Raw genomic sequence first — 57,083 nt, forward strand, 5'->3', positions numbered from 1 at the left:
TTTTGGGTAACCCAGGTTTTTATTTCAGAGATGCAATCAGTAAGGGAGGTGGGCGGGAGAGTGGACGAGGGTTTGGTGGAGAGGTAGAGCTGGGTGTCATCAGCATAACAGTGGAAGCGAGTGTTAAATTTGATACATTAAGTATACATGTCACGTGGGAAGCATGGGGAAAATAAGTAAAATGTAAGCTCTCTCAAGACAATTTACAATCTAGTATGATGACAACTTATGAACACAACAAATAAATACTTAGGCTAAACGCACCACAGTTGTATAGCAGACACATTTTCAAGGATTTCCATCTAGGGCTGCAATAACGAATCAATAAAATTGATAAAATTTGATTATTAAAAAAAGTTGGCAACGAATTTCATTATCGATTCGTTGTGTCGCGCGACACGCCACTCAGTCGCGGAGATAAAAGCAATTGAGTTGAGTGCGGCGCGGAGCGAAAGAAAAAAAAAAAAAAAGAGCAGAGCGGGGGTAGAGGAAATACGGAGAGAGACCGGACAGACCCTTAACATTGTTCTGAAACACATGGCGGAGGCAGAGAAATCAGTACGACCTAAGTCATCCAACGTGTGGGAGCATTTCACACTAAATAAATCGAAAACGTGTTCAGAATCCTACTTTTGTTCCGTTTTGAAGTGAGGAACGTAACATCTCTCTTCTGGTGCTGGTGTGGTATTTACTCGTTATCCAGCTTGACAAGCATGACAAGCTAGCGTTAGCTCGTTAATAACAGTAGTAAAGCAGGACTAAAGACACGTTTTTATTCACTCGCCTTTTTTGGCCCATTCATTTTTCAATCTATTGTCATGTATATATTCTGTGCTTTGTCCCATATCAGTTATTGTTGACAATTATATTTGTGTGTGTTGTACTTTTTAATTTCATTTCAAAGTTCTTCTATTCACCTTGGTCATCTTAAGCTGTGTTTAAATGTGGTGTACAAATGAACTTAACTTGCACTTAATAGCCTACAATGATGGTAATAATTTAATGAATAAGCTTCAAGTGAATGTGTGTGTGTTGTCTGTATCTGCTCTTTGGGTTACTTACCTTTACACAACTATTACCTAAAACAACAAGTATGTATGTAAGTATGTATTGAGTTGATGTAAATTAATGCTTTTTTGTTTTTTGATCCGATTCATCGATTAATCGAAAAAATAATCGACAGATTAATCGATTATTAAAATAATCGTTAGTTGCAGCCTTATTTCCATCCCAGTGTTTGTGTCTGACAGCCACAGCGAGGCTACATCAGCTTCAAAGCCCTGTAGTGTGATTCCCCCCTAGTTTGCATATACGTTGGGTTTCCAAACCATTCAGTCTAAATACAATTAGTTTCTTTTTGCATTTCTGTTTGCCCCTACAACACTCGCCTTGCCACAAGACAATAACAAACTGATGCTAAGTGGTCTGGGAAGATGTTTCAATAAACATTTTGTTTCTCTGAACTTTGTGATGCCTCTGCTTTCATGACACATATGCACAAACACACAGACGCACACACGCACACACACACACCACTCTAAATGATTCCTGCCTTACTTCAGAGAAAATCCCATCCCCTCACTTCTTACCACTACATTAACCACCCCCTCACCTCCTTTCACCCCCACCTTATTTCCCTCTTCTCTCATGCTTCCATCCCAACCTCTCAACAATTTACATCCAGAGATTGAGAAGCAGCTGGACAATAAAAGCAACTTAAAAGGACACACTCCCACAATGTTTATGTTAGCCAGCACTGAGCAGCAACGAAACTGAACAGTAAAGAGGCTAACTGTGTTGCTCGCTGGCCAAGTTAGTGTGTCTACATTTATCTCTAGCTGTCACAGTCAAAACGACTTGAGGACAGTCTGGGGCAGATATTGCGTATGTTTGAGTGTGTCCATGGGATGGTGTATCCAAGAGGCCTGGGTCTGGGGGCTTTTAAGACACCGCTCAATAACATAGTTTCTCCAAACAAGCTGTTAGGACGATCAGATTAGACATTAAGGGAGGGAGCATGCTCAAGATGAAAGATTGCCCTCGTTGAGGTCCACAATTTGTAACGCAGAGTGATGATACGCCATCACTCTACCTGTAGATATAACAAAACCAGTGCTGCAGTGATAGATTAGGATGATGGATCTCCTATGCGATTCAGCCTATAACCCTAACTCAACAGACAATAAAGGCAAGACAGTTTTATTTTCAAAGCTAATAAAATGGCAAATATAAATGTATCGTTTTATTTATTTTTTATAAAACCATTTAATAAAAAGGCAAGTTCCATTTGGTTCGGATACCTCTTATTAAGGGGGGAATCTGGCAAGACAGCAGCATAACAATACAAAAAACAGACAAAGATATAACAAATCTATTTGCATGGTAGATCCATTTTTTTGGACTTCGTATGAAAGATCAGACTGAACAAGGAATGAAAGGGAGTAAGAAACCACAGAGATTTAAAAATAAATAAATAAAAAGGTTCCACTGTGGAACTGTCCATTTAGCCTAAATAACTAGAAATAGTAACTGCCAGCAGGTAACAAGATCAGGTGAATGAACTACTGTATAGGGATGGGCTAATTCATCTCTGATTTTAAAATGTTTGAACTTGACAAGGGTCTTAAATCTCAGTCTAGGATCAAGATAAACAAGTAAACGGTGGCAAATACTCAAAAGCCAGCAGTTCTGACTCATAACACTACCACATTTAAGTCCAAGACATGCGCTTAGCTTTTAATTTATTCAGCTATGGTAAGTTTGAAGTATGAAACTGCATGATCTGGATCTATGCCTTTTTAACATATCAAAATCATTCATGGGCATATTTCTGTTGAGTATGAATTTAACGAGCAATAATTTAGTTTAATCAGTCTGGGCCAAGGGGTTACGAGAACAGATTTCTCTGATTTGGGACCCTGGTGAGTTCAGGCTGTTGCATTAGCATTAGTTGAATAGCAAATACAGTATGTAGTTCATGTTCAGACTTGCAATTGGTAAAAAGACATGTTAAACAGATGTTGATCCTGGTATAAAGGCTTGTTGGGAGAGGTTTCATCCGCTAGCACAGCCACATCCTTTGGCCTGATTTGAGACACACACACACAGAGTGGGGGGACCTAACTACAAATCTCTCCAATCACACAGTTTCATCTGCATGCCTTTCAACAAGGATTACTTCATGTACACAAGGTCTCTCTCTCTCTCTCTCTCTCTCTCTCTCTCTCTCTCTCTCTCTCTCTCTCTCTGAGTTAACTAGGGTTTGGAGCTGCAGATAGTTTTGAGGCCTGCGGGGTCTGAGGTTGGTGCTCATCACACGATCAAATACACGGCAGAGACTCAAGCCTGTCTGCCTAGCATTGATTTAAAATGTGTGTCCTGAACTAACAGTGCTGGAACACTGTGGTTCCTATAGTGGTGAGTGGGAGAGGAGATGTTGCTGTAGCATTCAAACACTATTTGCTCATAGTTTCAGGGGATTTCAAAGTAAGTTCTGTTAGAATATGTTCAGGGTCGATATTTGGGTGTAGGCTATGACCTCATCACTACCAGCAAACACACACCAAGCTCAGCACAGCATTGGGGACGATGGATTGCTGTATCCCAGCATGCAGCCAATTTCCAAACCAGGCACCTCCAGACATTGCAAGAAATATACTATCAAGTGAAATGAGCCCAAAGCTTAAACAATAGGGGCTTTCCGACCGTTGTTTATATTAGCATATAAACAACAGAGTATCAACAGTGCACTGACACTACAGTATGTGGTCAAAAGGTTGGAGTTGATTGCAGTAGAGTGCAGCAGCAGCATAAACCACAGAACAAGAGGTCAGCATGATGCAAGCAAGTAGACACATTTCTTCTGAAGTAAGATTCCACCAATGCTTAGCTGAGTGTTAACTGTGGAAAAAAATATGAATGTGAAGAAAAGTGAGTGTTGAGTGCAAATGAAGCAAATACAGGGAAATATAGTAATGTGAAAAACCATTCTTGAAAACACACTGCTACATCCATAAAGTCTACATGGCATTGTTACATAATGTCCATAACACTGAGCCAATAACTGCCCAAAACAACAGCAACAATCTCTAGGCCAAGGCCAATACCAATCCAGCCCCATTAAATTTATAATCAAATGTATTACTCAAACATGATGAGTATTCGTGACGTCAACTGCTTCAATGCACACACAAACAACAACAACCAAAAGAAAACTTAAACCACTACAACTTAAATTAATTCACATTAGTAGCATCTGCAGCAAGCAAGCAGAAGACAAGTGCATAAAGCAAACACCACGACAGCACAATTTACAAGTAGTAGTAACTTGGGTACTTAGCTAGTTGATGTGAAGCAAGGTCCTTGGCATCTCATTCAGCAAAAAGTCCTTTCGGGATAGTAACTGCAGTTCCAAGCTAGCTAAAACAGCACAGGAAACTCTCTTTGCATTTCAAGCAGCATTTGAGGCCCACCTGACACCATACATTCTCACTTTGTTGTTGGGGACACATTATTTATCCGATAACTTTGGCGTCATGAAGCGATACAACCATAGACTGTATGGATACAACACAAGCTAGCTTTTTACTGAATGCACTGAATCCGCAATTTCACGGCGGAGTAATCTGCTAGCAATACTGGCAATTTAGCAGCACCGCAAGGGCTAAAGAGTTGGCGGAGAAATGATGGTTTATTAACCGCCATTTTGCAACAAGGTGTGTGTTAGTTGCTTACTAGTTCTCTTAATACATCCATGGTTAGTTGCAGGTTTTTTATAAAGTTGGAGCCAGTACAATAGTCATAATAGGTCATTATAATCTTTTAGTTATAATACAGAGGGTGTTTTTGTTTGTTTGTTTGTTTTGTCCTTTGGTAGAACCCCACATGGCCTTAGGAAAGAGGGAACAATCTAAAATGTGTTTGAAAACATATTCAACAATATTAGAAGGACTGTGTGTTGCATGATATACTGCAATGTACCTAGTACAGAAATATAGGCTGCCACACATTTTTATATGTAGGCTATTTTAAGTGGTGGAAGTACATTTACTCAAGTAGCTTACTGTAGCCTACTTAAGTTAGAATTTTGAGTTACTTGTACTTAGGTATTTCCATTTATGGTACTTTATACTTCTATTCCACTACATTTCAGAGGTAAACAGTACAGTAAAAAAAGCTAGCTCCACCAACTACCATATTAAATAATGCATGTTAATGCATTATAAAAATCCAACAGCAGCGTCACCAACTGGGCAAAGCTCCAGGCCCCCTCACCCTCAGGAATCCTAAAAACACCAGGTTCATTGTATGTTAGTTGGTTTGTGATCATTTTTGTAATTAAAATGTTGTTTGGAAATATACAGTTGCCTATACCCCTAAGGCACAAGCATCTAAAATGATATGGGCCTTAAGGCTGGTTCTGGAGTATTACCTGTCTTGTCTACCAGGGGCCCTGTTTTAAAATGTACATGCTGGTCAAGCAAGGGGTCAATATAGCCCACAGATAATTTTAGCTACCTAACAGATTAATCAAATTAATTCAAATTCTACTTTTTATTAATAATCTGAACACTTAATCAACTGCTTATTTAGTTCTTACACGTTGGCTACATGGATGCTCACCGACCTTATCAAACATGGAATCCACAAAGTGCGTCTCATCATCAAATAGATTCAAAAACATTCACTCACCAAAACAGATTATCGTCGTAAATAATTAAATACCCTCCATGTCAAATTGCATGCAAGGCCAGGCAAAACAAATTGTGTTTGTTTTTTTTTCCAGGGAAGACAGACTATCCCAGTAGGGAGAAGGGATGGAGGCTTATTGTGGCTGGAACATGCTGGCTATCCTTCAGCACTCTGGGTAAATGCTGGCAGTGTGACAATAGACCATCTTGAGCCGAGGAGGCTGTCACCTCAGCACTTATCAGGATGTAAATCTTCATGCTCTCTCTCTCTCTCTCTCTCTCTCTTACACACACACACACACACAAGAAGGTAACAATTCGGACAGCACACAAAATAAGTTTTTCATTCTTCATTCATTCTTTTTCACTATCTCCACATCTGGCCTCTGCTGTGGGAGTGACAGTTCTCTTTAGATCTCATCCAGCCTGAGAGCAGATAACAGCCTGTCTGAGTGCTACTTGTTACAGGATGAAGACACCCTCATCACACACACATGCAATCCCCATCTTCATAAATCTATCTATGGTCTAATCTACTCCATCTCTGTAGGCACCACTCCCCTTCTAAGTACCTCCAATTCACTCTCCGCTGATGAATAGCAATCAAGTGCCGCTTGTAGGTGAAAATATTACACAAACTGATATTTACATTTCAGTCATCATCACAACCCTCATGACAAACTCATGCGATCCCATTCTGTTGCACAGGGACACTTTGAGGTTACAGAGGTGGCTTTCCTAACCATCGTGTGTGCCTTCTTCCCACTATCCCTCATCAAGGCAGAGATATTGTGTTCATCTCATAGCTTCATTTTTGGAATAGAACACATGCTCAGTGCATGACACTGGTGGCAGGACAGCAAAAATAAACCACTTCCTAGCTGCATTTCAATGGCTTATCGTGACTTCTTTTAAGTAGTTATACTCTTATCTTGAGGTCTTCAGCTGCATTTAATTTCCATCCAATCAAAGCGCTGATTGCCAGATTTTGATATAGCTAGAATTATTTTGCACGAAGTGTTTACATTATTTGGTGTACCCTCTGTGAAGCAGCACTGCACAGATGAAGTATGTGTGCGAGTGTGGATACAACTCCTTCCCCTCATGATCTTTGATCCAGGTAATTGCTGCAAATATTTGACTTTTCAACCCCGCCGGTCTTACCATCAAAGCTGTGGTAGACCTCAGGGAAATCCTTGCAGATCCACTTGTTTATTATCAGGAAATTCAATTGCACCTTTAAGAGTGTGTCAGGGAAGGAATGACACACTCAGGCAACATCTAGTGTAAATACAAGTTTATTAGGGATGAAAATGTTCCATGAGAAACAACAGGGAAAAACATTCACAGTACATTTCATCATTTCATCAACCTAACATGGTGCCCTGAAACACTGTCAACTTCAAAAACCCCATTGTTGCTCTGCACAAATATGGTGCCTCTTTACAAAAATACTTTCCTTAAGAAGGCGAAAAAAGATAAGGGGCACATTAGCAAAACTATTACTATTTTTTATCTCCCTTAATTTGATCAATACCTCAAAAACAGCAACAAACCACAAATGTTAAGCAAACATCTCAATCTAATAGTCCCTAATGACTGCAATTGTGTAAATTGACGTGGAAGAACAATAACCCCTCTTGAGCACCAATGACATCTGCAGCTCTACACTTGCATAACATACAGTCAACTAGCCAGCGGCAAACTGAGGTCTAATGGTTAAAAAACACAATGTGAACACAAAACAGAAGGCAATTGGTCAGGCTTAGGATATATGAGAGCTGACTGATGGTCTGGTGGACATCCTCTGGTCATTTCAGTCAAGGGTTATTGGTCAGATGAGGGTCCTCTGGAAAGTTATTGGTCATTTATGGAGAGGTAGGATAGTTGTCATGGTCAACGTATCAGGTCCAAGGACAAAACTATAACAACTAACTTCTTACAGTACTTATTATAGATTTTAAAAGTAATGAAAACTGCTGCCCTGTCACCTCGTGACCTATTGTTCCTCAAACCTTGTACCAGGAAAACTTCTCACTAATTCTAGATCTACTGTATCAGGACCATCAAAACTGTGGAAGGTGAAGTGAGGATGGCAGCAATCCAACCTTAGTCAAAAATTAAAACCCGATGGACTAGGTTTCTGGTGATATAGTTATTGGTTAGTTAGGTGTAGAGTGGGAGCTACTGTCATTTTGTCAGTGATCTTTCAAGAATTACTTTCAATAATTAAGTGGTTTAACAGCAACCAGTCCATCTATAGTTGTGCCCAATCTATCCAGATTGAGTTTAAAAGGGGAGGTTTTGGCACAAGTTTATGTTTATGGCAAAGGAAAAAAAGGGACAAGATTAATTTAGAAATGGATAATAACGTTGAACAATTCATGTATTCTGAATGTCGTGACTAATTGAATGCAATGTTGCTTTAGACTCTTTACAAAACAGCCAGGTTAACATCTGGCCCTAGTTTACAAACAGTGATCCTTCATTTCCCTCCAGAAAAATAATGAGGACTCACATATTGGAGTGGATGGAGCCACCTTCACTTAAAAAAGAAAGAAAAAAACACCCTCCTTTATCGTAAAGACCAAAGGCTAGTCTCAGAGCACGTGTACTGTAGCATCAGAACCACACAGGATGATGTGATGCACCTGGTTCAAAAACATCATAAAATCCATTCAGCTATCAGAGTGTCTGTTTGTGGGAGTAGTTACAGTCTTTACTAGCGTTACATGACAGCTGTGGTCTCACACTTAAAAAAAAAAAAGGTCAGATCCATTTGGTTGATTGCCTTAAATGCTTGATAGACGAGGTTTGAATGGATCTTTAATGTTTTGGGATCCATGTGTGATTGCTGCACTAGAGGCATAGGTGGAGGTCACGAGTGAAATTAAAAAAAGAAAATAGCATAACTAGATTTCTATAGTCAGCTATGGCTTCTAAAACGAGATTTTCTAGGTTTATAATAGTAATTAGACCGAATACAAAAATCTCTCAATACCGTAAAAACTGGAACTGAAAGAACTTTACAAAAATGGTGCACTATCCTGCTTTTTTTCTTCTTACTTGTACAGAAAAATAAGGTGTGACATTAGCATTTGAGCGAATAAATCTATCAAAGGGAACAGCAAATTACCTTACAATAATAAAGGGAATCTCTGGAGAAAACGGAGAAAACACCTAACAGTGTGAAAAAACATGAGTGCTTTAGTCTCTTATATCTTTCTTCTGGTTTTCACCTTTATATCTCAGCTTTTGTTTCTTTTTAATTCCAATTCATCTCAAATTTTCTTTCAACTATTGACTATTTCCTAAAATATCTTAATAGCGAATTTTAACATATTAAACAACATAATGCATCTACATTTCATTGTTGTTTTACAGTAATATAGGTGTCTATAATGAAGATGACACTGTCGGTTGCTGCCCAGATTACACAGACCACATGCATTTGTTGACAAACCCTTCATTTATTATCTAGAAATAAAAGACATGCCTGTAAATCTGGATCTAAGTACATCACTACAGTGGAAGCACTAATAGAAGAACTACAATATCTGCATTGCTTGGATCCTACTGCACAAGGGCTTTTTTTTTATTTAATTTGTATTTCTTTTATTCATAGATGATAGGAAGGGTGTGCCAAAAACATTTTGAAATCATCTTTACTTAATTGGCTGAGTCACAATCGGACAAAGATCATCTTAATGTGGAGATATTTTTGGAAAAACTTTCATTGTCTTCGACCTTCCTCGCTCCATGTGTGCTCTAAGTGGAGGTGTCCGCCTTACTGGCTCTGGGACTCGCGGACCTTGGCTTGCAGGGCATCACAAGTCTTCTTGGCGTCGCCTAGCAACATCGCAGTGTTGGGCTTGTAGAAGATGGGGTTGTCAACAGCTGCGTATCCGACACCCAGAGAACGTTTCATCACAACCACCTGGAGTGGGAGGAAATACAGTCACATATACGTACACACACACACATATACGTGTACACACACACACACACACACACATATACGTACACACACACACACACACACACACACACACACACATGTTAGCCTCTAATTGGACGATTAGATGTGAAAATACTGAAGAAGCTGCTTTTAAAAAGAATTTTAGGGAGATTCCTATTCTGTTTCAAGCTATGCCAACTTTTCTGAAGAAAAACTAGAAATTCACTCTCATCCCTGGCATTCTCTCCTTCTCAACAACCTCTGTCTATTGACCATGGATCTAGAAATAACGCTGGGATGTTTGCAATTTAACAGCTGCTGTATTAACACATTTAACAACATTGATTAAATAAAGAAAAATACTGGGCATCAATCAATTAAATGCTAATATAAACCTAATTAAATTATAACCTGAAACTCCTTCATAGTTAGTTTTGGACAACATGAATTCAATAAAGATGTTTGATTTCAACAAAAGTCCAAAAGTTGTGTATGAAAAAGTAGTTTGTGTCATGACTCATGTATGCATAATTGGGCACTTAGGAATGACTGTTTAAAAGCATTTGTGTGATTTTTTGTAAAACCCAAATTTTTGTCCTTTGTTTTTATCTGTGCACCTGTAAGTGTGTGTCTGTGTGCATCCACATGAGTGTGTGTGGTTAGGTAGAATGTCCTCTTTGATTTCCCCGGGGGAAAGTGTGTGGAAACAAGTGGGAGCGCTGTATAAATCCCAGATCTCGGAGCGGTGCCAGTGGGATGCTCCGAATGTCGTCATTCCACAGCGACACAGCCACCACTAATGGGATCAGGATGGGACTGCACCTGGAACTGGAAAAATCTGTGTCTATGTATGTGAGCCTGAGTGTGTTTGAGTATGTATTTCTTTAGGTTTGTGTGCATGTGTCTTCAAATGGAGGCCCCTCTACGGGTGTGGACTCCAACATTCAGTTGTGGCGATAAAAAGCAGGCCAGTTGTTGTAAAATCTTCCATTCCTCTCTATCTTTTTGGGCTTCAGGACAACATCATTATCACACATGCATGTACCAGATGTCTCACCTGCTTAGACTTCCAGACCTCCAGAACAGGCATACCAGCAATGATAGAGTTAGGATCTTCCTGGGAGGCTGAGTTCACTGTGTCATTGGCACCGATCACCAGGACCAGGTCGGTTTCTGATTGGACACCCAACACATTTAAATCAGAAAACAATGCTTTTACCTCATCTTTACAGGATTTATTAGTTTTGGCCTTTGACTCCATGACGTTATATCTTATCCAATCTTTCACTTATCAACTCAAATTATATCACTTTAGTCTTGTTGTCACTGTTAGGTTACCAGGCAACCAGCGGAGACTCCAGGAAGTCCTAGCCAAGAAATAATTCCACAACCTAATTCCCCATAAAACCACAACTTGTCATTTTGATACCTTGATTTGAGTACAGATTGAACAAATGATATATAAATGTATTCATTTGTGAGCTTTAGCAATGCTGGTTAGCACATTGTTTTTTTGGGGTTTTTTTGGACTGAGTTGGGCTAGCCGTTGTCCCTAGCTGCCAGTCTTTATACTGAGCAGATCACAATCTTGTCATCTAACTCTTGGCAAGAAAGCGAATAAGTCTATTTCCTAAAATGCCAAACTATTCTCTTAAAAAAGGTATAATATGTAACATTTCCACATTAAAAGGTTCTAAAAACGACTAGAACTGTGTTATTTATTATTATAATATATAAAATTGTAATTATCCCAAATGTTTTCAACAATGTTAAAACCCAGAGAAGAAAGAGAGTCTGTAATTTGAATCTAGGTAACAGCCCATTTCTATTACATTTGGTTAGTGTTATCAGAGAAACAAGCTGAGAGAATGTAAGCGGCAGCTCGGCTTCCAGCCCCTCCGCCGACAAGCCAAACAGCGTCGGAGAAACACTGATTTTTAACGTGAAACTGCTTTAGTCAGTATTTTTTTTACCAGTTTTTATAACCTGGTCCTTTGGTTTTGGAGAGGAGGGGACCACATTTGGCTCCTGGCAAAAACCTCATGAACAAGGAATACTCAAGGAATCTTAACCGGGAGAAGCTGACTGCAATGACGACAATGGTGGTGAAGACAACAAATCCCAGATCCCAGGCTACTTCACAACATCACCAATCTGCGTCTTTTGTTATTGTTTTGATTGAGAGACCCCTAGCGGCAGATAAATGACATATTGTACGTTTAACTTCACTCTCTAAAAAGCTGAAGCAAAATCAAACATGTTGGGTCCCAGTAATTCTGGATGAATCAGTCAAGAAATTGACGGCAGGTACAGTATGTAAAAGACAAGAGAGGACTGGATCTTACCGGCAAAGTCTTCATTAATTTCCTCCATTTCCAGGACAATATCATATGGGACACCTGCTTCAGCCAACAGCACATTGAGCTGACCAGGCATACGGCCAGCCACAGGGTGAATACCAAACCTGTAAAAACAACATTTAATGAGTACTTTAACACGGTCCCTCCTCTAATCATGGAGAGGGGAGATTGGATCAAAATGAATGGAGTCGGGCAGAGAAAGAGACAATAAGATGGAGATTTTGCACAAGTGGGGTTGAGAGACGTTTGTGATTATAGTCTGGTTACTCACACACTTCCTATTGCACTCCTTGACTATGTATTATTTGTTGAGTGTGTACGCATGTGTGTGACTGGATATACAAAGCTCTCAAACTCAATTAGCCATGTCATGTAATCAGGGTAGGAAATTACCACCAGCCACTGAATTCTGGTGGCTGGCTCTCTCTGACCGATTTGGAGACTTATTTTCTATTATGTTGGACGAGTTTAGGCTGATTCAGAGTGAAAATGGTCTGTCGGTTCTGGGCCTTATTAGTGACTGTGGCTGCCGATTGAAAAAGTCCTTTTCTGCCCTTCATGTAAATCCATACCATTTACATGCATTAGAGGACAGTGGGAAGTTGCAAAGGCTTTGATCTTGGAGAGGGCAGCGGAAGTGTGTTGTGCTTCCGAACCTCATACTGTCAATAAACTGTAGTGTGTAAGGAAAAGGAGTAAAACAGCATATGGTTCATTCAGACAGAGATAGATAGATAGATAGATAGATAGATAGATAGATAGATAGAGAGAGAGAGAGAGAGATAGAGAGAGAGAGAGAGAGATACTTTATTCATCCCAAGGGAAATTGTAGAGGGACAACATATGAAGAGTAAGAAGACAAGTGATAAATCATGAGAACGCATTAAAATACAGAACAGAGAAAATCTGGAGAGAAAGAGTAAGAAATCAGGGTGAAGAGTTGATTTTCTGACCACCCACTTTCCTCTAATCAAGTACAAATGCTCTAAGTAGCAGCAGCTGCAACAGCCAGGATCAAACGACTGAGGCAGCACAATTACACAAGCTTCCGCTGTACCTTGTCCTTCCTCTACTCTCTTTCGCATTTCCCTTTTTTGTTCTTTCTCCACACACTGGTCTCTTCCTATCTGTCCCATCTTCTTGTCATCAAGCCCAAAACCACAACTCTCCTTTTCGGTCCTTCATGGCTCAGCTTACATCTTGTAGTGGGTAAAAATGTGTCTTTATTTCCTCCCCTTCTTAATCTACATGTGCATCCATCTATACTGTATTATCTAGCTACATATATAACTATCTAGCTATTCATCTGTAGAAATTACAGTTGACTGCTTATGAACACGCCTTGTACTACTTGTATTTCACAACTCTGTTTGCCTGAGATACAGTAGTTACTGTAGTTTATCCCATGAACTGGGTGAATACTCAATTCTGATTGGCTGCAGGGTGTCCCTAAAAAAGTGTCATAGGACACCTACTAAAGGAGTTCCGGTGAAACTGACTATTTACCGTTCTAAATAATGCGCTACATTAAAAGAAAAAGAAAATGTAAATCTGATTTCCAACACTGTGTGGTGCTTCAGTGCAGTGTTGCCAACTTAGCGACTGTCGCTAGATTTAGCGATTTTTCAGACCCCCTTAGCGGCTTTTTTTTTACCTGACTTTCTTGCCAGCATCTTTAAGCATTTTCACCAACTCAGCGATGGGGTACTGGGCCTTTGCCGCACAGAGTCCATAACCTGAAAGATTGAAACAACAGGTAAGAATTAGCGCCACGATTTACCTGTCCAAGACACATTTGTGATATCTGAGACAAAAACTCATGTTGTTACAGATACATTTTCTGATTTTATAGTAGTAAAATGATGATAGTAAACTATATATCTTCTAAGTCTTGTGAATATGTCACTCTCAGCTCTGGGAAATTGTGATGGGCATTTTTTGCTACATTTAACTGACAAAACGATTTATCGATTGATTGAGAAAATAATCTGAAGACTAGCTAATCGATAATGAAAATAATACCTAACCTTTACCAACCCAGAAATGGTGTAAAATGCTCAACAGCACACAGTGAGCAAGCACATAAAATAATGACAAGTATTAACCAAAAGTTACTATGCTAACTTGACAAAAAGCACACACTATGTGATAAGCAGCACTTATAAAAAAACAAACAAACACAGCCATCTGTGGTAGGCAGCAGTCTGATCGACAGGTGATAAGGTGGTGTTGTTGTTAGCAATCTTTAACTGGACAACCAAATTTCATACTGTTTAAAGGACAATTCCGGCGCAAAACGAACCTAGGGGTTAATAACAGCTGTGTATCCACTCGGTCGTTCTCTGGGACATGTTTTCATGCTAATCGAATGTGTGTGTAACTTGAAACAAGCTAGCGCGGACCGCCGATTAGCTTACAACGCTAGTATTCGAGGCACAGGGAAAGTAAAAACAAATCGCTTATTATACCACTAAAAAGGCTCAAAATATCACCAAACTTCAACGGTAGCATAATGAGGGTCCCTAAATGTTAACCGAAGCATTGAGAACACTGTAAGTGCACAGACAGTTAATTGAAAAGATAGTTTAGAAAGACAGTAGCTCCCAAGACAGCAGCCGCCTGTATACGAGAATGCGAGTGTCTTTATAATCTATCTTTTTAATAAACTGTCTGTACACTTACAATGTTCTCAACGCTTCGGTTAACATTTAGATATTTTGAGCCTTTTTAGTGGTATAATAAGAGATTTGTTTTTACTTTCCCTGTGCCCCAAATACTAGGGTTGTAAGCTAATCAGCGGTCTGCGCTAGCTTGTTTCAAGCTACAAACACATTCGATTAGCATACTGAGGTGCCCTTAAGTAAAACATTATACATGCTCTGCACTGAGGCTGACCGCCCCCTACTGCAACTTTATTATGGTTTAATGACTATGTTATCGATGCTGTAAGAGTTACAGTTCCAGATGATGGATTGAACGATAAATAAGACAAAAAAGTACTTCTCAAATGTATATGTATTTCAACTAACCATTTTCTCTTACTGTGATACTTTAAATCATAATATTAACATTCAGATTAATTATGTTACTTGCCTTTTAGAAGTGAACTGGCATTGAATTCTATACACAGTATATGATTTTTTTCTCCAAGCCTCAGACTTCTTTCATGTTTAATATTGCTGGTGTGTGGGACTTGATTTTTATCAGAGCGTCACACACACAAACACACGTCAAACGGTCCAGTGGTGTTTACTAGCCTTGTCACAACAAACAGTCAGGATCTATCTTGTTACATCCCACTAGTCAAAATGACAAGGTTTCAAACTCAGCATAAAGAAAGGAGGAAAAAAAAAAACTCTACAAGAAACATTGTTGACTGTCTGCAGTGCAGCTTAAAAATGTAATGGTTTTCACCTTTTTTTCCTCTCCATCACAGTTATTTCATTACTCGTGCTTCCAATATTCTCTCTGGAGTTTCTCCTGTAAGAAAAACAAGTGGACCTAGGGCATGCGGACATGGGCCAGACGAAGCCAGGAAAACACTTATGTTTATCAGGCAAAGTCTTAACCGTTTCCACAGATGTCAATCAGGCAAAGTGACTGTGACGGCTCCAATTAAGGAGACTGGTCAAAATGGAAACAAGGGGGCTGACTGAAAGCCTGCGCTGGGTAACAATACTAGTCTGACTGCTCACTACAAGGGCGGAGAGAAGAACCATGCATTTATATGGTACGTATTCGTGTCTTAATAACAAATACCTGTATACATCAGCTGATGTGATGTGTTAACTTTTAATACATATACTTGTTATGTCACTTTATTGATGTCTGTACAAGAGCATATAAACTTTGCACTAATGTTTGATACAAATGTTGCAACTGCAGAGAGAATTAACGATGTACTGACAGATGTCTTTCAAATCTCTCAATTCATAAAATTACTTTGACTGGTTCTATTATGATTTGTTTCTACTTATTCTTAACCTCATATTTCACTGGTTCATGTTTTTCTATAATCCTCCAAAGAAATGTCTGGCATGTTAATATTGGTCTTGGTGGGGTGTTGTTTGTAGAACATTTTGAAAAAAGGCTAAAAAAGAAAATCATTTTATTTCCGCTCTATCATTTCTTCCACTCCTTCCAACAAAAAATGTCTTCGGTCTGTTTTTGGTTTCAGCTGTCAGACGTGTTCCTCTTTGTCTTCTGTTGGTCTCAAAAAAGGAAAAAAAAATGTTTTTTTTGGATGCTGCTACATGGATCACTTATTTTCCACTTGTATTCTCTTCTCAACCATGTGACCACTTTAATCTCTCTAATAAATTGGGATATCTCTGTATGTATGTATGTGTGTGTGTGTGTGTGTGTGTGTGTGCGAATGCGTGTGCGTGTATGTGTGTCTGTCTGTCTTTGAAATATCTCATAAACCGTTTATTCAATCTACTTCCACGTGGTTTCCTGGGTAGCCAATGAACTTGGGGTTTGGAATTTGGAGCAGCTTGGACAGCGTTGGATATTGGATAATAATAAACTGTGAATTAAACTAAATGACTGCACAATAAAGGTTGAGAAAAAACGGTTCTGTAGAAAGCTACAAGCAACAATACCACAGGCTAAGCAATCGGGCCGTTCCAAACAAGCACAATTTGAACGGGCACTGTACTAGTTCTTGTAAATTGCAGAGGCTTCCTCTAAAGAGTTAGTTTTTGTATATAAGCACTCAGCACTGTGACTGGAATCACCAATTTGCAGGCTGGATGCCTTTAGTCTGTGTTTACATGTACCCACGTGAGTAAAACAAATCTTTGGAACTTGGAACAGTCTGGCGAGAGGACTGAAATGTCACCGGGCCACACAATGATGGTTTGAAGACAGCAGTACCAAGGACCATCATAATAGTCCAAGTGGCAGGTTCAGACACATATTTAAAGTAAAATATTGAAAACATGTAAAAAGAAGAAAAGCTTGTACCTGGAACAAAGTTAGGGCCCATGCTTTAACCCCGAGAAAGGAACTAGAAGCCAATTTTGTATTTGAATTGTTAACATAAACCAAGCATACCCTCATTCCAGCTCATTTTCCCTTGACCTTGCACATATACGCTGCACTGTAGAATGTCTATTTACCTGGGACTGACGACCACACAGAAACCTAAGAGTGTATGTGTGTGTGTGTGTGTGTGTGTGTGTGTGACCACTCTACCATGACTTGTCAATTAGCCTAGCAAAATGGTGATGTAACATGGGTCAAGAAAGGGTTAAATAAACAGAACACACACTTCGCTTATGCTGAAAAAAAAAAAAAAGACTGGCAAAGTCAAAGTACCATGTTTTTCCACTCACGTACAAGCCCTCTGAAGTGTGTGTAGGGGTGTGTGTTCTTGTATTTGTGTGTGCGTCTTACCTGGAGTGATGATTATGCTCTGGGCATCTTTAATCATGTCGACGGTCTGATCCACGTTGACCTCTGTGTGTGTCCCCGTGATCTCCATGGGCTTTCCTGTACCGGTGGAAGACGTGCCGTAACCTCCCAAGATCACGTTAGCCAGTGAACGGTTCATGGCCTGAGAGGGAAGAAACATATTTTGGATTTCTTTTTTTATGATTATATTACCTTTTGTTTTTACGTCATTGACTGCGTACAGCAAAACACAGCAATCAGAGGAAATTTAAAAGGGAAAATTCCTAAAAACACACATTTGTGACCTGAGATTTTAATTATAACAGATACTCTACAGTGGTAAAGTTAGAGTCCCTCCTGGTGGACAGGAGAGGAACAACCACATGAAACTGTCCTGATCTACAAAACACATCAATTGACAGCAGTTTTGCAGAGATTCGGGGCAGCGGCAGTACAATGCATGTTTTTTTAAACTTGTGCTCCACTTACCACACACATAATATATGACAAAATGGCTCCGGAGGAGCCAATGAGAGCTCCGACGATGGTCAGCAGGTTGTTATTGAGCAGGAAGCCCTCAGCACACAGGGCCCAGCCGGAGTAACTGTTCAGTACGGTGATTACCACCGGCATGTCAGCGCCCCCAATAGCAGCTGTCAAGGTTACACCCTAAAGACGAGAAGAAGAAAACAGGAGAGGCGTTTCATCCGCTGCTGTAATCAGATTAGCTGTTTAATACAGTGAACGCCACAGCAGATGTGAGGACCAGCTATAAAGAAAGGAAAAAGATCTCTCCCTCCATAACAACTGGAACTTGCTAGCTTAGTGATGTACTGATTTTTTTTTTTAAACACAATTTTTCTTCCACATGAGGAAAAAACAGCCTTTCCAGCTTCACTTACATTTTTCACAATCAAATTCACTTGTTCGCCGTTGCTCTATCATCCGTGTTTGTTTTGTTTAACAAGGGCCAACTGTAGTTATCAAAGCAGCAGTGATATCCAGGTGCACATCATAGATTGTTCTAGTTGACATACTGTAGCTTTATTTTTAGGAACTTGAGCAAGTGAAAGAACAGATTAACACGCACAAGAGATGATACATTATACTGTACTTTAAAGACTGATTAGAGATCAACTGAAATGATATTCAGCTAACCTCTCTAGGGATGCACTGATCACTTTTTCTGGGACTGACTCCAGTTGCTGATTTGCAAAGCAAGCAAAAAAATTAAATTGTAACATGTCACTTTTTTTTCTTCTTTCACTCTTGGCATCACTTTTTGACTCTCTGGGTCGGGATGTACGTTTAACTGACATGCGGCACAAGAACGGGACAGTTAGGTTTAGGAAAAGATCGTGGGTGGGGTTACAAAATGTATGTTTCAGTGACGCGCGGGACAAGAACGGAACACAAACCCCGGTCTCCTGGGTAAAAGTCCTGTGATGATGAAAATTAGTTTGGATTAGATCAAAATATGGGAGGAGATAGGTTTAAGAAGTTTTGCAGTTTTTGCAAAAAGTTGAGTGATGGACTTCAAAATTGCTACTGGGTAAAAGCAGAGTATAGTTTCTGCTCTAGTGGGGCTACAGTTTGATATAAGTTGCAACATTGTAGCATGTACGGTTGATTTGTTATGAATTTTTTAAGTTTTGAATTTTAGATGGCTGTTGTAGTGCCACTATCAGGACTATTAGCACACAAATCGCACTGATTAAGTTTGACATACGACTGGACTTATGTGCAAAGTTTGGTGAGTTATCGTGCATGGGAACATGGATTTCTTAGGAAGATGATGATGAAGAAGAAGAAGAAGAATACTGGCAATAACAATAGGGTCCACGCAGCTTCGCTGCTCGCCCCCTAATTTACTAAGAGTTAAGATATTTTGATACATTTTCTTTTTTTAAATTTCCTTGACATGAAAGTCAAGGAAGTGTGACACTTTTTCAAAAGTTAAGCAAGACTTAACAATGGTGGAGACCAATATAATGAGTCAAATACAAGCAGGAACCTGGCAGTTTTACAAAGACAAGCCTGTTTGCCACTATGGCTGCCAGACTATTAACAGCTCTCTGCTCAACGCTGACTAAATGTCTGGCCAGCTACTGTTACCTGTGCAAGAAGCCTCTTATTTTACTTTCTTTTTTTTGTAAATCCCTTTTGCTTACTTTTTCCTCAGATATTACATCATAATCTCACTTCCAGCAGCATGTTTTTTTTACTCTTATGTCTTTTCCAATTTCTGGTGTTTATTGAAGTCAACATTCTTACACGTTCTGTCAGCATGTAAGAAAATTCCAATCTGCAATATTTAAGTGCCGATATTTCTGTTGACGGGCCCAACTGAGTGCCAAAACAGACCGTAGATATACACACATGGGTCATACCATGACAGCGGAGAGAGCAGAGACCGATCCCAGACAGGTGAGGCCTGTAGTGTAACTGGGATCCAGCATGAAGGGAATCATTCCACCAATACTGCCGGCCATAAGAGTGCCATTCAGAGCGTGACGAGCAGGGAGCATCAGGGGAGCACTGTTCAGAATACCTGCATGGAGAGAAGGAGGGAGAGAAAATATTTAATACAAACACCCCTAAAAACTGCACGTAAACACTTGTTTTGATTTATGCCTTGCTAAAACAATTTCACAGCTGATTGATAAATAAATGCAACAGTGGAAAAAAGCTTAGTTAGATTTATCCTTCAGCAGCCACCACTTGAGACTTGTCATTAACTGAATGTCATGTTCATGCATAATTTGCCCTCATGAAACACTTGCAGACAACATGGAAATTACAGTGTGGCTGCTAGGACTGGTGCCAGCACATTAACCCAATGAACTTCTCTTTTCCCTTCACAGCAGGCAGCAGTGGGCATGAAGCATCAGACCTTCTTTTGTTGATAACGGCCAAGCTGACATAAAGGGAATATACTATTAATCCTGTTTTGAGTGAAGTTCACTCACATAAATAAATGCACTATGTTCATTTTATTATGCCTACATGTTAGTGCAAAAGGAACTGCAGCTCACCTTAAGAAAACTGCTGTGGTTTTCAAAAAAAACTAATATAATAAAGAGAAGAGAGATAGACATTGTGGGAGCCAGAGCCAATCCAATTCCCAACAAAGGTTTTTGCAATGTATATCATGTAAAGTACGCCCTCTAAAGAGTCAAATACCAAACACATAATGGGCTACATTCGATGTGCTGTTTAGGCCTTCTTTTTGTCTACCTATGTCATCAACTGTTTGATGAATGTGCTTTATAACACGATAATAGCATTAATGCAAGTTTTGTCTGTGCATCAGCATGGAAGTGTACATGTTTGCTCTACAGGGAATAATAAGTATATACACGACTGTGCTTCTCTCACCTTGCAGTTTGCCATATGCCACCAAAGAGCCACTGAAAGTGACTCCACCGATGAAGGTGCCAAGGTACGCGACTATCTTAGTGAGGTTGGCCGCAGGGTCTGTGGCGAAGTGCGGGTACTCGATCATGTATTCGGCCACACAGGTGAGCACGGCAGCCAGCCCCACCAAGCTGTGGAAGGCAGCCACCAGCTGGGGCAGGTCGGTGATCTGGATCTTCTTAGCAATGGCCAGGCCTAAAGGGAGGGGGGGAGAGAGAGAGAGAGAGAGAGAGAGAGAGAGAGAGAGAGAGAGAGAGAGAGAGAGAGAGAGATAACAAATAAATAAAGTGCATTGGCCCTGAAAGACCCACACACTAATAACATGCAAATCACAAGCACGTGCACACACACTCAGAGGATTGCTGGGAAGTGGGTCCATCTGAGAAGCCAGGTGTTGCTGATGAGGCCTGTTCGGGGAAATTCCATGTTTGTGAGTGGGCCTACACTTTGTGTGTGTGCGTGTCATGCAGGAAGCCTTGCAATATGTTGCTGTATCTGGCAACGAGCATTACTGTCTGTGTGGATAGTTTAGTCTAAGGTTCTGCTTTGTTACTGGAACAATTAGCATTTAAATGATCAAACTGTCCTGATTGAGCGAGATGAAGTGAGTAATACATGCTGCTGACCATTTCGACAGACCTCCTGAGTCTGGCAGGGAGTTAGTCATGTTGTGTTTGGTGTAAACATCACAGAGATGTCTCTGAGCTCTGCACACCTGCTGCTTCATCTGGCCAAGCTTGGAATACATGCACATACACACAAAGGCAATCTGCTGCAAAACAATTCTGCAAGTATTAAGAGTCTAGTATCTGCAAGTCTGCCCTCTCCTTCTTTTGACATAAATACACACAGACTCACCAGCAGTACCGCCTACAGCCATGGCTGCACTCATCTGTGCCAGGAGCTCAGGACTCGGTTTGAGGGCACCCAGAGTGGCAACGATCCCCCCTGCGACTCCCATCATACCCAAAGCGTTACCCAGACGGGCGGTGGACTGGTTGGAAAGGCCAGCCAGGGCACCAACACAGCACAGACCTGAGCCCAAATACATCATCTGGTGAGAGAAAGAGACAGAGAAAAGAAAAAGGGGGTCATAGACGAGGACTGATGAGCCACAGGATGAGAAATAGGGACAAATGATTTACTTGGAATGTCCTGTACTACATGTGGGAAAACACAGGGGGCATGGCATAAACATCCCCTCGCACCTGTTCAATGTTGTATCCAGACTGCAGAGCAGCAGCGTAGCCACCGACAAAGACACCACCAGGAAGCAGATAAAGGTAGTTATGCTCTGGAGGATCAGTGGGACGCTTAAACATGTCCAACATCTTCTTAGTCACCAGGAAACCACCTGGGTGAGACACAGAGAAAATAAATACTCCTGTACTTACAGTGGCACAAAATGAGATTTAAAAGCTGCTTTACAAAAAGGAGTAGTAATATATAAGAAAAACCTTTAAATGATAAAACGGTGCAAAAATAAGGAGTACGAGGTGTTGATGCAGGGATGTAAAAGGTAGGAAGTCGAGGCTCCTGAAGTACATGAAAAAAATACTTATTTTTAGACAGCAGGTGTTTTAAAGCCAATAGCTAAAAACGGTTGCCAAGCCCAATAACCAATGTTAGGAATTTAATGAGTCTACTTTATGTCAGTGTAAATATTTCAAGTAGAAAACCTCAAAAGTGTCAAACTGGGACCAGACGGTGTCTCACTGCTTTACAGCAGGAGATCACATTTCTGTGTGTATGTCTGCCTTTTTTCCCTGTGGCATGATTGTAGCAACGCGCACACACACACACACATGCACCCATACATACAAGGGTGAATCAGAGGCTAGCACCTGTTTCTCACCAGTAATTTTAGTCGTAGACTGTCCTAGTTAAAACATGTAACATAATCTGACTAATATTATTTTTGCTGACCAATCTGAGTCAATATATTGATATGGAGGAATGTTCATGTATTTCGACAATGCAAAGCCAGTATCCACTCATTTATTTTGATTATTTCGGGTTTTTTTATACCCAGAATGGAAATGTCAAAGCATCGGCCAAAGTGATTAGAATTCTGCCTTAGGGGGCCATGAATGCAACGATTTTAAATGGCGATCAATTTTGTTGTTGAGACATCTACCTCGAAACCACTAATGTTGACCTCATGGTGGCACTAGAGTTTAAGTCAGGGGATCATCAAAGTAATTAGGATTCATCCACTGGGAGCCATGAATGACAACATTTCAAGGCAATCCATCCAATTGTTGAGATATTTCAGTCCGGACAACTAACATTGCCATCAATAGAGCCACGCCATGATTGTGGCCAAAAACTTAAAGAAGCTGTACTTGAAATACCGAAAAGAAAAGTGGTCTGGGTATTCCTCCACACGCTCTCACAGACTGTTCCCCAACTTGTGAAATACAAAAGTTTTGTCACGGCACTCTGCGTTTGATACCGATGCATAAGGCACTCACGCGCAACTGGACCGGCTGCCAAACCAAAGAACAGAGAAACTCGGATTACAAAACATACAGTAGCTTGACTTCATTCTCTGCTTAGGACACCATTACTTCACTATATCTTTACATAGCAAATATTTGTTTGCTGCTATATTAGTCTTCTGTATGTTGAGTACAGAACCTATCATGTGCCCCTGAAATCCCTAGTCATCCATTATTGCAGTCAAAACCTTTCAACAAAAGACTTACAGCTGGTCCTTTTCTAGCATGGATGTTATTTTATTTGAAGCCACTTATAAAATCAGAGTTTTACTGATAAAGCTGACGGCCTAGGCAATAACCGGAAAATATGGGATCTGATATCGCAGATTAAAATTCGGATTGTGAGAAAGTGAACATATTAAACTCAAAATATTCAACAGACCCAGGTGTTTTCCATGCATTCCCACATCTTACGGCTTGCGGAGACACAAAGGGAACAAGAAGCTACGGCCAGGGACCTGTTCCTCAAAACAGACCCACAGACTCAAAAATGTCAGGGTCTGTTTTATTGGAGCTAAATTTCACCATTGTGTTTCGTCCCTTTCCATGGAATGTTTTTTTCTGTTCCCAGGGGTTTATGGGCAATGTGGTAAACCGCTTAGAAATGTGCGTGTGGAAAGGAACCCATGTAGATGATCAAAAATGAAATTAAACTAGGTATGTCTATAAAGGCTGTGGCATTTTAGCATGCTTTGGTTAAGGGAAATCTAAAAGACTAATAGGTGGTTTTAACAGTAATGCCACAGAGCCTAGAGGGCCCTACATTTGTGGCAGGATTCACAGCCTTGCCTTGAACTTAAGAGACCTTGTGGTGCCCTGCATTGCTCACACATAGAACTTAAAGAAGCGTCGGTGGATTTTAACAAACAGGCTGAACTGATCCATTATGCAAGTTAACTATTCATTGAGTTGCGTCAAAGTCTCCCCTGGTGTCTAGCTGTGAGCTAACAGGAGAAATTAAAGTTCATGCCTCAGCCCTGGAGGAACACTCTGTTTCCCAGACCTATTAGAGAGTGATGAGTAGTATAATGACTTCAGGAACACTGTCATTATAATGGGAATTATTAAGGGTAATAGCAGGGATGAATGTGTGTGGTCCAAGCCAGAGCCACCAACTCTGGACTGAGCAGGTGGGTACAGAGGGCAGCTGCAAAACTTGGTTCGAAAGCATGTTATTGTACAATCAATATAAAACACTTTAATCGTTGCTGTAACTGGCAGGGATCACTGTGAGGTGTCTATGTGCGGGTGACTCACCAGCAATGTTGACCGAGGAGATGAAGGCAGCCAGCACAGCCAGTGTCTCAGCAGTAGTTGTTGGGGTGTAGCCACCTCCCATCAGGGACAGACCACCCACAGCCGTCAGACCTGCAGAACAAGGATATTTTAGTATTCATGAACCTCCACTTTGATTATACAGGACATTGCAACATTTGGTGAAGAAACATTAATTCAGTCATAAAAAAAGTTCATATTAACATTATTGTTTAACATCTATAGACAATTTATTTCATTCTTCAGAAAACTCAGTCTGCTTTCCACATTGGAAAAAGACAGAAATAGGGAAGATTTGGAGATAAAAGGAGAAGGAGCGAGAAAGAGAGGGAGTGTGTGTTTACCAAAAGAGGCTCAGGAAACCTTGATAACATCAGCCCTGTAATGACTTACAGGCAGTAAGATGCAACACACAGCACCCCGGGAGCCTGCATTCACACGGAATTGTGTTTGAGTACAATTTAGGCTGACTAGCAGGTAGAGAGTGTGTATGCGTACATGTTTGTGCTTGAAGTCAGTAGTGTTAGTTCGAATTTTAAATGAGGCAAATGCGAAGTTTAACCTTCTCACTAGTCTCCTTTTTTACTCTAACAAAGTCGCAAAGAAACCTGAAACCTGAAAGTGTGTCATGATGCCACTGATCATCAATTTTCTCCACAGGCTAATAATAATTACGTTTTTCTCTTATTACCAAGTTGGCACAGATGCTAGTGTCGGTAAGGTTAACTCATATGTGCATATGTACTCTTACACAGCTCCCATCCCATTTGCAATCTTGTTCTGTATGCTCAAATACACGCATTTTGCAATATTCACTAGCTGTGTTGCTCCGCTTCTCACCTCCTATTGTCATTTATGCCGTTTTTAGTAATGAACAACCTGTGTGTAAGTGCATTTAAAACATTTTGAAACATCTACAAATGCCCTCCATGTCCTGACATCTCTTCCTTGAATGGCCACTTGGGGCTGGCTCTAAAAGCGAGTCAATCCTTGTAGAGCTCCATGTTAAAATGTCCAAACTTTACAGCAGAATTAAGCATGTTTACAGTCTGGTACAAAAAACGGTTTTAGAAAACGGTAGCTAATTTCCCCGTTCATGACAACTGTATGGGGATGATTTTTTTCACCGTTTAAATTATATCAAGGCTTATAGTTATGCATAATTAAGGACGTGTCACTTTGAGTGACAGGTGGCTGCCGACAACAGGAGACTGTAGGCTTAATTCGGTCTGCCTCAGCTCCATCCGCACTACACCTCTTTGCCCATTTTTGGATTAGTCCGAGTCCTTTAATATTGGTTGTATCTGATACCGAGTCTAATACCTATATTTCCCTACTGTAAATGTAGAACAAATATGTATCTGACTCATTGAAATAACAGCTATAGCCTTCTCAATTCAGCACACCTTATTTTTCTTGAGCTACTTGATCAAAAAAAAAAAAGAAGAAGGTACAGTTACACCATTTAGGCGGAGATCAAAGGCAAGCCTGGCCACCACAACTAACAGATTAGCCAGAAAGAAAACCAATAGGCATCAGTGGACACATGCACACGACAACTATGACACATACACACATAGAGACGCTGGGTGGGCCAACGTCCTGTAGGTGTAGGTGTGTGACAAACATCAGCTACCAGGCTACAGGCAGAGTGGGACAGTGAATCAGTGCTCTGAAGTAGATTAAAGCATTTCTAGCAGACACCAGATATAAAGATCTGCCTCAATGAGCCACTGGATATGAGACCAGTGTCTGAAGAATTTTAGATGACCCAACAGTCAGAGTCACTACTGGTTGTAACACTATAATCTCCCCATGAAGAATAGAATATAACTGTCCCTCACTAAATTCCAATATGATTCCCTAATGTCTGCAAGAGAGTGTGTGTGTGTGTGTGTGTGTGTGTGTGTGTGTGTGTGTGTGTGTGTGTGTGTGTGTGTGTGTGTGTCTGTCTTTATGATGCCTGGCACAACAACAATGTTCCGTTGGTGTCACTGTTTCCATAACCACAGTTAGTCAGTGACAGAAATAATGAAGAAATATGAAGAAAAAATACCTGAAATGGGAGAAAAGGAGGAAAGGAAAACCTTCAAATTAACTTTAACATGTATTAATTTCTTTCTTTCGCAATCTCATATTCTACTGATATTCAGTGATGATCTCATCAACACAATTAAAGAAATCACATTTTTGGATGGAATTTGACAAAACTTGACAGTGTAACAGAAAATGAACTTTAAGAAGATATAACAGGGCAGATTGTAGAGGAAGAAGTTAGATTGTGTGAAGGCGGTAATGTGAAAACAGGGTATAGGTGTGTGTGCATGAGTAAACGAGCAAAGGACTGCCCTGACCCTCAAAGATCACCGACGGTGTGTTACTTCCTACCCCAGTGTGGGTCTTAAGAGTGATCAAAGCCACAAGAACACACACATGCACTTAGCTCCTAACCTCTTAACCCCACTGTGTTAAGCTGCAGCCAACAATAAGGACACAATCTTTGTGTCCTTATGTGAATGTTTTATTTGGACTCAGCGTGGCTGCAGAGACTTGCTGGACCGATACGTGACATGTTTAATTCCTCTAGCTAGGTCTTTATTTGATGTTTAAATGTTTTATGCTTTGTTTGACATATTTTATTCATATGTTTTTACTAGTGTTAGATTTAATGGTGTTTTGTTACCAAAATTTATTCTGTATGTTTCATGTTGTGCTGTTTTTTTAAGACATTTTTCCACTCTGGTAGTAAATAATAATAACAATAAAGTTACAGTCTCCTCTATTACCTCCAGTTTACTGAATTTACTAAAAGTGTTAGTATCTATGAGGAAATTGATGCTCTAATGTGTTGTTATTAATTTAAATTTATTCTTATCAAAGTTTGCAATTAAAAATAATCTCTCTAAATCTCTCTAAAGTCCGGAAACTTGAACTGGTCATATTGTAATTAATCCAGATGAATATATAAATTTAAGCAAACACGACAAAGGCAACTCCAAGCACTGATGTACTGAAAAATATTCATCATCCCATGTATTGCTATAAAGTTGTGACACTTGATCTTTGCTATAAATTTCAGATCATATTGTTTAGCCCTACCTTGTGTCTGTGGCAAGCAGGGGCTGTGTACTGGATTGCATTTTACATAAAGGCGATTGTAAAAGAAACACTGAACACAACTAACCTGAGATAGCGTTGGTGACAGACATGAGTGGGGAGTGCAGAGCAGGAGTGACTCCCCACACTGTGTGGTATCCCACAATGCCAGCCAGACCGAAGGTGGTGACGATCTGAGTGAAGGCAGCGTTGGGAGCTGACAGACCCAGACCCAGCAGGGTGGCGGCACCTGGTTAAAGAAAAAAAAAAGAGAGCTACTGTAAAAACTTGAGCGCTTGTATATATGGGGGAAGATTTTTTTTTTTTTTTAAATAATTTAAAAGCAATTGAGATAAATAACATTTAGTGTACAGTATATTTTGAACTAGAAATTGTTATTCCAGTACAGTGGTCCCCAACCTTTTTAGCTTATTACCCCATAACACAAAAGTAACTTCCACTTTCAAGCCTGTGTCCCAGGTTGAATATATCCATGCAGCGTAAGCCCAAAGAGAAGATAGAAAACTATCCAATACTTCACAAAGAAAGAGACCAAACTAGAAAGTTAGATTAAAAAAAAAGTCTAATTTTGTGTAGCAGAAATGTTTTTTTTTTCTCATCTTTCAACCCCTTTGGTCCAGAGATGGGGACTCGAGTCTGAGACTCGGACTCGAGTCGCACTTAAGTCGCACAAACAGCTGACTTCAGACTTGACTCGGACTCGACCCAAAAGACTTCAGACTTGACTTGGACTCGAGCTTCGAGACTCGTCAACAACCTGTTTTCATGCAATTATTGCTTTTTAAATCTAAATTTATTCATATATTTCTATTTTCTTTTATTGGCGCATATACGGGGAAACGTATGACGAGCTGCATGTCCCCTGCCCTTTGCCATAATGTGCGCGCACTCACATATTAAAAAAAATGCATTGACGATGGCGACACCAAGTCCTCCCGGAGCTGTCCCTGTTGTCATTAGTTTTGCTTTCAATAACTTGGTAAACAGTGGCAGTAAGCTAACAGCTACATGCAAGGTGTGTGGCACCAAGATAAATGATGCCGAATCAACAACGTCGGACTTCATCAGGCATCTCAAAACGCACCCAAATAGGTCAGTCAGTCACTCACACGCTAATGTGAAAGAGACGTTACATTTAGCATATATCGTCACAGGTAACAAGCTAACCATCGCAAAGTGTTGTGCTAATGCTGTGAACAGGCACATTGTATCTTTATAGTTAGTAGTTGCTGAGGCTCAGACATCCATGGCGCACAGGAGGCGGGACGCACGGATCCATCTCCCCAGGAACAAACTATCTTTATAGTTGTATCCATATGATGTGACAGCCTTAGGTTACTATTTCACCAGGTCCGAGGGCTAGAGGGATGTGTTAAGTAGACCCCATAAAGTCATCCCACAACTGATTTTAATACTGTACTGTATGGATGGTAGCTACAGGACATGTTTTGAATTCATAAGATTTAACAATACAGTGTTAGGGACAGATCAGATCAGGCCAGAGACTTGAGACTTGACTTGGACTCGTGGCAAAAGACTTGAGACTTGACTTGAACTTGCCCCTCAAAGACTTGAGACTTGACTTGGACTCGAGCTCAAAGACTTGAGACTCGACTTGGACTTGCAAAAAATGACTTGTGAACATCTCTGCTTTGGTCTAACAGTAGCAGTTTAATTGGATCTACATTATTTCCCCAACTATAACCACATTTTCTTTGACTGCAAGATGTGGTAGGCACTTGACCACCCATGATGTCCTTATTTCCTGTTACTTTAACAGACAGATATAATGAGCAATTAGTCTGTTACATGCCACCAGTGTCTGGTGTAAGAAAAGAAGTTATCAATATCCACGAGAGTCAAACTAAAAATTATTAAAATGACTACATTACATGCCATGCTAATAAACAATGTAAGCAGCATGAAGCAAGTTCTCACTCTGACAGCTAACACCAGCAGCTGTGTGGTGGTGGTATCGAGCACCTAAACAATGTGTGAACCGCATTAACTGCATGTGGCGCACTTACACAGAGCGCTGTGTGGCACCTTGGGAACCACTTGCTACAGCACTACTTCAAACACACACTCAGCGTGACACTATTTTTTACAATGCACACTTCCTGACACTAACAGGGTGTCTGTGTGTGTCACTTCTCACCTCCTGTGCACATTCCAGCAATAACCTTAAAAGCCAATTATTAGCCTATGCTTCACCTTCTGGTGGACCTCAACCTCCCTTAAGACCCATTGTAGACAATAAACAAGAATACAACTTGTAGATGAGCAAAGGTCTCAGATATAGCAGCTTCCTGATTTCTCTACTTCTTAGAAAATCTAAATGTAATGGCACATTCAACTAACCTCCAGTGTACATGCCAGCAGTAGTAAGTGTAGCCCTGAAGGGGGAGATTTGTGAAGCCTTCTCTTTCTGCAATTCCTGGACAGACTTGGGTTTAGGAGGAGCTGCAGTCGGCACATTGTTAGGCTGGGGAGCGGGGAACAGGTTCTGGCCATTCTGGAGATTCAGAAAATGGTATGATGTTAAAGGGAGAAAGGGGAAAAAAGAACAAACAGAAAGCTCAATCAATCTTTCCTAACCATTATATTAATGGTTTGGCTTGTCTGCACTTTATTCCCTGATCTCATCACCTGATGGTGTACAATGTCCTCTGTTGCATTCGTAAATCTGTGAAACATTAGACAATGCTGTCAAGATCAAAGTAAGCAAACTAATGATCAGTAAGCACAGTAAGTAATATCTGCATTGCAGCATCATTTATAAGATGTGTGACCATTATAGCAATCAGATACGGGTCAAATTATGGAAATATATTAGTTTGCACCAAAATAATGAACACAGCTGGACTTAGATTTATTACAGCAAAGATAGTCTCGCATTGCCAGACCTTCCTCCACACGCTGCGGAGGACAGTCTGGCTAGTCCACACAGTATTCCGGGATGGGAGAAAAACAAGCTATGGTTTACTGGCATTTCTTTAAACCATAATCGTCATGGGTGGCGCTAAGCTCCGCATGGAGCGGCTGCAAAATCGCCTCGGGAAGGAACTTGTTTTGGTGGAACATGTGTACGTTCAAAAGTTGTTTTAGTCGTGCAACAGAAAACTCAGATTGGACAGATAGTCTAGCTAGCTGTCTCAATTTATCCTGCAGAGATCTGACGAGCAGTTAACCATAGTCCTCATAAAACCACCGGAGTTTAAAATCCCAAAACAAAGAAAGCGGAACGAAAAGGACATCGGCGAAAATACACTGGAGCAATCCCGGAAGTGGAACATCGTGGATATAGACTAGAGCAAAGATAATATCTCTAAAATATAACAATGATCTATAATATAGACATATACTGTAAATGATGTGGGTCCACCTCACTGAAAAAAAATGGATATTGAAGAAAGGCTTTTTTACATTAACACATAAAACAAAAACAAACATTTTGATACAAATCCCTTACATTTGAAGAACTGTGACCCAGATATGTTGACCGGGACATTTTACATTTGAAAAATGAACTTGAAGTTGGTGACACATAGACAGCAAGCTTTTAATTTTAATGAACTGACAAATACTTGTTTGGAGAAATTTTTGTTTTGGAGTAGCAAGACTCAAAGGTGGACAGATGAACTCATAATTGAGTCATTAAAAACAAATCAAAGAATTATCAAAAGCGATAATAAAATTATGCCAAGTATTGAAGAGTAGTAGTAGTATTTAATTACTTTTAACTTAGTAGTAATTTACTGCTAAATTTAAATTGTCACAATATTAGGAACATTTGAGTCGAATTGTCTGAAAATTACCAAGAACCCATTTCTAATTGACTAAATAAATAATTGAAACAATAAATCTAAAGTAAGGCGTATGTAAGAAGCACAATGATATTTTATATTAGAGGTATCAAAGGTATCTTTGCTATGTCTTCTTTATTCCGTGTGAATGTGGTTGTATCTTTGTTATCATTATTACTGATGCCATATTCTTCACTGTTAATACTCAAACATGGATTAAAAGGTTTATGTTTATTGGGATATCACTCTGTTGGCAACTCTAAAAGGTGCTCTGAAAAGAAAGTGTAAGAAGAAAAGATTGTGTGTTCTTAGGGTGACATCTAGTGACAGTGAAAGGGACCTGCGGGACATTTTGAATGATTTTCTCTATGACTGCAAGGATCCTCAGATTTTTGTCTGTGCTGTTTATCAGCTGAGACGTGTGTGATATCTCAGCTTTAGACATACATGCATGTTTGTTCGGCTGCTGGCCACACTGGATGTCATACCTGCATGACAACAGATCCCCTTACGACGTGATCCATGGTCCCGTAGTCAAACACTTCCTTCACATTGAAGTAAAAGTTGTCCTTGTCTGGGCTGATTGCCCGCATCAACTTAGTGATGTTGTTGGAGTACAGAGTGCTGGACTGTGTCGGCAAACGGCTGGGCAGGTCTGTGTAGCCGATATGGGTCACTCCCTAAAAAAAAAAAAGTATATATATATATATATATATATATATATATATATATATATATATATATATATATATATATATATATATATATATATAAAAGACAATACTACAACAACATAAACTAAAAAACCTTGGCAGTGTTTCCCCTAGGTGGACTACTTTAGCTTGGAGGGTGGGTTTCGCTACCACCACAGCAAATTTAAGACTTTAAAGTTTCTTTAAATATGTATCAGTTACTTTTCGAAATCCGCATGAACCACTCTTCACATCGGCCCCCCAGGCTTGTACAATTATAGGGGAAACACTGCTTGGTCTTTTTGGTATGGGCGTGAGTATGTGCGCTGACCTTGTGTACTGACAGCTCTCCAGGTACTGTGGTCTCGATGTTTCCTCCAGCCTCAGCAGCCAAGTCCACCACCACTGACCCATCTTTCATGCTCTCTACCATCGGTTTGGTGATCAGAATGGGTGCACGCTTACCTGCAATGTTACAATGGAAACACAGACATCAAGGCATTATACATACTTTCCCAAGAAGTGAAACTTATTCACTACAGCTTCTGTGGATACATGGCCATACAATGTACAAAAACGACTGAAAATACAGTAATGGAACAAATGTGAAACTGTTGTAAAATATTTTCTGGTAAAGTTATTTTTAATGGTCAATATTCCGTGACTGATGCTTTTTATTTCTAAATTCTCTGACTACCTGCCCAGAATACATGTCTGACATTCTGTAATATTCCAGATATTCCCCGTCCTTTCGTTTGCTTGCCTCGGTATTGTGTCCTTCACTTTTTACATTTGCAGGCAGCGTTTACGCTGTGTGCGAGTCTGTGCTTCAGTGCATACCTGGGATAAGAGCAGTGGTGATGACAATGTCCACCTCTTGGCACTGTTTGGCAAACAGCTTCATCTCTGCCTCTATGAACTCCTTTGACATTTCCTTGGCGTAGCCTCCCTGACCCTCTCCTGACTCCTTAAAGTCCACCTCCAGCGGCTCTGCGCCCAGAGATTTAAACTGCTCCAAAGCTGCAGCTCTGGGAGAGGGGGGATAGGTTATTTCTTAGTCAGGCATAAGGAAAATATCTCTGCATGACTGGTAATGCAGGAATAACATTGTTTGTCCTTAAAACTGCACACATACACATACACAGACCACGGTTGCTGATGGAAAAATTGACAGACTTCTTTATTAAAACAACGTAAGTCTGTCTGGCATTCAAGCAGTGTTTGTTGCCACAGGACTGGAATTTTAAGGATTATAATCTATAGCAATCAAATCATGTGGAAAGTATGCAATATTGTTGTCACTGCTTCATTACCAACATTGTACCAAAACACTTTAACGTGATGGTCTTGATTAGTTTCTTTAAAGGCTTTTAATTAAGAGGGTTACATGCACATGCACAGCACATCACATGCTGCCATTGCAGATGTCAATCCGATCTGATTTAACAAATCTGATCATATTAGCAGTTGAACAAGACAATTATGTCATTTAATTCAGCACTTGTGCTCAAATAAAATCTTTGAAAGCCTTTTGCAATTCAGACATACAGTACAATATTAAAAACACACCTGGTATCAAATCCTCTGACAATGGCTCCCATAGCCCTGGCCGAACCAGCTGCTGCCAACCCAGCCACACCACCTCCAATGATCAGAACCTATTCACATTCACATGCATGACATAGTTTGGGATGGCCGGTACAGTGATTTAGCATGTTAAAAATGGCAGACACATTCACCCTTACAGTACAGTACAGTACTTAATACTTCTATTCTTTGTACAATAAAAGAAACGCTAACTACAGAAAACACACACTCATACTACACACCTTTGCAGGTGGCACTTTCCCAGCTGCTGTGATTTGTCCAGTGAAAAAGCGACCAAAGTTGTTTGCTGCCAGCACAACTGCCTTGTATCTAAAATGACAGAGAGGAACACAGAACATGCAAGTAAAACATCAAGCAATATGAATCTATATGTATGAACTGTACATGTTTAAACATGTCTAATTAAAGCTTTAGTGCGAATTTTTTGTCTCCCCCATGAGAAATTCATATCTATATGTATGCAGTTGTTAGTAGCCACAGAGGACACAGAGGATTAAAAAAACATCATGGACTCTTTAGAAGCGGTAATTATCTTCACTCGAGTTTCTGCGCTGGAAAGTCACCGGACGACACAATCTTCTGAACATAGCCATACTGAGAAGTACAGAGAGAGTTGTGTGGAGCTGATAGTCTTAATTAGCTTTGTAGCAACTCGTTTGGCAATGGCTTGAATGTAACGGACGTTCATTAATATCAAAAAGTTACGCCCTAAAGCTTTAAGACATGATTGTTAATACAGTATGTAAACACACATAAAAGTACAGTATCTATCTTAGATAGAAAATCACATCAGTGAGTCATTCAAGTAGACACGATTCCTCTTGAAGGCACCGTGTACATACCCTGCGATGTTTGCCATGGAGCTCAGTGCATCGAAACCCTGGGCGATGGTGACTCGGGGCACCTGGTCCATAGCCAGGACGGTGGCCTTCTTCTGGGACAACATGTCCATCAGCTCGGGGTTCTGAGCTGGGTAGATGAAGCTGATTAAAGTGGCGGCGTCCTTCATCATCTCCACCTCATGGACACCCAAGTCAGGGTTGAAAATGGGAGCACGAACCTGGAGAGCAGAGATATTGCTTTTAAAAAGATCAGGACAGGGGGAACGTGAGAGGGAAAACTAAATATTCCACTAAAAGCTGTAACTGTAAAAGAAGCAAAGTGTGAAAGGACATCCAATGCAGATTATGCATGAATCTATCTGCAGTAAATCCACTAACCCTTACCTTATTTACCACCTTCTCCCTCTCTCTCTCTCTAGCCTTGGTGAACTAGCAAACATCCCACCACTCATTCCCCCCCCCACACTTAAATCCTACCTTAACCAGCACATCAGATGCCAAGACATCTTTAATGTCTTTAATTGTTGCTCCAGCCTGGGCGTACTGTTCATCAGGAAACTTGGAAGGCTCTCCGGCTCCAGACTCCACGACGACGTTGAAGCCCTGTTTGATGAGCGCCTGGACACCAGTGGGAGAAAGCGCCACACGACGTTCATTCTGGAAGATTTCTTTGGGTACACCGACTGTGAGTTGTTTGTAGGCAATACCTGCAGAGGCAAAGAGAAACAGTACAGGAGCATATTACATAAGTGACAGCTGTTATAGCCATTCATGTATTCAAAACATTCCAAAACAGATACACAAACAATAAACAGGATACTGTATAGTTATTTTGTTGATTGAATAGATAATTGCAACTATTGCAGCTTTTCTCTTTCACAAGTCGGAGCTCATAATTTAAGAAATAGGAGATCAATTGAGAAAAATATCTAATTATGAACATCTCAACAGCACAGAGGAAAATACTCTCTCAGGCAGACACCTCTGCAGCTCCAAGGACAAGCTCCTCAGGAAATGGGCCATGAGCAGAGTTAAAACTGGGTCTACCAAGAATACTGTACTGTATGTGCAATGGCCTTTGTAGGCAGACAGACAATGTCAGTGTCCAGCAACAGTAACAGTAAGAGTCTACAGTCATTTTAGTTAGGGGTATTTATCATTTGGGGATCATAAATGTCTCTGTACAAAATGTAATGGCAATCCATCCTATAGGCTTGTTTTTAAGAGAACACAGTCTTGACAAATGTTTAACTGAACAACTGGCATTGCTATCTCTAGAGCCCCACGGCCAGCTTGTCATTATTTAAAGTCAGATAGTAAGATACAGACACAATGTTGTTTTCAATATACAAGTAGAAGGCTTATATTTGCTGTCCAAGAGCAAGGCACCGAACTCCCAACTGCTTGGGGCGCCTTTCAATGGGCAGCCCCCTCCCGTTAATGTATAAGTCCTGTTTGCGTGTGTGTGTGTGTGTGTGTGTGTGTGTGTGTGTGTGTGTGTGTGTGTGTGTGTGTGTGTGTGTGTGTGTATAATAACAGTGGGAAAACATCAAATTTTCCCTCTGGGATTAGTAAAGCATGTCTTCTATAAAAAAGATACAATGATTATGACAAAGACACTGAACTATTATTATTTTCAGCCAGTACATTGTGTGTCGTTTTTAGTATTAAGGTCTAGTGTCCAAGCGACAGGCAGGTCACATGTTGTTTCAGCTCCTATGGAAAATTCCACTGCAGCTCTTTCCCTCTGTCTCCTTGTCTATACATAAACACACAAGGCTCTGACAGGCTGCCTTTCCTCTCACCCTGCTGTGGTGACCCATCCTCTAGTAACCTTTGTTTAACAAAAAGCTCCACAACACAAGACAGCCAAAACACTGGTTTCCAGCTATTTGATTATTACATTTCTATAAACCAAGAGTCACCAAATGCCACTGTATGCACTGTGTGTCCCATTTGTTTCTGCCAACAAAGTCAGCACTCAGGTAGCAATCAGTTGAAGATATACACACATTGTAATGGTAAAAAAACACCTAAAATGAAATCCACAATGTACCTTTAAGGCCATGGACACAATGTGAAGAAAAAAAGACGCATTCCCATCATTTATTTCAATGAGGGTACTGTACACAGAGAGGTACAACTGATTCTCACTATGCACACCCCCACTAATGCACAGTTGGTGCCCTGTTTTCAGGTCAAATGCCTGGAAAAACACACAGAACTAGGTAGGTAGCATCTGCTAACCAAGAAGCATAATTACTGTATTTATGTCATAACACTAGTCCCACAAAAAAACATCTCCAGTACATCTAAGCTGGTAGTGCTTGCAAGATTGAGAATGGCAGTAACAGTTTGTTCATAAAGCACAGTCTCACATGGACACACTGCCTCAGTCTATAGTACTGTATGTCTATAGGCTCCCTAGAGGTCATAGCATAAGCACGTCTATATCTGCTCTCGGAGCATGTAAGCTAATACTTGTGTGCCCAGAATAGACGCTGCCAGCTGTTTTTGGCGCTAGCTAAACTGCAGGAATGTGGGCATGAACCAGGAGACAAGCACCCCTTAAACACATACATGAACCCAGCTCACACAGACATGAAGCACCTGCAACCAGCTGGTACACACACACACACACACACACACACACAGCAGGTTACTGTGTACAGCGTGAGGGTATGGGAAATGGAGAATAATGCCTGAGGGTGACATTGGGGCTGAAAGTAAATGCAGGTAGCAACACTGACCTCTAGAATAAACTTTTAAGAGGAGGGTAAAGGAAAGATGTCCTCTGTTTGCTTTTATTTACCTCTACTGGGCCTAAACAGGGGCTTATCTTCTTCAAAACAATTACAATGAAGAAGGAATTAAAAAGCAAGAAGCATGCAAAAATGACAGTGACAGATTTGTGTCCCCAGTTGCCAAGGCCAAGGAAGAGCAACGGTATGAATGAGCATACGTGTCTGTCCACTCTAATGCTGAATTTCTAAGCTCTGTCATTGTTAATGTAATGAGTATGTTGCCACCTGCCACCGTGTTGCACCTGATACACAAGTACATGAGAATGCACACAGAAGCTACAGGTGGCATTGCTTTAAATGTGGCTCAGTAGTAGTAGTAAACCATGGCTCTATAAACCTTCAACAGCTGGGTTAAAGTGTGTTAAAGTTAGAGTCCAACAGGAGCAAAATGTGCCTGGTATCCATGAAATAAACCATCCCTTTATGATCTCAATTACTTTTAGATAAACACTACCTTGAATACAGACAAGACTATACCATTGACCTCTGCTGGTGTGACATATCAGCCATAAAAAAGGAGCTAAGTCATGGGATACATGGTTATGTAACTGCTCACACATACCCAATTTTGTACCTGAGCATTTTCTCTCGAAAGTTCGAACGAAGTACACTACATGCTGCTTTTTATACTTATTGGTGCCATCATCCCCTTTCAGTTACTATGGAAAATATAGCATGTTAGCCAATAAGCCACTAGTAATTGCTGCAACTAATGTAAGAAAAAAAAAGTAAAAAAATGTAAAAAAAAAAAAAAAAAAAATTAAAAACCTTTACCTTTTTCCCAGAGCCCAAGGTGACATAATCAAATTGCTTGCTTTCTCCAATCAACAGTCAAAAACCCCAAAAGAGATTAATTGTACAACGATATAAAACTGAGAAAATTAGTGAATCTTCACAATTGAGAAGCTGGAACCAGAGAATATTTGGCATTTTTGATGATTAACGATTATTTTCTTATCAAAACATTTGCCGATCACATAAAGTACAGTAGAGTAAAACATAAAAAATGAAAGTGGTCACTTAAGAGCTACTAACTTATCAGGTTATCAGGTTAACTTATTAGCCAGGTGAGCAATCAAAAAAGGAACATTTTAACTAATTTCCAGTCTACAGTATCATACTGATCACTTATATAGGGCAGCATTTCATCTAGAGTTGATGCTAATCTTATTAGGTTATAGTTTGCCAACCAATGCATGCATGTTGCCAATAAATCAAAAGTCCAAAACTTGGCAGGCTATCAGAATATTTAAGTTTCAAATAGTTGTATTTGCAGAAAGACAGCTGGAAAAGATTTAAATGCTCCATCACAACCTCTATGCTTTCTACGTATGTTGTACATATTACATCTATGTTGTTACTGACCATTTGTCACACTGTAGAGATTGCAAGGTCATGTAACATCAGTGGAGATCTTTGCAACAACATTGTGTTGATTTCTACTGAAAGAAATCTCAGTTTTCAGGCATTGTCTTAATTGTAATGATGTTACTCTACCATTTGTAAACAAAATGTAAAATTGTTATTTGCAGTAATGTAGCATTAGATGGTTTCTGTAAATGGTTCTATTACGTTGCCCATGTCAAATCACAGTGTGTGTGCATTGTGTGTTACCTGGACTGGCACATCGTCCGAGAGCTTGGTGTGTCCTGAAAAAGCGAAGGCCCGATGATTTGATAGCACCGCCGCTCTGCAGCTTCACACAGGAAACACCGCTGAACAAAGGGGCCGAGCAGGTGGCTGACACAACACGTAGGAGGCTTGCCATGGTGCACACACACCCTACACTCACAACACCAGGAGGAGCTCAACAGGGCAGACCCCTCCTGGGAAAGAGACAGGTGAAAGATAAGGGCACCGGCAGACAGAGAGGGGAGGGGATTATAGGTAAAGAGGAATAACAGGAGGATGAAATTGTGTGAAAGAGAGGGAAAATATCTCTATCCATCATTGTCAGTTTTCAATTCAATTGCAAATACTCTCACATTTGAAAAGGTATGTACTATAAGTTGTGCCCACAAGTTCCACAGAAATATGTCCTACAGTTTCCCCTTGTGCCCTTGTGTAAGCACACACTTATGACCTATATTTATGCAACAGGTCGCACACTTCCCTACATGCGTTTACCAAAATCCACACATTTCTGGCTGTTGGAGACACATTATGAATCTGGCCATGGTATTTGCTCCAATGCAGGCATATGTGCAATTTGGTCCTATTTTCAAGGATAAAAAAATGCATAATTTACACACCTGTACATTAACATAATGATGAACAGCGTTCTTTAAATTGCAGCCTACTGAATGACTCTGAGGCAGTAAACAGCATGAGGGACAACGTGTTTACTTTAAAGGCAAACAATGCTACTGGGATAGACTGGTTAGGGTTTAAATTAGAACAGTGCAGAGTAAAGAGGCCATGTTAGTTAAAAGGTGAAAAACAGACATTGATTTAAGAGGGAAACCCAAATTAAAACTGAAAATAATAAACACCACTCCTTACTAGTGCTGAAACTAGAGCTGAAATGGTGAGTCAATTAATTGAAAATGTTGCATAATAATAATTTTGATAATCAATTAATCATTAAGGTCGTTTATCAAGAAAAAATACCTGTCATTTGCTGGTTCCAGCATCTCTAAAATAAGAATTTAACTTTCAAAAACTAAACAATTAATTGACTAAATTGCAAAACTAGTCTAATCAATTGGTGATAAAAGATAATCGTCAGTTGCAGCCCTGGAAGGCATTTCCCACTATGCAAATTAGCACAAAGGCCCAATAAAATCTTAAGAATATGTGAATCTACTAACGCCACTAATGGAGACTTAGTGGCAGAACTGACCTACTTGGTAGAATGTTATGTAGATGAGTCAAAGGATCAATAAATAATTGCATCTTATCAGTATAAGCATAGGCCGCTATCATTTCAAAGCAATGAACCTAGCAATGAATCTAACCCTCTGTAAGCATTTTGAAGGTTTCAAAGTAGGTTGTCAATTATGTCATGTCAATTATTTTTGAATATTAGTCTGTCAGAAAATAGTGAAAGTGGGTCCAAGTTGATGTCTTAAAATAACTTGTTTTGCTGAACAAAGAAACCAAAACCCAAATATATTAAAAAAATTAAGCAGCAAATCTTTACATTTTTAGAAAAGAAAATTATATGAACGATTTACCAATTATTAAGACTAGCATAAACTATTTTAAAGAGACTAAAAGAAAAACAAGCAGCCCGTGTGAGTGTTGTGTTCAGGGCTCTTATTTCACGTCAGAAAAAAACTGAAGCTGCCACATCACCAAAAAGTATCGCGGTCTAAAAATGAATTACACAGATTCAGTTAACAAATTGCCAACACTATAAAGTTAGCTCATAAAAATGGATGAACACGGCATCATATTGCAAACGCTTGGTGATTTGTCCTGAATAGATTGAACCTGGGTCAGGACTGAACGGCTTTCATAAACATCTGGCTAACGCATCTTTAACGTCTATGACCCAATAGGTGCTCGGTGACGTTTATAAACAGAATGTTACCAGACAGTTGTCATTTTGTCTGGGAAATGTAGCCGGGGTCGAAAGCTAACATTTAAGCTAACTTTAGCTGGCAGCTAATACACATCTGTCTCGTGCATGTCTGCGAAGTATGACTCAAAAAGCCCCCTACACAAGCACAGAAATGCAAACGGAAACAAATGCATGCTGAAAAGTGAGAGTGGGAAGGATAGCGGCAGACAACTCGACTGACCTTTGCAAATAGTCCTGGCTCTGCTCAGCACAGGCGAACTCTCTGTCGACCCGGAAGATGTCTGGTGAAAGCATCCGACATGAGAGTATTATGGGATCATATGAGAAGATGCATCAGAGGATATCCGATGACTTTGTATGTGCTGTCACTGATGAGGCATAACAAAAACATACACATTGAAGTCTACCCAACAGTTTACTCATTTATTTAATTAATTGACAGTAACATTAATGTCCAAATGTTGTATTATCACAAACATGATCAGTTACAGTAAAGGCAGTTCATTTAGGCACTCGTTTTGTTTAAAAGTTTGTTTAAGTTTGTTGGAAGCATTATGCACGGCGAGTAGATCTCTAAATAGACAAACGATGCAAATACATATTCGATGATGAAGAAATTGATTAATAAAGCATACAGTATACGTGTATTCTACTATATCAGGAATGGCGTCCCAAAACGTACTGAAGATGCAACTCTATATACTTCCACTGAGGAGCGCTCTTTTACCATTTTATATTCAGCATTGCGCTGTGGGATACAATTTGGTCTGTCAATCTTTTTTAGGATCCATTTTCCTTCTACACTAAAGCTTAAAAATATGACTTGCACATGGACTAACATCTGAATATGCCTTCAAAAAATCCTGTTAAGAGGGCATGGGGCAATGCAACATCCATCCACCCATCCATTATCTATACCATTTTATCCTTTGCACAGGGGACTGGATATATCTGTTCACACTGGGTGAGAGATTAACAGGTTGACAGGGTCTGATGGTATGGAAATAAAGCAGGAACCACCTTAAACTACTTATTTTTTTCTTTTTTCTTTTTAAATACTTTATTTTCATTTTCTCATAACAGTCACACAATACACTAGACAAAACAGTATAAAAAAAGCAGAAACAGACAGCGAAAAGAAACAAAGAAACAAAAATACACACACACAACAGTATCAGAGTACAAGATCAAAGCTTGCTCAGATTAAGGGCGCAGCAAACATAAATCAGACATTTAGGTCTCATCAAGCAATATCAGAAAAGGTTTGCACACCTTCAAGAAGTGTTTTTGTGAATTCCTTTTGTTAAACCGAATCTGTTCCATCTTAGCCATAGAAAGCATTTCATTGAGCCACCTCCTGAAACAATTCTCAATTAAAAAATGACCGCAAACCAGCAGTGACACATAGTGAAGGTGGAGCTTTAGAGGCCCCAGGAGCTCTGGAGAACGTAGTTTATTTTGCCCAGTTGCTAATCCAGGCTTGCAGATATGTACAAACATGTTTGATTACATATTTTCTGGAAATACATTTTCCCTTTTCAATAATATGTTTTGATATTCCAAAGGAAGTACATCTACTGATAGGCCTACAAACAAAATACAATGGGCATTTTTCTGGGAACATTTTTGGGGGAGGTATATGCGCCTAAAAGCTTGTTTGATGGAAATTTCTTTGTATTTTTTTAATATAAGTACAGTAACAGTAACATAATATAATGATACGTTTATTTTTAACTTTGTTTACCAAAATTGTACACTATGTTAAAACATACTTAAAGTATGTGTTTTTTCTACCTGTATCTTTAGAATAGGTGTCATTTTCTCTTGTAATGCACCTGTGATACGTTCCATTTAGTGTACTGGTATGTCCTATAATATTATTGTTAGCTGCCATTAGTTGTAATTGTGTGATTTACAGTATATCCTTTTAACTAAATGTATTCTATATGTATACAAATAGATCTTCACTTTGCACAGCATCCCCACCCTAATTCCCCTTTTGAACACCTGGCCCTCATTTTGGGAAGTGTAACTGATGCAGATAATCATACACACACACTGTGTGAGATCCAGTGTTTTCAGTCATTTGGACGGTGGTGTGAGGTCACTGGAAAGGGTGCTTTAGACATTGTTGCGCAGTATGTGTATTCTAAAGCAGTGGTTCTCAAACTTTTTTTCAATAATGTACCCCCTTTGAATTGTGTTTTTAAGCCAAGTACCCCCTGACCAACGCAAAACATTTTTGTTAGAAAAGAAAGTCTATATAAAGAGGAACAATACAGTGTCGACAGTGATAGATTTACTAAACAATACCAACCTTGTAACTGAAAAACATTTAAATGCTACATTTCAAATGTTCAGACTCCATCATGTAATTCATTCATTATTACAGCATAATTATTTTAGGAATTACGCATGACATATTTTTAAATGAGCATTTTGCAAAAATCTCACGTACCCTCTACAGTACTCCAAAGTGAACAAACATTTGAGAAACACTTTTCCAAAGCATCACTTCATTATAAACAGATGTGGGCGAGTAGGATATCTGAACTGTTTCTTTCACATGTTTCTGGATGCTTTATAACTTCCATGATACATAATGAAATAGAATATAAGGTCACTGGAGCCCATTCTCTCCTCTCCAGCACCATTACACAATGTGTTTGCTGAATTGTCACATGCATGTTGCCTCGTTCCTCCAGTGCTGATGTGCTATAAATGTTTTACTTTTGAGGGACAGATTGCGTTTGTGTTTCTGTGCTTGTAGAGACACATAGAAGGTGGTTGGCTTCCTTTTAACTGTAAATCTTGAATATGAGGAACAGGAGCAATGCGTTATTTCTTTATCTTATTATCAGCATATCTATTCACTCTGCACCAGCACATCCCTTCACTGACTGTACAGTACAATATATGAACTGTGTATACATGATATATACTCTCTTTCTCATACACATACTGATCATCTGGTTCTCTTTATCAGGCTCAGAGAGTGGAATGCATTGTTGTTACGCCTGGTTCTCATTTCAGCGTTTCACCCTAAAGACAGCTCTTCTAATTGCATTGGCTTTGCTTGATTGTCTTTGGTTTTCTTTTTCTCCTAATGTTCTGTCTTCATTTCTTTTTCTTCCTCAGTGATTAAAACTATAAATGTAACCAACACACGTTGTGAGGTCAGGGAGCAGGTGGATGAACATTTCTGATCATAACGCCCCATAACAGTCATAGTTTTCAGTAATTTCAAAGTGTGTAACACTACCTGTCTGTGTACCTCGCTCTGTTAAGTATATGCATGTGTTTATATCATATCATTCATTGCATATCCATCTTTTATTCTAAAAAAAAAAAAACCTCTCCTCTTTTCCTTGAGGCCATGTGTGCTGTCCATGTTATTTTGAAAATCAAGGATAGAATGAATACCCTTGACAATTGTCAAATAATGTTGATTGACTGTTGAATGTTGGATTATTGTACATCAGAGGCCATCAAAATTTGGATTTATGGTGACTGACCCTGGCCTTACATAAAAAGGAGTAAACAATAGGATCATGGATCAATCCTATTCCCATTCCCATATGGATTTTATCAGAACTCACTCATCTCACTGCTGCTGTCAACTTCATTTTAGTTTTTGCTTCATGTTTGTGCTCTGAGCTTAGATTGTTCCCTTATTTGTAGCCCTATAAAGCTCCACATTTTGAAAATAAGTGATTACTTACTTAAAAAAAAAAAAAAGGCTGTACATTAAAGAGTCAAGTTTATGGTTATAAGTTTGTGGAGCCATGTGGTCTTATGCTAATATCAGCTGTTTAAAGGGACAATTCTAGGTCTGATTCCTGGTGGGAACTGATAGTACACATGGTTGTGCATTAAGTGATAGATTCAGACTTTGGTTAAGATTTTAGTTGGTGGAGCATTTATGGGGCAGTAGTGGGAGGGATGATTACCTTTTTCCTTGCAGAAAGTCTTCAGGGTTAACTCGCCTGTGGGCACATTTGCCTCATAAGCCCAACTTTGAACTGGTGTGAACTTTCCTAGACTTGTGGCATCCATTAGCCTGTCTGGGTTATTTATGGTTGAGGAGGCCATTTCCCTTCATTAAAAAGCTTTAACTCCCGTTGAACAAATGGCTTTAAAGTGAACTGCTTTCACTCTAATCTCTCACTTTAACCCCTTTATTCTGTCAATGCTCAGTTTTTCTTATTTTTTACCCCTCCTCCATGTACGAGGCAGCCTAAAATAGTCAGTGCCAGTCTCTGATGGATGGTGACAAATGTTAAAATAAAAAACACTGTCAAATCTTCACCACGTGTAATAATGCAAGAAATTTGAGGTCAGAGCAGCACAGCTGAAGCAAGCACGTCTTTATTTTTTTTAAATGGACATTAAAGTCACCCCCAGTCAGCTGTGGGACAAAGCAGCACCACACACAAAGTGTGTGCTGTGAGATTTTGAGAGAGAGAGAGAGAGAGAGAGAGAGAGAGAGAGAGAGAGATTTTTTTCAGCAAGAAAATGCTTTGAAGTCCCAGAAAATTCCAGGAGTTTCCTGTTAACGATCCTTGTGTATAACGTGAACCAGGAGTGTGTGTGTGTGTGTGTGTGTGTGTTTGAAGGAGAGCGAAGTCTCCCCAGTCAGTCTCTCTCTCTGGTGAGAGGGATTAACATCACTGCAGCCTTTGCTGTCCTTTTACCTTCGAGATTCATGTCAGATTTGGTCCACCTGTTTCTTTTAAGGACACCGAATTCTTCGGCCTTTAATGGGGTTCTGAATTGGGATTCAACATATGGAAATTTCTCAGTTTTGTGCCTGTTGATCTAGAGCTTTTAAACTCCTAAATCACTTTTGAATCCATCTTGTCTGTTTCAGATGCAACACTGATGCCTACGATCTAGCACGAATGCATTTTTAATCAGAGGGGGATTTGTGAGCCGCTAACCAGTTCCAGCTGATCAACAAACCAACCACTCAACAGTCAGTCAGTAAGGATGTTTCATTTCTATAAGTCACACTTGCCTCTGCTGTTGTTTGCTGCTCTGTGGAGCCTCAGCTACCCAAGTTTGCTTACCGCCTGGCCGGGCATCAGTCGCAGCAAGCCCAAGGATCATCTGGACCCTAATGTGCGGGACTGGGGAGACTATTCAGACCTGCCTCCGGGGATTGAGCAGGGGTTGGGGTTGGACGAAGAACATGGAGACAACAGAGGAGTTGGAGAGTCCTCATCAAGCCTGGCTACGGAGCTGGATTTCCTGGCTGACTTTGCAGGCAAGACAAATGTACTGATCAGCTGATGTATCTACTTGTCTGTTTACCTAATTACAGTACTGTACCTCCACCCCCTTTACTCCACTCCAGGTAAAAAGCGACTGTGGGTGATAACAGCCCCATCACACAATGACCACTACCTTCGTTTGATGGAGAAACAGCTGGAAGACATGGAACAGGTACTGTACTGATTTATTTTACACCCGTTTGAGATTATCTTTCTATTCTGTTTCATTTGCTTTGGGAAATATACAAAAGAATTTCACTAAAAGCAGTCCCCTTTCTATCTGTTCTGTAACTCCTTTTCTTTCTTTCTTTTGTGTCTCTCCCTGACTCTCTCAGAAAGGGCTCAACTGCCGTCTAGCAGAAAGAGACACATTCATCATCACCATCATCCAGAACGCCATGATGGAAGGTCGAATCCAGAAAACAACTCTCCAAGGAGACGCCACAGTGGAGAGCCTGGACCCTGACACAGTTAGCAAACTGCTGCACTACCTGGAGCTCACCAGCCAGGTAAGCTGTTAGTATCTTGACAAGATATAAGCATGTTACAGACATTGAATTATTTATTTTAATTCAGTTGACATTTAGTTTTCATACTGTACCAATTGTTTCAGGAGCAAGGGTTCACCATGCTGGTTCTGAAGAAGAACCTTCGGCTCAGTGAGCGCTTCCCCTATGCGGTCCGTGTTGAGGCAGTTTTGGAACTCATTGATAATTTCCCCATGAGGAAGCTGGAGAAGATGACAAGAAAAGGATCCAATTTGAGGTTCCATTATAACACTAATAGAGAACGGAGGAAGAATTTTCACAAGTTCATTCAGTCCACTTTCAATTTAAATTGGTGCTTTTTGTAGGAAGAATGACCATAATTTCAAAGTTTGGAAAACTATGTTTTTATTTTATTTAGGTGTAAAATCACTAAAAAGAAGGTTGTGATGAAAAGGAAAAAGATGAAGAAGAAGATGGTACTGAGCCCTCAGAGGCAAGGGAATATGACTTCAGTTGTGGCATTACAAAGAAAACCTCCCTTGGACAAAAAAGCTGTCCTGAAGAGTAAAATCCAGGATATACTGAGTGGACGGTCGAGGTTTGTTATCCGTACGGGGCCTGCTGTGGGGTCCACGAAGGGAAAGGCTTCGACCAGTAGTGGCCGAGCCACTTCTAATGGACAGGAAAGAGTGCACAGCCCTACATCTGTGTCAAAGAGCAACGAAGACGTGACGAAAGACAGGTGCTATCTTCATATTTATATCATATTTTGTGTTCCCATCTGGTCTGTCATGCTTCCTCATCCCCCTTTTTTTTAGTGCTGGATGAACATCAAAGTAATTTCTTTTTTCTGTTCTACTGCAGGCCTGACTCCACTGTTGAAGAAGGGAAGAGAAGACATGAAGGGAAAAACAGTGAAGATAAAAAAGGGCAAAATGTAAAGGATGCCACACAGGAAAAACAGAGCTCTAAGAAGAAGGGTAAAGGGAAAAAAGGTAGGAAAGGGAAAGGAAGAGGGAAAAAGTCCAACAGAGAGGCCAGTGAGAATGATAAAACAGCGCTGAAGAAGTTTTTGGACAGTTTAAAGGGGAGAAGAAGGTTAATGGTGAGAACTTTCTCTTTTTGCATCCTGTTGTCTACTTTTTTCTCCCTGTCTTTTATCTCTAGTCCTGTTGTACATCCACATTATAAATGCATGCAAAGATGCATGGACCTTCAAGACATCTGCGCCTCCCTATCATTCATTTGAAGCGATGTATATCTGTGTGTGTTGTCCTGGTACTAGTTGATCTCAACGCCCAGCAGAGATGCAACACTGTACATCCAGCAGAAAGACGACAGCGAAAAACATCACTGTGACCTCGCTATTAGGATGATCACCGTGGCGACCATTGTGGGAAGCGGAAGTGACGCCACGCTCACGCTGCGACACCACCAGCTCGGTATGGAGTATGGAGTGTTTGTACACGTTTGTGTGTTTAAATGAGGCTGTTTGTTTTCAAATTTGCATCTAAAACATTTGGTTAGGTTCTCTCTAGGGGTGATCCAAGTAATCGGAAAATCTTGAGCAGATGTTTTTACATATATAACTACTGTTGGACTATTCTGAACCAAAAGAGGAACACGTTGTATTATTTAACCAAGGCGTGACCAAAAGCAAATATGTTGCTTCCATAGTTAAAGCAGTGGAGGTTTAATTCAATAGGTCTGAAACAGTGAATTTCTTCCCTCTTGTATTTGTTATAAAAAGAAAATCATACTGGTGTTTTTTAAGCCTCATCCTCTTTACTTTACTTAAATTTATTTTCAAAACAAGCAGCTATAGTCTGCTTTGTGATTGTGCTGCCAACATTTGTTATTGTGCGGTGGTGTTTTTATATGATGTGGATACTTCCAAGAGAGGCAGCAGCTGAACAGCAGCCATTTCAATGGAAAACAAGACTCTACAGCCATGCTAGCGGCTCTGAGGGTGCACTAAAGCACACACAGTGGTACTTTGAGCTAAATGATAACACATCTTATTGCGTTATCATGCCAACTTTTGCTAAATTAGCAGGAAACACAAACTACAGCTGAGGCTGATGGGAATGTCGTTTGTTTTGTAGGTATTTGGTCATAAACCAAAGTACTGGAAATCAGACGTGCAATAAATACTGTCCTCCAAGGTTATATGGTTCAAACATTTTTCAGAGGTGGTGAATCAACTTTATGGTGTTTTGTGTCATAGTTATTGTCGTCGTGGTTATACTGGGTTGCATTACACTAAGGTGTCCCCTGGTATTTTGTCTGCACCCTTTATATCCATGCAGACACATTTATTCATTTATTTTGTGTGTTTCAGAGTCGGAGCCTCCACTCAGTGACCAATCAGAACATTTCTCAGATTCAGGCCTGGCCTCTGTGTTGAGAGCAGAGCTCGGCCTGTCGTCCTCTGACCTCTTCTCCATGACCGTCACAGACTATGACATTAAGCCCAATGTATGAGTCTCCTCTGCACTTTTTCTCTCTTCTTATATGGATTTGATAAATGATAAGGGTTTAGTGGTCCTGTTGTTGTCTGTTGTCTATGGTCTGTTGTCTGTCTGCCTATCTGATGAGCTGTATGGTGCAAGATGAATTTCCGAAAAGATCAATAAATGTGTATCTAGACTTGTTTCTCTGTTTTTTTTGCCTAATTAGCTTTTATCTTTCCCTTAGAGAGTCTTTGAGGCTCCTCCATCAAGTACTGCTCTGTTCGAGTACATTGACAACTTTCCATCAAGGCGCTCAGAAAAAGAAAAGGAAAGGAGGAGTCCTCCGTCCTGCTCCAATGGCAAGCAAAAGCCTGGAGCTGAGAATTCACTGCTCAGGTACTGTACTGTAATCCAGTGCTAATTATTAACTAATACTACAACAAGACAAACAACATATGGAGCCTCTTCAGGTATCATGTAACAGTCACATAATACTGACATATAGACCAACATTTAAACTTAAAGCGCTGTTTCTATGGATGTTTAGGTTCATGTCTAAGAGGAGACTGCTGGTCATCTCTGCGCCGTCTGAGGACGACTACTCCTTCCAACAGCAGCATTCTGCTCTCAGTGGACAGGAGTGTCACCTGGGTCAGGAACACGCCAAGCATACATCTGCTAAACAATAAACTGTCTGTCTGCTCTGTAGTTTTTTGGCGCAATATGAAAATGTTACAACAGAGCCACGTTTCTTCTCTGACATTCAAACCAACACTGTGTTTGCCTTATTTGGCAGATTTACATAATGTACAGAAGTGTATTGCATAATTTGTACAATAATATATTCTTATTTATACTATAAAACACTGTATTATGCTACCTGCACACTGTATTATGCTGCCTCCTGACTACCTGATTTGTGGGTCTTTCTGCAGGCATTCGCCACTTTGCCATGTTGAAGCTGACTGGAACTGGAGACAAAGCGTCAGGAACGGTTGAACTATTTCCCCTTAACGGTGAGTCACAGTAATGTGAGGCAGTACAGGTACATGGGACTGTGATGGAAAAAGTACCTGTATTGTCAATGTTGTGTATATTAATGTAAATATACAGAGACATGCCCAACATTTTTTTAATTTAAGGTTGAACTGAGTTGTCTTTTTAAATCCCCTTTTAAGGTGTTTTCTAAAGTGCAACAACTTACTTTTCACCTTGTCACTCTTCCTCCAGGTCGTAGTCAGAGTGAAGTTGAGCCGTTATCCCGTGACATGGTCAACAATCTGAGAGAACAGCTGAAGATCAGTAAGGACTATTTCAGCATGCTGGTTGTGGGGAAGGATAGCGATGTCAAGGCGTGGTTCCCATCACCCATGTGGTCCCTGGATAGCATCTATGACCTGGTGGACTCCATGGAGCTACGCCTCCAGGAGGAGAAGCTGCAGAAGAAACTGGGGATCCACTGCCCTGAGGACAGAGGGAGAGGAGGCAGTGAGGGGGGACATTATCACGGCTATGATGAAGACGGGGCGGAGGAGACGTACTTGTATCACCAGTCAGAGGAATGATGAGAAAGAAGGAGGAAGAAGATTCAGTGGAGTGAAGAAAAGCTACCTGAATTCTTGAGATGACTACGCAAATACATGAACACACAAAAGCAAGTTAAAGATGAATATTTTATGTTAATACGTAATACGTTTGAAAAGCAGTGCAGAACATATTGGAATGTTTCATTCAAGAAAGTCTTAATAAAAGCATATGTGCACCCTTCAACTGTTTTTTAGAAAACGTGGTGTTCTGTTATTGTTTGCTAATTATAGCAACAGTTTGACAAGAAGAAAGTCCATCCAAGGCCGAGCAGATTGTGCTTTTTGGCAACACTTCTGTCCACTCTTTTTCAAACACATTCACAAAAATAGAAAGCCGAACATGTGTTGTTTTTTAAAGAGCTGCCGTCTTCAGACACCTCAGGGTCAGTAAAACAAAGAGTTGTTGATGCTGGATTCGTAACATGCCTCAGGACATCCTTTTATAACAGTTCTTAAAAAAAACCCATTATTTAACCTTCTGCAAAGGCTTTCAGTACTTAAAAAAAAACATACCATCAGTGGAACCAAAAACAGTTTTTGGTTTTATACATTTATCTACAAACAAACACACAAACATTATTTTATAATAAGGAGAGTGTGATTCATATAGACATAGACCAGGGGTCAGCAACCTTTACTACCAAAAGAGCCATTTTTGGCCATGAAAATGAAAATTTCAACATTATTAAAAAGGTCTAAATGAGCATTTATAAATATGGTGATGTTTGTTGCCTTTTTTTATTACCGGGTCTTTTGACCATTTGATCCAATTTGATCCAAAGCTTTGCTTTCTGCACCCGTTCTGAAATCACTCTCTTTCTCTCATCCCCAGCCGGATACTTTTGAGCAAAAGCAGTGTGCTTTTTCTGGAGATTTCTTTCAATATTACTCTTTTTGGATTTGGAATCCATAGCTAAACTATGGAAACTGGAATGGCAAGACCGCTATTGAGGTTCGTCAAAATTTAGAGGATAAGGCACCAGGCTGTAGGCATATACCAAGGCTATGACGCACATTTTAGTCCACTGAAATGTTATGTAAATAGAGAATGTAAGAATCATTTTAGGTCTTTAACCATGATAATTGAAAACTGAAATGTCATTGTAAAATAAAATGTTATTCATTTCCAAATGATTTCTTGTCAAAGCCACAGGGAGCCACTGGAGAGGGGAAAAAGACTTATGTGACTCCGGAGCCAAAGGTTCCAGACCCCTGACATAGACCAATCCAGGGCCCAGTAGAGACAGTAGTGAACAGTCATGACATGGCAGCACTGTAAATATATCCTAAAGCAATGCTAATTAAAAATCCTCAAGATGAGAAGATATGCAGACTCAGTTCAGGGAAAATATATGGGTAAGAAAATGAGTAGCAAACACCACACATGCCTAAATGTGGATGTTAGCATCTGTTAGTGGAGCAGCATCTTACAGTAAGAGAAAAGTAGAAGTCGTAATTGTAGGTTTGGAAACACTCTGGTATGCAAATAACATCAAAATAACAAGATAATACGTACATGAACGTATTGATGCTAATGATCACATTTGCATGTTGGTGTAATGTACCTCCCACAGTTCAAATGAATGGCAGCCAGACAGGGTAGACGCAAATTGTGTCACATTACGGATGATGAATGGTGGTTACTGGGGAAAGATCCTGGTGAGTGCCTTCCACCCAGTGCATCCTGGGAGAATCTGCATGCCACAACCTGTTGTGAGCCTTAGTTGGTTTATGTGGGTAAATGTTACTTATTTGTCACCACCTTCTCTCATCACCCTAAACTACACATTTCTGTTACATAGACAGGAAAACAATCATGTCTACCGTAGCAATGTTTTTACTTTTTTAAGTAAAAAAGCTGTTATATAAATTAGGGCTGTCAAACGATTAATTTTTTCTTAACCGCGATTAATCGCTGAATTTCTATAGTTAATCACAATTAATCGCATGTTTTATCACGATTAAAATTCTATTATTTTGCATTTCAGAACTGTTTTAGTACATATTAACAATGGAAAGCAATTCTTACCAGTGTATCTTGATTGGGAATCAAATAAATGCAAAGAAAGTTAATTTATGAACTTGACTTTAAGATTTGTATTTGTTTATTATTTCACCCATTTTGCAAGAGCTGTAGTCATTTTTTTTGGATTTGGTTTCATCCACAGGTCAGCAATTAGCACTCTCCAAAATAGTGCTTTCTCTGAGCCCACTAGCATCAACCTGAGTCACGTTAACTGTACTACTATGCTTAGCTCGTAGGTGGTAGCTCAAGCTTGACGTGCTTCGGTGATATTTTAATTCGGCTTTACACAATGTGCATAGGCCTATGGCTTTCGACTTGTCTACTGAGTGGTCCGGGAGTTTTGGAAAATAAAAAGCACCATTCAGAATTGTGTTGCTGCTGTCTTTCTCCATCATGCCTGCAGCAGTAGGATGTGTTACGAGGAAATATGGCAGCTTCGTAGATTGTAGTGATTTTAGAACAGCTAAGGGGCGTTGTTAGGCACGACGCAAAGCCGAGTGAAGTGTAAAATAAATTAATAAATGGCGGCATGCGATTAATGCAATTAAAAAAAATTTTAATAGTTAATAATAATTAATAAGTTAATGCTGACAGCCCTAATATAAATAGGTTTAGGTATACTTTTTTCTTATTTACAGTACTTTTTCTCCTGTTTCATTTGACAAACCATGGCTAAAAATATTATTTGCCTCTAGTTGGATGCATTTTTCATTTTACTAATTAGGCTTCAGCTATGTTAATTTAACGGCATAAGGCTGGGGGTTGGACATTCATTTTGTTGCAATTATCTTTTTGTCAGAATCAATCAGAATCAGAATACTTTATTGATCCCCTCAGGGAAATTATTTAGTTGCAGTTGCTCACAGTCACATTCAAGGTAAAATAAGAGTAAGACAAGAGCAAGTCAATAAGTATATACAGTAAATAAGTAACATATCTACAATAAGACATAAATAAAAAAAAATTAGTATTTACAGACAAATAAAAACGTTACGTAGAAGTACCGGTAAGTGAGATTAGGTTTCAAGTCAGATTAGGTTGAAAATGGATTGTACAAATCTATTGTAGTGCAGTGTACAGTACAAATACAAGTAGCAGCAGTGAATAAATAAATAAATAAATACCACTAATGGTCATGTAGCTGATAACTTTTGCAGGAATTATTGTACATAATTGTCCAAGAATATTGAGATGTGATGTGGGGATGCGTGCTGTGAGACCAGTTTTATCTCTAAGTGTGGGACACTCAGAGGGAAGAGTTATATAGTTTGATGGCCACAGGCATGAACCACCTCCTGTGGCGCTCTGTGGTGCCTCGTGGGTGTCTGAGTCTGTCGCTGAAGGTGCTCCTCAGACTGACCAGTGTATTGCGGAGTGGGCGGGAGGAGTTGGTCAGGATGGAGTGTACTTTGGACAGCATCCTCCTCTCTGACACTGTCTTTAAGGAGTTCAGCTCCACACCAACAACATCACTGCCCTTCTGTATTAGTTTGCTGAGTCTGTTGGTGTCTGCCACTCTCAGCCTGCTGTCCCAGCATGCAACAGCATACAGGAGAGCACTAGCCACCACAGACTCATAACACATCCTCAGCATCTTCTGACAGATGTTGAAGGACCTTAGCCTCCTCAAAAAATAGAGGTGACTTCCCTTCCTGTAAAGTACTCCAGAGTTTTTGATCCAGTCCGGTTTATTGTCTATGTGTACTCCCAGGTATTTGTAGTCCTCCACTATGTCCACACCGACACCTCGGAAGGAGACAGGGGTCACCGGTGCCTTCCTCCTTCTCAAGTCCACTACCAGCTCCTTTGTCTTTGTCACATTGAGCTGCAAATAATTGTCCTCGCTTCTTCGCACTTCTGAAGATGGCAGGACTCTGACTGGTAGCTGAAGTCCGTGGTGTAGACGGTGAAGAGGAAGGGAGAGAGGACGGTCACTGCGGGGCCCCGGTGTTGCTGACTAATCTTTCCGACACACAGTGTTGCAGGCGTACATACTGAGGTCTTCCCGTCAATTAGTCAACAATCCAGGACACGAGGGGGGCATCCAGAAGAACTGGCCTGATGGTGTCCAAAGCACTGGAAAAGTCAAAGAATGTGACCCTCACAGTGTTTGCCGGTTTATCCAGGTGTGTGTACATACGGTTTAGCAGGTATATGATGTTGTCCTCAACTTCAAGTCTGGGCTGGTAGGCGAACTGGAGTGGGTCCAGGTGTGGGCTGACCATGGGCCGGAGCTGCTGCAGGATGAGTCTCTCCAGGGTCTTCATAATGTGGGATGTCAGAGCCACCGGTCTGTAGTCCTTGGCGCCACTGGGATGCGGGGACTTTGGCACAGGAACGAGGCAGGACGTCTTCCACAGCACGGGGACCACTTGGAGAGTCAGTTTCATGCTGAAGGACTCCACTCAGCTGGAGGGCACAGGCCTTGAGCACCCTGGGGCTCACACCATCAGGGCCTGTAGCTTTCAGAATCAGAATCAGAATCAGAAAGGGCTTTATTGCCAAGTACATTGCACATACGAGGAATTTGTCATGGTGTTGTTGGAGCATGTCACACATACAAATATAAGAAGGATAAAAGGATATAAACAATATAAGTATAAACATATACACACAGTGCGTATTAATAACGATAAAATAAATTTAAATAAATAGTAAAATAAGTTAAACAGTAGTGAAAACTGCAGAGTAGGTACAGTGGCATGAGGAGCCAGAGGTGGGGTGTGGAGAGAGTCAGGGTGGTTTCCAGGCCTTGTTAATAAGGCTAGTGGCGGAGGGGAAAAAACTGTTTATGTGGCGTGAGGTTTTGGTCCTGATGGACCTCATCCTCCTGCCAGAGGGGAGTGGCTCAAAGAGCTTGTGTCCGGGGTAGGAGGGGTCAGCCACAATCTTTCCAGCACGCTTCAGAGTCCTGGTGGCGTATAGGTCCTGGAGTGGCGGCAGATTGCAGCCAATCACCTTCTCAGCTGACCGAATGACACGCTGCAGCCTGCCCTTGTCCTTGGCAGTGGCAGCAGCGTACCAGATGGTGATGGAGGATGTGAGGATGGACTCAATGATGGCTGTGTAGAAGTGCACCATCATTGTCTTTGGCAGGTTGAATTTCTTCAGCTGCCGCAGGAAGTACATCCTCTGTTGTGCTTTCTTCACGAGGGAGCTGATGTTCAGCTCCCACTTGAGGTCCTGGGAGATGGTAGTTCCCAGGAAGCGGAATGACTCCACAGTGTCAATTGTGGAGCCACAGAGGGTGATGGGGGCAGGTGGGGCTGGGTTCTTTCTGAAGTCCACAACCATCTCCACTGTCTTTAGAGCATTGAGCTCTAGGTTGTTTTGGTTGCACCAGGTCACCAGGTGGTCAGCCTCCCACCTGTAGGCGGACTCGTCTCCATCAGAGATGAGTCCGATGAGGGAGGTGTCGTCCGCAAACTTCAGAAGCTTGACGGACTGGTGACTGGAGGTGCAGCTGTTGGTGTACAGGGAGAAGAGCAGAGGAGAAAGAACGCAGCCCTGGGGCGATCCGGTGCTGATGGTCTGTGAGTCGGAGACGTGTTTCCCCAGCTTCACATGCTGCTTCCTGTCAGACAGGAAGTCAGTGATCCACCTGCAGGTGGAGTCAGGCACACCAAGCTGGGAGAGTTTCTCCTGAAGCAGAGCCGGGATGATGGTGTTGAAGGCAGAGCTGAAGTCCACAAACAGGATCCTGGCGTAGGTTCCTGCGGAGTCCAGGTGCCGGAGGATGTAGTGGAGGGCCAAATTGACTGCATCATCTACAGACCTATTGGCTCTGTAGGTAAACTGCAGGGGGTCCAGGAGGGAGTCAGTGATGGCTTTGAGGTGAGAAAGCACAAGGCGCTCAAAGGACTTCATAACCACAGAGGTCAGGGCGACGGGTTGGAAGTCGTTAAGTCCTGTGGTCCTTGGCTTCTTGGGGACAGGGATTATGGTTGAGGTCTTGAAGCAGGCTGGCACGTGACATGTCTCCAGTGAGGTGTTAAAAATGTCTGTGAACACTGGAGACAGCTGGTCAGCGCAGTGCTTCAAGCTGGATGGGGAGACAGCATCCGGTCCAGCAGCTTTCCTGGGATTCTGTCTCCTAAAGAGTCTGTTGACGTCCCTCTCGTGAATGGAGAGGGTCGTCACTGAGGTGGGAGGGGGGGTGGAGGTGGAGGGGACCTTTAAGGAGGGCATTGGTGGGGGGGCCCAGGACCCTGCTGAGGTGGGCGAGGTGGAGTTGATGCACAGTGGCTGTAGCTGTAGGGAGGTG

General features: G+C 40.6%; 2 protein-coding genes across 3 annotated transcripts; one reads left to right on the forward strand and one right to left on the reverse strand.

Moving 5' to 3' along the window:
* Positions 1-6,970: 6,970 nt before the first annotated feature.
* LOC116034998 (NAD(P) transhydrogenase, mitochondrial-like) lies at positions 6,971-41,321 on the reverse strand. 2 transcript variants are annotated; one of them, XR_004101254.2, is made up of 23 exons: positions 41,214-41,321; positions 39,082-39,293; positions 35,141-35,370; positions 34,664-34,881; positions 34,043-34,130; positions 33,783-33,871; positions 33,054-33,241; positions 32,545-32,678; positions 32,010-32,201; positions 30,077-30,230; positions 27,783-27,944; positions 24,581-24,691; positions 22,031-22,176; positions 21,681-21,876; positions 20,784-21,017; positions 19,796-19,956; positions 17,895-18,074; positions 17,409-17,568; positions 13,663-13,744; positions 11,994-12,112; positions 10,706-10,821; positions 7,818-9,627; positions 6,971-7,733 (listed from the first exon to the last, which is right to left on the reverse strand). XR_004101254.2 is itself a non-coding variant. In XM_035994651.1 (22 exons), exons 2-22 carry the CDS (start codon positions 39,233-39,235, stop codon positions 9,478-9,480), a joined length of 3,264 nt encoding a protein of 1,087 aa, XP_035850544.1. In that variant the 5' UTR covers positions 39,236-39,293; positions 41,214-41,321; the 3' UTR covers positions 6,971-9,477. The 2 variants fall into 2 exon arrangements, 1 of the variants encoding a protein (XP_035850544.1); XM_035994651.1 differs by having other exon boundaries at positions 6,971-9,627.
* A 4,291-nt stretch (positions 41,322-45,612) lies between these two features.
* Positions 45,613-50,974, forward strand: ccdc80l2 (coiled-coil domain containing 80 like 2). Its single transcript, XM_031278159.2, has 12 exons — positions 45,613-46,259; positions 46,350-46,438; positions 46,602-46,775; positions 46,880-47,031; positions 47,173-47,496; positions 47,619-47,859; positions 48,040-48,196; positions 49,096-49,232; positions 49,452-49,603; positions 49,755-49,858; positions 50,143-50,223; positions 50,438-50,974. Exons 1-12 carry the CDS (start codon positions 45,983-45,985, stop codon positions 50,770-50,772), a joined length of 2,223 nt encoding a protein of 740 aa, XP_031134019.1. The 5' UTR covers positions 45,613-45,982; the 3' UTR covers positions 50,773-50,974.
* Positions 50,975-57,083: the final 6,109 nt, after the last annotated feature.

Source organism: Sander lucioperca, chromosome 1, assembly GCF_008315115.2.
Source record: "Sander lucioperca isolate FBNREF2018 chromosome 1, SLUC_FBN_1.2, whole genome shotgun sequence".
Taxonomy (NCBI): domain Eukaryota; kingdom Metazoa; phylum Chordata; class Actinopteri; order Perciformes; family Percidae; genus Sander; species Sander lucioperca.

What these genes read in the sequence shown, in the direction of transcription:
- LOC116034998 (XM_035994651.1), bottom strand. Translation starts at nt 39,235, where the DNA reads ATGGCAAGCCTCCTACGTGTTGTGTCAGCCACCTGCTCGGCCCCTTTG. An exon ending in TGTCATATATTATGTGTGTG is followed by an intron (nt 17,569 to 17,894) that starts GTAAGTGGAGCA and finishes CTTCCCTCTCAG; the next exon opens with GCCATGAACCGTTCACTGGC. An exon ending in GATGCTGGCAAGAAAGTCAG is followed by an intron (nt 12,113 to 13,662) that starts GTAAAAAAAAAG and finishes TTGTTTTTACAG; the next exon opens with GTTTGGTATTCACCCTGTGG.
- ccdc80l2 (XM_031278159.2), top strand. Translation starts at nt 45,983, where the DNA reads ATGTTTCATTTCTATAAGTCACACTTGCCTCTGCTGTTGTTTGCTGCT. An exon ending in AGAAAAGGATCCAATTTGAG is followed by an intron (nt 47,032 to 47,172) that starts GTTCCATTATAA and finishes TATTTTATTTAG; the next exon opens with GTGTAAAATCACTAAAAAGA. An exon ending in GCTGCGACACCACCAGCTCG is followed by an intron (nt 48,197 to 49,095) that starts GTATGGAGTATG and finishes TGTGTGTTTCAG; the next exon opens with AGTCGGAGCCTCCACTCAGT.